This window comes from Pygocentrus nattereri, chromosome 15, assembly GCF_015220715.1.
Source record: "Pygocentrus nattereri isolate fPygNat1 chromosome 15, fPygNat1.pri, whole genome shotgun sequence".
Lineage (NCBI taxonomy): Eukaryota > Metazoa > Chordata > Actinopteri > Characiformes > Serrasalmidae > Pygocentrus > Pygocentrus nattereri.
Genome location: NC_051225.1, coordinates 38,271,669 through 38,343,757, shown reverse-complemented (window position 1 = coordinate 38,343,757; position 72,089 = coordinate 38,271,669). Strand labels below are relative to the sequence as shown.

Genomic DNA, 72,089 nt, shown 5'->3' with positions numbered 1-72,089 from the left:
CAGTGTGATTCTGTGTGCTGCCAGACTGTAAATGGGTTGCAGCTTTAAGAATCTAGTGTAGATGCAGAGAGGAGAACTTTGTTGTGCCGCTCTACTTTTTAATCATTTTCATGCCGTGCATTAAAAACAAAAGCACGCATATGCAATGAGTGATAGTTCAATGCACGAAACTTTGAATAAGCTAAATATAAGGAAGTAAATGCTTCTATTTGCTTATAGTTCTGGGACATTTTAGGTAAACACTATCTGTCTATCACATGTAAGTGAAATGGGTCATTCTTGACATCAAGGCATATGCAAGAGGACATTTGGTCATTAACACAGCAGCTGCGTTTGTACTTGGGAGTGACTTTTTGGCCATTGGCATTTGTTGTTGAAACACATTACTTGTTATCAAGTCAAGTCAAGAGACTTTTATTGTCATTCCAACTATGTGCAAGTACACAGTGGGGTGAAATCACGTCATTCCAAGGAGCAACACGGTGCAACATGAAACAGAATTAGCTGTAAAAAGTGCAACATGCAGATGTAAGTGCAAAAAATGAGACTACAAACAATACGATAAATAAAACAGGCATTAGACACAGTAAACAAACCGGACAGTGCAGCGCGTTCAGTTCAGTCACTGTGAGTTCAAAAACCTGATTGCTTACGGAGCAAAGCTGTTGCAGAGTCTGGCAGTGATGGCACGGATGCTCCGGTACATTCTGCCAGACGGAAACAGGGAGAAAAGTCAGTGTGAGGGATGGACGGGGTCGTCCACAATGCTGGTGGCTTTTCGGATACAGCATGTGGTGTAGATGTCCATGATGGAGGGGAGAGAAAGCCTGATGATCTTCCCAGCTGCCCTCATTGTACGCTGTAGGGTCCTGCGGTCAGAGGCGGTGCAATTCCCAAACCAAGCGATGATGCAGCTGCTCAGGATGCTCTCCACAGTCCCCCTGAAGAATGTAGTAAGGATGGGAGGGGGAGATGAGCCTCCTTCAGTCTCCTCAGGTAGTAGAGGTGCTGCTGGGCTCTCTTGGCTATGGAGTTGGTGTTGAGGGAACAGGTGAGGTTTTCTGTGATGTGGACATCGAGGAACCTGGTGCTCCTGATGATTTCCACAGCAGAGCCAGTGATGTTCAGTGGGGGATGGACACCTTGCACTCTTTTGAAGTCAACACCCATCTCCTTAGTTTTGTCCATATTCAGAGACAGGTTGTTGGTTCTGCACCAGTCTGTTAGCTGCTGGACCTCCTCTCTGTATGCTGACTCGACATTCTTGCTGATCAGACCCACCACAGTCATGTCATCAGCAAACTTGACTTTGCTGTACTTTGCAGTACAGTTGGGAGTCAGTAGAATGAACAGCAGTGGACTAAGCACACAGCCCTGAGTGTGGTGGTTCTGGAGATGGTATTACCTATCCTGACAAACTGAGGTCTCTCAGTCAGGAAATCCAGGACCCAGTTACAGAGGGAGGCGTTCAGGCCCAGCAGGCTCAAGCAGACTGAACTGAACTCTATGAACAGCATTCTGACATAAAATGGTATAGAATTTTATAGAAGGGGAGGGATGATTACTTCATCACCCCAAACAGGATTTAAAAATTTTGCGATGATCTTTGCATTGTAATTGTTTGGGAACCGTCTTACCACTCAAGCTCAATATAGAAGTCCTTTTCCTTCCTTCCACAAGAACAGCGGCTATAATCTTTTATGCTTTGCTCTTTTACACTTTTTTACACTACATGTTTCTTATTTTGTTAGAAGAAGTTATACTGCAGTTTAATCTTCTAGAAACCTAGAATCTGTGACGAGGGCCTTGGGCACAGAGAAGAGGCTCTTAGGCCTGACAAGAGTCAGGGTACAAAAACATTGTTTTTAATGAAGTGATTGGGACGGCAGCCCAAATTCAACAGCTGGGTTCGTGAAAATGACGTAGTCAACATAGAAAAACCTTAAAAGACGTATCACTTTGTGAATGTATTCATTTGTATTACGTTGCCATGCTATTCATCTCGGTCTGTATACCCTGTTAATCAAATTTCTAAATATAGAACTATAAAACTGGGGAAGCCGATCGAACTGAAAGGTGAATGGCAAGTGGGGTTGGGAGAGTTTCAGTACCCACGGACATGGAAAACGTTTGATGAAGCTGATGCTACATTTACAGCAGTTGATAAAAATTTGTGAAAAACAACCCAAATAACACGAACTACCGGATATTATAACATCATACCCATGCTGATCGACTATTAATTTTCATCTAACATCACGTTCTGTACTTCTTGGTTAGGCGCAAGGTTTATATTAAGACGAGGCCTGGTCTAGGGTTAATATTTGGTGGAAAACTAACCATCATTTTAGGTCTAAAACCAGGAGTGAAGCTGAGTCTGCAGTTAAAACGGGCGATCAAGAAGGCTTTCAAAAACAGTACGTGCCACATGTCGCTGACATCTATAGGGGTGTATACACATTTTATATTTACACTGACATCATCGATGACCAAACAGTTGGAGACAGCTTTGTGCTCCTGTTACTATGTGTACATTGCCACTGTTAGACAACAAGCCACACTACGTGTCAACAACTAAGACACACATCACCAACGTTGCAACAGAGGTGAAAACACCAAATCAGGTTTTAAATGGATTCTTTCAACACGCACAACATGTTGAACATAGCTTATTACCAAAATCAAGCAGGCGGCGTCATGCTTGACTATACAGGCAGCCCTGCTATGTATGGGGCTGGATTTGATGGGATTTTTAGAAATGTATTCATGTCTATACCGATGTTCAAGAGGGGGTTTAGTATAGCCAAACCACATCTAAAAACAGCCGCTAAAAACATTGTAAGTGATCTAGTCAGCAATGGTCTGATACAAGCAATGTGAAACAATCAGGTGTGTTGGTGATGGCTCAAAAATCTGTGAAACGACCCCCTGGACCACATGACCATCCTGTAGAAAAACTGTAAACACTATTTTCTGATCACGGCTCTGCTTCACTGCATGTCTGAAGAATGTATTAAATCAGAATTGGACTTATATATACAGATCTGAATAGCACATTCTTGTATCGTCGTCTTAAAATCACGAAACCTGATGGAAACGATATCGATGACGGCGCTGCTATGAGTTTGATAAACTTCCCTGGAGCTACAATATTTTCATAGGTTGACGTGTCCCTAGGCGACAGACTGATATCACAGAGTTCAAGTACCTACCCATACTGCAGTACCATGGAATGTCTAGCCAACTCTGGTCAGGATACCCTGGATACTGTTTTCTCTGTAGGAATCTTTTATCTGGACACTGCAGGGCATATGGATGAAATAAACCCCACTAAGAACAACAGCAGCTTGGCAAAGAGAGCTACATGCTAGTAATGTGGTAGAACTGTTGACCCCGATTCATAGCGACATATTTTTTCAGGAGAAATTGATGCTTAGTGGTGGTGATATAAAAATTCAGATGACACATAATGAGGGTGAATTCTATCTAATGCGGAATGACGCTTTAGCATACGAAGTAAACATCCTCTCACCATCGTTATTTGTCAAAAAAGTCAGTATCACCAGCTGTAAGGCTAGGCCATGCCCAGGCATTACTGTCAACAACCGCTAAATACCCAATTGATAGAGTGTGTCTAAAAGATTTTTCAGTACCCGCCAGAAGACGTGTTTCTAACCGAGAAAAGCTCTTCTTGGGAATGTTTCCAAAGTCTATGATAATAGCGCTGGTTGACAATGATGCACTCACAGGTGCATACAATAAAAATCCTTTTGCATTCAAACATTGACTTGGAGTTTCTAGCAGTACATGTGGATGAACAACAATATCCAGCTAAACTGCATCAACCCGATTTCCAATCTGGTTCAGCAAGAATTAATTTTATCAGTTAGCTCTTGCATCTGGAAGGCATCTGAAAAACCAGGCATTACTTATTGACAGGTCGGAATTCCTGCAGGGGTATACACTGCATGCATTTAATCTTACGCCTGATGAAGAATGCACTCAACATGTGTCTTTGGTAAAATCTGGTAATATAAGACTGGAGGCTCGTTTCAGACAACCCCTTCCATACACCATAAATATGACTGTGTACGCTGTTTTTGACAGTATCAGCGAAGTGTCTAACCGAAGACAAGTTTTAGTGGATTTCTAATGTACACTTTAGACCTGACTGCCGTCATGGACAAAGTGGCTGTTAACACACATTATTTGGTGTGCTAGTATGTGACCAATTACCAACAAATTATTAATCATTATTAATACATATACATCCGATCTTCCCGGAGAACACTGGCTTGCTGTCTACATAAGTGAAGATCGTGCCGGGTGTTTTTTTACAGTTTTAGAAATGGACCAGACTATGACATGATTCGGAAAATTATTAACAACTTTCTTAAAACATCCAGCATAACACAATGGTGCTCAATCAGACAAGTACAAGATAAATAAAATAAAAAATGACAATGTGGTTTCAACTTTTGTGAAAAATTTGTATCCGTGTGTTTGTAAGAGCAGGTTGTTTAAATGTGTGCAGCATGTTCATACAGGACAAGTGTTTAATGTATAATTTGTGTCTCTGTGTAATGTATGGTTGATACATAAAAACAAACCATATATATATATATATATATATATGTATATATATATATATATATATATATATATATATATATATATATATATATATATGTATATATATATATATATATATATATATATATATATATATATATATATATATATATATATATATATATATATATGTGGGACCAGGGAGGTGGACGCATACGCTGAGATAAGCGACTTTTATTAAGGGCAAATCCAGAGTCATGGTCCAGGTTCAAATAGTCAACACGGAGAGAATGAGGGACAGACATGACAAAATGAACACAAAACCTCAAACAAGAACCAAACACCATGAGAAAACAATACAATACAGCCAACACGATCAAACATCCAAACAACACAAAGACCAGCGAATACAAAGGGCAAACATGGGGCTTATAAAACACAGGGATAATGAGGGACAGGTGGAAAACAAGTGGCGACAATCAGGGGCGGAGTCACAAAACAAGGGGCCAGACTAAGAAACCAAAACAATGAATACGTGGACTAGACCAAAACAACACACTTCACATGGTCAGGACTGGAGGGGCCCATCGTGACTATATATGGTATGGTAGAAAGTGATATATTTACAACAGCAAAGGCCTCTAGAAACTCAGCCCACCCCAGAGGTCTACGACCATCACTAACCCTGTGCAGTGCTGTGATACTTTTCACCAAGTCCAGAATATGTGGCCCGGCGATTTGTTGTCCATTTAACACAAATTCTCCTGGTTCATTCAAAGAAGACACGTCTTTTGACTCAGACATTTTATCTGAAACATAGTTTTTACACAGTTTCATACGTACTGTGTAAATACTGTTTCTACCCATTTTTATTGCTAACATCTTTCAAAACATCATCAAAAACGCTCCAGAGTGGTGCAACCGTCTAAGCGTTGGCCCTATCATCAGGAGATCGCAAGCTCACCTGGTGATGCTACAGCCGTCCGTAGCCGGGGGTCCAAGAGAGCACAAGGGGCCTCGATCTCTCTGGGTGGGTAGGATGCACCCCCTACCCCCCATCACTCAACACGATGCTAGACAGCGCAGGCTGACGTAACAGATCTGGAGGTTGGCGCTTTCCTCCTCAGGGATTATTCTAAATTACGTGAACTGGGACATTTGCTTGTGGAGATACATGGCGCCAAAGAAGATGGTTACCTCACTGGCCTGTCATATCTGTCATATCACATGGAATTAGACCGATTGTAGACAATTGGAGATTGTGCCCCCGTGCTCAAGGATCTAGATCTGGATGGAGAAATCACACCTGCACAACGGAGCTTAGGTTTGCTTTGGGATGTTGCAACTGAGACATTCACCTACTTTGTGTCAGCAACCAGCAAGCCATTCACCCACCATGGAGTTCTCTCCACTGTCAACAGTGTTTTCGTTCCCCTGGGTCTGCTAGTACCTGTCATGATCCAGGGAAGAGCCCTTCTCAGGGAACTTACTTCTGAGCTGTCCGATTGGGACTCACCTCTCCCGGAGGACAAATTAAGCAGGTGTGAAGTTTGGAGAGATTCACTCCAAGATCTGAAACATCATCATGTTCCACGTATGTACACAACAATCTCACTCACTCAAGTAGTGTATACGGAATTGTGTGTGTTCCCAGATGCATCAGCTAAGGCCATCGGTGCCGTGGCGTACCTGAAAGTGGCTGAGGAAGATAAATGAACTGAGGTAGGTTTTTTTATGGGCAGAACAAAGCTAGTGTGGGCCTACTATCCCAAGGCTTGAGCTGTGCGCTACTGTCTTGGCAGAAGAATTCATCATCAAACCTAAGGTGCTTTCCATGTGGAACCGTCTTGTCATTCGCACTCAGACATTTCCTTGGACTGGGCCTAAACGCTGGGGATCTAGACGTGATTTCCTCTAGAAATGTATGCATTACTTAGAGGAACATCAACAACTACAAACAATGAAAAAATAAATATAAAACGATGACAAAAACTTACCAAGTTGAGACAATCCCTCAATACTTCTAATAGCAAAGATTGTTCCAAGCTCAAATGCACCTAGACCAAGAAAGTCCTTTAAAGAGTTTTCTATGGAAGCTCATTCCCAAATTTAGGGGCAGTTGTGGGCTGGAGGTTAGAGATCTGGCCCTGTGACCGGAAGGTTGCCGGTTCGATCCCCAGGGCCGACAGTCCATGATTGAGGTGTCCTTGAGCAAGACACCTAACCCCCAACTGCTCCCTGGGCGCCGTGGATAGGGCTGCCCACCGCTCTGGGCAAGTGTGCTCACTGCCCCCTAGTGTGTGTGTGTTCACTAGTGTGTATGTGGTGTTTCACTTCACGGATGGGTTAAATGCAGAGGTGGAATTTCCCTGTTTGTGAGATCAAAAAAGTATCACTTAACCTAACTTAAAAGGTGGGTGGGAGAAACATTGCATACCCTGCAAAAAAAGGAATCTTGGCAAATGAAAGTTTCCTAATTCTTGTCAATATATCTAGTATTTATCATTCTGTGATAATTGTGAGATTGTTATAAGATTATTTAACTCATTTCTAGACAGTTTTACATGTTGAAGTGACTTAGTAAGTCATATTATCTCACTGTATTGACAGATAATGTTGCTTGTTATAAGAAAGATGATTAAAATAAGCCAGATTGTCTGCCAGTATAGTGAGATAATTTGATTTAAATAATGAGCTAACAACAATCTCAAAATGATAAATATCAGAGAAATTGACTAAATCCAAGATTCTTTTTTGCAGTGTGTTTGCCTTTTTTCTCTTTCTCTCTTTCTGGCAGCAGAATGTCAGAATCTTGACTTAGCATCTTGAAATAATATCAAAATTTATTATTTATTTTTAAACGATGACTTTCTTGAAATTTTGACTTACTATCTCAAAATAATGACTTATTTTCTCATTTTTTGAAAATATATTCTCTTGAAAGAAGGGCTCATCTGTATTTTGACACAGTAAAGTCATTTTTCAAGATACTAATTCAGAATTTTGACTTCCAGAAACCCAAAATGAGGAAAAAGTACAGGCCCAGGTATCTCAGTGATTTTAGCTTGTCTGAATCCGTTATGTCTATATATTTTTATGCACTGTGTGCTCCCACAACTGTACAGATAACAGTGGCTATTACCTGCCATAAAGCAAGCTGTAGACATAACCCCAGATTATATCAATCCTCAATGAATTTACATTTGGTAGATATGCTGCCGTGGCCCCATGGAAGAGTTTTTAAAATTATGTATTTATTTATTTTGCATTTTGTTCTTAAGAACGAAGGAAGCATTCAAATTATTTGACAAATCAAGCCATTTTATGTGTCATATTTGGCAGTTGGCCGCTTCCAAGCTAAAGATGATGCTGATAACACACTGTAATCTCTGAAGCAGCTGAGGGGCATTTGACACTTAACGGTACAATTTCTTACGGGAAATAGCATCGGACACAAAGATGGCATGAGATACCTTTGGCTCAGATAAAACGTCAAACTTAAGGCATAACGTAAGGCTCTTAGTGTTGCAGGAGGAACACAGCTTTCGCTTAGTTCCACTTCAACTTTCTCTTTTCTTATGTGGATTATCTCATAATTATAATAACTATAATTATAACTATAATGATTAACTATAATATATAACTATAACTAATATCTCCTGATAAATGAACAGATTGCACCAAATGACCGTTTTTAACTGGAAAGTGAACAGTGGTCTCTGATTTTGCACAGCACTGTATAAAGGTTGAACAAACTATGAGTGCACTATACCCATGGCTTACATCACAACAATAATGAGCTAGCTATAAGGAAATAAAAACACACTCCTTATCAAATAAACATATTTTCTTCCTTTGAACTGTATCGACACTTAACCTTTAGGCACAGTCTCACCTGTAGATAGCATTCTCTGGTGCCTTAGGTGTAACTAATAGGTCTTTTGAAGTGCTTTTGTTATGTGCAGTATTTATATGCACTAAAATGAAGAAAACAAGAATACTGGAGAGTGACATGACTTCCACACGCGGGTGGCTGAACATGTTCATTCCAAACAAGCAGGAGTGCACCTGACTCTACTTGATTAAGCAGTTGGACATTTTTCAAGTGACTGATCATGTGAGCTCTTGGAATTCTCTTCTTGGAATGAAAACCTGCAGCCACACTGGCCCTTTGGAGATAAGATTAGACGCCCTGGTATAAGACGTGCTACATTCAATCAGCTGGAGTTGGTCCCAAAACCAGATTCTGTGACTTCGGACAGTAGTGCAACACTTTTTTGGTGCTATTCAAAGAAACATATGGCTGCTGTCGGAAGAAAACCTCGGATCTCCGTTTTTGTTGTTTTTCAGTTTTTGACATAATATGAAAATGTTGATCTTTACTTTATGTGTAAATTTCATGAAGAGTGGACCAGCTCAAAATGACTTGGAAAGACGCCTGGTTCCATTGACTTACATTGAAAGTAAAGTGTGTTTTTTCCTTCTCCTGTAAAGTTCCCATTTTGGAGATACGAGGTTTTGTTCCGACGACAGCGATACACAACTGGTACGCCGTCATGGATATATTAATATTTTAACAATAGAACACAAAGTGGAGGATATTATTGTGAATAACATCACAGCTGTTGCCAGAACCTTTGAGGAACCCCTATCGTATTCCAGCTGATTGTATGCAGGATGGAGACTCAAGGCGACGTGACACTTGCAACTGATAGACGTCAGTGTGTCGGTGTTAAATATCAGTGACAAAACAAACTTTTCACAGCTCTTTCAGCCTCAGGCCAGATCTGAAATTGTTGGAGGCTGTATGCTTAGTGACCTTCTGGAACACAGCCTGTTTGTCCACGTCAAAAGCTCCGGGTGGCATATTTAGTCACTCGCCCTGTCAACTTTACTGTAGGTGGACTCACGCTTGGATGAAACTATTATTTCGCAGTCGCTGGGTAAACAGATGAAGCTTAATATCCCCTTGGAATAAACTCGATTCAGGATGCAGGCATGGCATCAATGGCCCAGCAGCGTAACATAAATATGTAAAGTGGTGATTGATGTGCTGCACTGACATGTGCCAATAAAGATTAAACTAAAGAGCCGAGGACAGATAGCTTTTGTGTAAAGGTTACTTTCGCAACCCTTTGAATTGTATAAATATGTACACAGGGGTGGGACATAATTTATCTAATGCGTGAATTGTGTTGGTCATTTTTTCTTATGAATTATCTAGATCTCTGAAGACCAGAACATTGCCGTTCGTCAGTGAAGAGTGGTGTGGCTTCCAAAACAAACGATCACATATAGAGCCATGTTTAAAGCTTTAAAGGCTTTGTGTATATCAGTGCTATTTTACCTTGTGTTCTGTTGCTGTTGTTTTGCTTTTCTAATGGCATTTCAGAAACGCCGGCTGCCCTTTACATTGGGAGCGATTCGTTAAGAGCTCTATTGATACTGAAATTTGAATTTAATTGAATTTAAAGAAATGACTGTGAAATTTGCTGACGTCACAGAATTATTAACACTAATATTAACATTAATAACACGTGCTTGGCCAGTGAGCAGGCTAGATTTTTGAACAAGCCTGCTCGTTGTCGTTCACTAACTGAACGACACAGAACTCTGTAGTTCTGAAGTAATTCAGTCGGACAAATGTAGATCAGGCGTCGGTGGTTGGATGGTGTAGTGGTTAACACCTCTGCCTTCTACACTGTAGACTGGGGTTCAATCCCCACCTGGGCAAACACCCTACACTATACCAATAAGAGTCCTTGGGCAAGACTCCCAACACCACCTTCGCCTCCCTGTGTAAAATGATCAAACTGTAAGCCGCTCTGGATAAGAGCGTCAGCCAAATGCCGTAAACGTCTAGTCAAGAAATTCAGAATGTTCACGCTTTGGATAAGAATCACGTTAAAATGTGATGATGCTCACATTTCTTCAGTAACAAATTACTTGTCTAATGAAATTCAGAAAATCTACTGGCTTTGTTTGAATTTATTTGCTCCTATCCCACCTCCCTTGCTCATGCGACAACGCTGAACGTTCCTGAGTGTACCTTCCCCAACAACTTGTCCTTCACAACAGTGATATTGTTTCTATTCAGAGACAAGGCTACTGAACTGTGGCCTCCACAGCACGTTCATCCAAAAAGCTTTCAATTTTGTGTCCTGAACAAGGACTGAATAGGCAGCAACACATCAGCGCAGTCTTCTAAGCATTACTTTGTGTTCATAAATAATCAAAACTTAGATCAATGATCCTAAGAGGGCTCGGTTAGACATGTTGACCAGCTGGGCGCAGACTAACAAATCTACAATGAAGCCACTTGAATTTTTATATAAACATACTCACAGGTTTAGACCAGAAACTCAGCGTCTTTCATGGCTGTCAAACTTGAAATGAACACAGATTCTGTTTTGGGTTAAAGTTAATAGCACAATAGTGATAGTTCATAGTTATGTGTTAACCTTTGCTCTGTTTTTAAGATATGACACAACACTGCCCCCTGTCCAATTTAACATTTCGGTGGCCTTGGTGGCATTGCACAGGTTTGAGTTTTAGTCTATATGTGTGTGTGTATGTGTTACTTGTGTTAAATCATTTAGTTTGCCACTTTAAGAACTGCCCAGGGATAAGGGATGGAAATGACCCTGTAGGGCTAACTGGCTCATTTACAGTATTTTTTCTGCTGATTAATTAGCACTGTCCCTGTTAAATAAACAAATAAATGAAACATCTGATTTCATTTCAAAATACCAGTGGGCTGAAATAATAATAATAATAATAATAATAATAATAATAATAATAATAATAATAATATTATGGTGGGTAGCGCTGTCGCCTCACAGCGAGTCTGTGTGGAGTTTGCATGTTCTCCCCGTGTCTGCGTGGGTTTCCTCCGGGTTCTCCGGTTTCCTCCCACAGTCCAAAGACATGCAGTCAGGCCAATTGGACGTGCTAAATTACCCCTGGGTGTGAGTGACTGACTGTGTCTGTCTGTCTGCCCTGCGATGGACTGGCGACCCGTCCAGGGTGTATCCTGCCTTCCGCCCGAAGACTGCTGGGATAGGCTCCAGCTTCCCCCCGCGACCCTGACGGAGAAGCGGCTTAGAAAATGGATGGATGGATGGATAATAATAATAATAATAATAATAACAACAACATTTATGTAGCATAATGTTTCCTATGACTGTATAAAGATGCACTGGTCCTCCTTTATATCCATAAGAAGTTAGTTCTGTGGGACCCGCTTGGCTTTAGTTTCTCTGCCCTCTCCTCTCCTGGATATTTATTGTGATGTTAAATTAAATATGGTCCTTTAAAATGATGTACATGCATTTGCTGTGCTTCTCAATGAAAAAATCAATAAATAAATGAAGCTGCAGGTCTAGTCAGAGAAGAAAGGCATTTAATACTATACCCATCTTTGTTACCACAGTGCAGCACGGTGTACTGTAAATTTACAGGACTGCTGCCACCATCAGGTGAAAGGAAGAACTGCAGTGTACTGGCCAGCAGGACACTGTTAGGATCTGTCTGTGGGCCACATTTTGCCCTGGGGCTGGACTTTGGACAGTCATATCATAGATGCAGTGTCTGGGATTATTTTGATTATTTTGTGAATTATCGTGTATATTTTTGACTTTTAGTGTGAAACCCTCACAGTTTTGGAAACGTATGGGAAGGAATGAATATGAACGTTTTCTCTGGAAGAGTGAATGTAGAGCTTAAGGACCGTCATTGTACCATTTATATAGTGCTTATACATTAGGTTACATAATGTACATGTACAGTACAGTAAAATCAGCATTGTATTTAGAGCCACTGTCATAAAAGTCATTGTTATATAAACCAACTCACTAGGCATTTATATATACAGTATATATTACAGATTATATTATAATTTTATTGATTTATATATCAGATTTTTACCAGCTGGCTATCCTGTAGCAAGTGTCAGCTGCTTCTATTGTTTGTTTGGAACATTTTTAATGTTTTCTCTTCACTTCATCCTGTATACTAACTTTTTAACTGTTCGCAGATTTAAAACAACGGCAGCTACAAAACTTGCTTTACAGTGTTTGGCCTCATGGTGGAACCTTTATATTGTGACCCAGTAGTATTTATTTGTAAATCTCTGTTCTCCTGGTTCTTAGCATAAGAGTTTATATAGACTTTGAGTTGAAATTTCAGTCTTACAGTTTTGTACTTCTTGTGTTGTGCATCACAGAATGTGTTTTTAAGTTGGACCCACTAAAGAATTTTACATTTTAAGAGGCTTTTAGAGGACTCCTGCAGGATTTACAGTGCTGTCCATAAATTTTGGTACCTTTGGTAAAGATGAGCAAAAAACCTAAAACAGTTTTTTGTTGTCTATCACATTACATTGACATATGGTATCTCACAAAAGTAAGTGCACCCCTCACATTTCTGCTAATATTTTATTCTATCTTTTCATGTGACGACACTGTAGAAATGAAACTTGGATGTAACGTAAAGTGGTCAGTGTGCAGCTTGTACAGCAGTGCAGATTTACTGTCCTCTGAAAAGAACAACACACAGACATTAATGTCTAAACAGCTGGCAGCACAAGTGAGTCCACCTCACAGTGAACACGTCCAAATTGTGCCCAATGTGTCGTTGTTCCTCTCTGGTGTCATGTGACTCGTTAGCGTTAGAAGGTTCAAGGTGTGAATGGGGAGCAGGGCTGTTAAATTTGGTGTTTTGGGTACAATTCGCTCATACTGACCACTGGACATTCAACGTGGCACCTCATGTCAAAGAACTCTCTGAGGATGTGAGAAATAGAATTGTTGCTCTCCACAAAGACGCCTAGGCTATAAGAAGACTACTAACACCCTGAAACTGAGCTGTAGCACGGTGGCCAATGTCATACAGCGGTTTTCCAGGACAGGTTCCAATCCAAACAGGCCTCGCCAGAGTCGACCAAAGAATTGAGTCCATGCGTTCAGCATCATATCCAGAAGTTGACTTCAAAAAATAGACGCATGAGTGCTGCCAGCATTGCTGCAGAGGTTGAAGAAGTGGGAGGTCAGCCTGTCAGTGCTCAGACCATACGCCGCACAGCGCATCAACTCTGTCTGAATGGCCGTCGTCCCAGCAGGAAGCCACTTCTGAAGCTGACGCATAAGAAAGCCCGGAAACAGTTTGCTGAAGACAAGCAGTCCAAGAACATGGATTACTGGAACCACGTCCTGTGGTCTGACGAGACCAAGATAAACTTGTTTGGCTCAGATGGTGTCCAGCATGTGTGGTAAGGAGCACCAACACAACTGCCTCTTGCCTACAATCAAGCATGGTGGTGGTAGCATCATGGTCTGGAGCTGCATGAGTGCTGCCAGCACTGGGAAGCTGCGGTTCATTGAGGAAACATGAATTCCAACATGCACTGTGACCTTCTGAGGCAGAACATGACCCCCTCCCTTCGGAAACTGCGTGGCATGGCTTTTTCCCAACACAGTAATGACCCCAAACACACCTCCAAGATGAAAACTGCCTTACTGAATGTAACGATGATGGACTGGCCAAGTATGTCTCAAGATCTAATCCCAATTGAGCACCTGTGGGGGGCATCCTCAATCAGAAGTAGGAGGAGCTCAAGGTGTCTAACATCCACCAGCTCCGTGATGTCAGTGGAAGAGGATTCAAGTAGCAACCCGTGCAGCTCTGGTGAATCCCATGCCCAAGCTTGTGTTGCCAGCTATTCAGACATTAATGGCTGTGTGTTCTGTTCTTTTCAGAGGACATTAAATCTGCACTTCTATACAAGCTGCACACTGACCACTTCAAGTTATATCCAAGTTTCATTTCTATCGTGTCGTCCCATGAAAAGATAGAATAAAATATTTGCAGAAATTTGAGGGGTGTGAGTGTGAGTTACTGTATAACCTTTCATAGTTAAATTAAGCATCTAAACCAACATCACTGGTACCCCTGACTTTAGAATATGATGATCATGCCTGATACCTTATTCCAGTCATATCTTCTGTCTTTCTATGTAAATGAGAGGCAATGGCGTGTTCACTGCTGACATTTATTGAATTTTAAGCATCAGAAAAGAAATTATGAGAGTACAGATACCATTTTTTTCAGGTTGTAGAGTGATTCAGATAAGCAAACTGAATTGTAAATAAAGTCATAAATAGATTAACGTTGATTTGAGCAGGTTGAGCATGGAGATCACCGTCTTCTGCGGCGCTGCCTGACAGCAGCAGCCTCCCTCGCTGTGCATTCCGTCTCCGTGCAGCCACACTTTTCAATAAAGATGTAAGTGTGTATGACCTTTGATCCGTCTGGACAGATGAGTGTTGCTTCTTTCTGGCTGGTGACCAGTTCCTGGCAACAGGAGCATGAGTGCTGGATTGCTCTGGTTTGCACTGAGTATCTGAGGAGAAGCAGATGGAGAGAGCGTCACTACCACGAAACATTTCTATACACATTTTTCTGCGGAATGACTTTTACTTTACTGCCTCCACACGTTTATTCAGTGCCTGTGTCAAATTATAATTCAACACAGTTGTGCCGTTTTTGCCCCCGGCACGTTTCTAACTCTACTTTGATGGAGATTTTCATCACTTACCCAGACGATGTGCTGCAAGAGCCTTTGCAAGTCGTCATCTCCACAAGGTTTGTAGTTTTGCAGCCATTGCTCTCGAGGTACGTGGAGCTCTTGCTTACACCACAGTGCTCCGTCTTGTTTATGCCTTGAGAGAGATCATGAAATTTACATTAGTGAATTTGAATTTCAGCATAAATTTATAGAAGTGTGTAGTTTCAATAGAATGTCAACCAGGACAGATTTTAATCACTCACAGGTAACACAGCAACCATCGGGACCAACGACTATCGTTCCCTGTGTTAAGAGGAAAAGATTAGGTTGGCGAGTTCCTTATAAAAGCAGCAAAGTGGCATTTTACTTTGATCTGGTTATGTTCTGTGTCCATGTAATTCATAGATGATTAAAAAAATCATGCATTATTGTTTTGTCAGGTTTGGGCCATTTTTATAGCACAGCGCTAACACTCAATATCACTTTAATGCGATTATTATTAACAACTGTTTCAGTTTGTTCATTGTAATCCATTTTCGTGGTCATGATTGTTGCCAACTTACAGGAATACAGTCGTCTTCATTGATCTTTGGACAAACAAGCTTGGCCTCAATTACGATGAACTGTGTTCCAATCTTCACACACTCATACTTCAAACATTTATCACTAGATGGAGTCCAGATTTGACCGGGCTGTGGAGAAACAGAAGAAACCAGTGTTTATCAGCAGCAGTGAAGAAGAATCAGTGAATGTGAAAGAGGTAAGATACTGCATGCGATGCAACATTGATGGACAGCCTTGTTTATTTACCATGGGTAAGTTTAATACCGCATTTATTTTTGTGTTTGTTGCTTTAATATGACATGTTCAGACCTGTAGAGTTATTTTTGGATACATATTGGATGCTTTTTTTTTTATTTCAACCCATTTTTACATCATAACAAGGTGTAAATAGGAGCTTGAAAAGCTTATTTAACAAACATTTAAACATTTTTATTGATTTCCAAGAAAACATTAGACAAAATATGAATAAAAATAAAATAAAATGAAATGCAGGTGAGTGTTAAAAGTGTCATTGCTGTTAAAACAAAACCTTACATCTCAGAAATGGGGACTTTATAGAAGAGTATAAAATGTCATTTTTTGCGAATTTGTCATGAAATGTACCCAGAAGGTAAAAGACAGCTGCCAAATTTAAATGTTGTAAAAAATGAAATTTTAATAGGTACCAATGACTTATAAGATAATCAGCTAGGAATTTAAGCTTTTAAGCATCCAGAAAGTAGCAGCCTGTTTGCAGACGCAGAAAAAACTCACCTCAATGGTTTCGGTGATGTTCCCTAACGTGGCCACGCAGCTGGTCTGCACACAGTTTCCACAGCACTGCCCTAGAACTGGCTGGTACTCATATCCCTGAATGTCAAAGAAGAAATTGAAGAAACTGAATTTCTCAAATCTTTGAGTAGCTGAACACATAAAAAGTAAAAATCACACTTTAGTTGTCTTCCACAGCACTTTTTTGGGTTCATCTTTGTTTCTATATAGATTAACTGACACTGTTTACAGTGTTTACCTTTTAACTAACAGTAATAACAGTAATTTGACAGCATGAATCTCAGAAAGATGGTCTCTAGTCTCACCAGGGGGCAGAATGTGTCACATGGAAGAGGCTGACAGTCAATTTTGTGCCATTGATTTTGTTGATCCATCTCATCACTGCATATGCACTGTTCACAGTTTTGCATAGGCACAGCTGAACCAGGCTGTAATTCAACAAAAGCGTACATGAACTGCTTGCAATAAACCAAACAAGCACCAAAATACTTGAACTCATTTATGACTAAATGGAAAGGGAAAAGCTTAAAAGGAAAAGCTTGATCAGAAGCATACTTCTCGAACTGCATCCTACTGGGGGTCAAGTTCAGAATCGGTCTTACCTTATATTCCGTATTGTTGAACACGCAGACTTTTCCGTTAAGCTCTGTAAAAGAGCACAGCAGTCTTTTTAACATACAGTCTACATCTATGCAGCTTGTCGCGATAGATTACATACGTACGCAAGTATAGACGCATGCTGTTCTCCACTCACCACATGTATACTTCGGACAGCAAGGTCCCATTACAACCTCTTGAATGTATCCAACAGGGCATGTAAGCTTCTCAGAAGGACAAAGATGGCCATTGCACACTGTGGGAAGATATAAAAAAATCAATAAAAACATGTAAATGTAACCGCAGATTGAGAGCATCAAAGCCATTTTTCACTGTAATAGTTATCCAGTTACAGTGTAGTTTAAACCTTTATCTCTGCTCAGAAAAGGTAGCCGTGTATATAAGATAAGTGATACTTTTTTGATCCCACAACTGGGGAAATTCCACCTCCACATTTAACCCATCCGTGAAGTGGAACACCACATACACACTAGTGAACACACACACACTAGGGGGCAGTGAGCACACTTGCCCGGAGCGGTGGGCAGCCCTATGCACGGCGCCCAGGGAGCAGTTGGGGGTTAGGTGTCTTGTTCAAGGACACCTCAGTCATGGACTATGAGCCTTGGGGATCGAACCGGCAACCTTCCGGTCCCAGGGCCAGATCCCTAACCTCAAGCCCACGACTGCCGCCAAAACAGGAGGTACCCTGAATTTTCACTCGTACCTTTTAACCAAATGGTTTTTTTTGGCTTAATCTAAAGCTTAAAAAATGAATTTCATTGCAGCTGATATAAATTTAACCCTTAACATTGTTTAGAAGCAATTGTTGCCTGTGATAAAAGAATTGCTTTAATATGATATGTATTATTTCTGACTCACAGCTCTGCAGAAGGGGAGATATTTATCATGATTTGAATTTAATGAAATTGCTGTTGAAAGAAAAGCTATCCTTTACATTTTTGCCTTTTTTTGTCAGTTTTTGACATTAAAACTAAAGCAGAATTTTCCAAAGTTTCTCCATAATATACTGGTTAACATGTAAGCAAAGTTCATTCAGAGCAGTTTGGTGTGAAACTCTATTCTAGAGAAACTTACAGAGTCAGAACTGCTCACAGTGGTGGTGAATGGAACCAGACGTCCACCTCTAAAATCTCCCCCACAGAAAGTTCCTACATGAAATGGCTATGAATTCACTGCCTGATGTCTGAGACACTGTGTCACAATTGTTTTGGCATAGGCTTTTAGGTTATACTGTATTTCTTTAAAGGAATTCATGGCGGAGGGTTACACGAAAGGCTATTTTCCACTATTTTGCCATCATTAACACATATGCATAACGCATATGAAACCCAGAAGACACGTGTAGGTTCACTGTATTTGTGTTATTTGTGTGGTTCGTCTGTATTTGTGTGGTAGTCATGGTGACCCCTGGTTCCTATCACTACCACTGTAATGAAATCTGAAAATGAGTGGGTTAATTATGCCTTTCTATGGATGCATTAGATGCCAGAATGCCTTATGTAGAATTACTACAGCCACTGAGCTGTAATCTTTGCAAAGGAGCACAATTTTGCTGTTTTTGCAGTATATAAACCAAGCGAGTCACACCACTCACCGCATGTGAGGTTCTGGCAGCAGCCCACCGTCTCTGTGATCTTCACCTGACCTTCCTGATCGCAGGTAACCGGCTGTGGTGCGGGACATGCTGGACCCACACAGTTCAGAGTCAGAGTTTCGGGAACGCATGTGCAGGTCTCACAGCCGTTAGTCCATGTGGTACCAGCCTAAAATGAATCATTTTTTTTTTTAGCAAAAAAACAGTGAAACTACTGGTATAAAAGTTTTGCAACTGATGGTGACCTTACCTGTTTCCACCCTCCATTTGGCAGCAGGCAGATGTCTGATGATGATTAAAAAAAAAAAAAAGTATGTATTGTTAATTTAGTACGCTTGAAAAAACCTAGCACTCACATGGACTGAGGTCTAAAGTAATAAGACAACAGTTCATAAAAAGTTCAAAAATAATAGATATATTAATAAATGAATACTTACTACAAGTGGGAACACAGACATCTGAAAATGGGTTCAGCAATGTAGTGCCATCTGGACAGTAGCAGCCCTCCCAAATGATGTTTCCCAAAGCATTGAATGGACTGGGCTCACTTATAAATTTCATGTTATATCTGTAAGAGCGCACAACATAACATCACTGCGATGCTGTTTTTCTGTTAAACCCCATTTCTTCAGCAAGTAAGTGTATATTTGTATTGGACTGTACAGTACCTCAGATCACAAGTTGACTCAACCTGAGGAGCACAAGCTTTGTATACTCTGGGTGATTTACACTTGAAAGCTGTGAGTGTGAGACAGAAAAGTTTGAGACTTCAGTGAGTAAAATTGACAAATTGACAGTTATATGCAGGCGCCCATCACCTGCTGCCCCTGGCCACATTACACATTGGTTGTACACAGTACTAACTAGGGATTCAGCAGCTGTGCCATTAATGGTAGAGCCACAGTACTTAATGTGAAGACAACAGACATCCTTTTAGATCTCAGTGCTATTTGTTTGTAGCCTGATTGAATAAAACACTGGCTTAAATAATGATAAATGCAAAAGATGCAGCGCATTCTTTGCTGGGTGACGAGGCGAAACTACAGGGTGATTCAAAAAGATTCATCCGATTTCAAAGCACCATATATGTGGTACAGCTGGAGGAGGTTCACAGTGAGCACCTGTAAAATGACATAATAAACTTTATGCTCATTTCAACAATTCACAGTTCACTGCATTGCTCCGTAATGATTACAAGTGAAGCAAATCATTTGAAATCGGATGAATCTTTTTGAATCACCCTGTAGTTCATGACTAATTTATGCAGTGATCTTCAGCGATCCCACTGACAGCCCAGTGCCAACTGATCAAAGCATAATGAAGATCAAGAAGATGGAGATGTGTCATGGGAATCAAATGGTTGTCTGTATTGTAATAAGGAGGATTCTTTCACATCAATCCCTGGTTTGACTGGAATAATGAAAAAAAGAAGTGGACGTCGACTCTTAGCTAAAAGCAACACCTGGCTGGTTGTTGTTACTGAAGTGTTCTTGTTAAATTTAAATACAATGTATATGTTCCTGTAATTCTGGTCACTAATTATTCATTTTGGCAACGAGTCATTATCTTGGTGACCCTAGTGGCCTGTCAGACATGCTCCTGTGTAATATGCTGCAACCTCTGTCCACTTACGACATGTTCCATTCGTGGCTCCTCTCCAGTCGATGCATACTCCTGCCAGAGCACACTCCTCTGCATACGTTTGCAAACTAGCACAGCCAATAGACACGTTGTTAATGTGGCAAACATCAAAGTTGCAGGCCATGACAAAAGGCTCATAAGGGACGAGCTTGTGGCATTTCTCAAAGACCCTGTTGAAAAGATCGAAAGAACACAGAACAGAGTGAATTCCGCAGCAAGTACTCAACACAAGGGTTCAGCAACATTACTCTGGGTTACGAAACATATCACCGGGTAAAATATAGTTATTATATATATGGGTGCCCATTCCTGCCAGGCAGAGGAGCAGAAATTGCCTGTGTTTTTCTCCTTCTTTGTTTCTTGGAACAGTATGTCAAAATATTGACTTAGTGCCTCAAAAAAGACTTATTTTCTCAAACTTTTCACTGCGTTGGGATTGTGGCAATATAGTATCTCAAGTCATTATTTTGATAGTCAACTGTTTAAGACGATAAGCCATTCTTGATATATATATACATATATTCAGGGGTCCCCTCTGTGTGGAATTTGCATGTTCTCCCCATGTCTGCGTGGGCTTCCTCCGGAAGTCAGGCCAATTGGACATGCTACATTGCCCCTTGGTGTGAGTGGGTGTGAGTGACTGTCTGTGTCTGTCTGTCTGCCCTGCGATGGACTGGCGACCTGTCCAGGGTGTATCCTGCCTTCCGCCCGATGACCGCTCCAGGGATGGGCTCCAGTACCCAAACACCCCCCCCCCCCCCACGCCGCGAGCCTGAGGGAGAAGCGGCTTAGAAAATGTGTGTGTGTGTATTCATATTTAATATATTTCATATTTAATATAGTCTATTCAGAGGATTTAAAGTGATTATTTTAAGATACTAAATGACTATTTGGAGAAAATACGTCATTATTTTGAGATTCTGAGCCAAAATGTTTAGAAAAGAATAAAGTGAGATACTTCTTCTTCTTCTTCTTCTTCTTCTTCTTCTTTCGGCTGCTCCATCTCCAACATTCTTTGCCCAATATATCCACTATTCCTCCTCAACACATGTCCAAACCATCTCAACCTGGCCTCTCTAGCTTTATCTCCAAACTGCTCCACCTTCTCTGTCCCTCTGATCTGCTCATTTCTAATCTTGTCCAGCCTGGTCACTCCCAACGAAAATCTCAGCATCTTCATCTCTGCCACCTCCAGCTCAGCCTCCTGTCTTTTAGACAGAGCCACAGTCTCCAAACCAAACATCATAGCAGGACGCACTGCTGTCTTGTAGACCTTCCCTTTCACTCTTGCTGCTATCCTTCTGTCACACATCAGCCCTGACACCCGTCTCCATCCACTCCATCCTGCCTGCACCCTCTTCTTCACCTCTTGATACTATGTCAATGTTTTGTCATTATTTTGAGGTAATAAGTCAGTATTTTGAGAAAATGAGTCATAAATTTAAGTCCGTATTTTGACAATATTTTGATACTGCTGACAACAGAAGAATTTATTCCTTCTCGTGGCAGGAACAGGCTTCCAAGTCAAGAATGCCACAATCTCAAAATACCTCAGGTCTTGTAGGAGTACTTACTTGCTTCTAATAATTTCGCAGATTGAATAATTGGTACAGTGCACTGGTGGTAGTGTAGGTGGAACTGATTCGCAGGAGCCATTGTTGTCATGAACATGCCAATAGGGAGCCATTTTTTCACATGATGATATAACAGTGCCATTTGGCAGGCGGCAGTCATCAGTGCGGGTATTATCACATGTTCCTGAAAAGTTGTTAAAATTAGTTACAATCAAACAAATCAAACCAACAGTAACAGTCAACCACTTGGATCAATGGACAGTTTTAGTCTCACGGTCATCTCTAGATGTATTCTTTGGATAATACATATATTTAGCCCAGTACGTGAGGGCATTACTAATAAGAGTGAATTTTTAAAGCATGTAAAGACAAAAGCATGCATCACAGTACTCTGTTATTTTAAACATATCCCATATCAGAATTTAGATTTTAGTCATTTGCTGCTGTCGGAAGAAAACCTCGTATCTCCAAAATGGAAACTTTACAGGAGAAGGAGAAAACCTACTTTACGTTTAAGGTAAGTCTTTTACTTTTAATGGAACCAGAATTTTTTATAAGTCATTTTGGGCCGTTTCTTTTGATCCATTCATCATTAAATTTGTTTTTAAATTAAAAAGGTCAACAGGCATGTTCAAATTATGATAAAAACTGAAACATGACAAAAATGCAATTCTTCCCACAGCAGCGATATAGTAGTAAGGACAGCATTTCAGTATTCATTTTATATAATTATAATAATATATGTTTTTATAATAATAAAAATGTTATTATTCCATAATATTTTTACAGTAGTAGCCTTTTAAATACTACTTTTTTAATGCATTTTTTTGTTTTTCTCAAATAAATAGTGATGTATTAGAGAAGAGAAAGTCCTTTTAATCTGCAAGGCAAGCTGTCTTTAAGAATGAAGGCTTTAAATGACGCATTTTTATCCAAATCATTACAATCACATATAAATCATTAAAACATTAATTAATCGACTGTAGTTTCAACAAAGGTTGTGGCCTTTTGAAAGCAAGAGATGAAAACATACATTATCTTACAATTACTCTGCATGTCGCAACTACTAATCATTCATTTAGTAAAAAAGAGAATATAAACTTACCGCATTGTCCCTCAGTGTTACCGTGGAAGTTTTTCCATGGGAGGTTGATGAAAAACATCATTCCAGTGAATGTGACCTGTGCTCCAATCGCTGGTATCACCACCAGTGATTCAATGCCGTTGTCTGTTATTCGGATGTCACTGTTCTCAAATGGCAGCACGACTCGCTTATTGTTGACGTAAATCTAAGGGGAAACAAACTTTCTAAGAATCATACAATGACTTCGGCGGCACGGTGGCGTGGTGGGTAGCGCTGTTGCCTCACAGCAAGGAGGGCCTGGGTTCGATTCCCCGGCCGGGCGACCGGGGTCCTCTCTGTGTGGAGTTTGCATGTTCTCCCTGTGTTCCTCCGGGTTCTCTGGTTTCCTCCCACAGTCCAAAGACATGCAGTCAGGCCAACTAGACATGCTAAATTGCCTCTAGGTGTGAGTGACTGTCTGTGTCTGTGTGTCTGCCTGCCTTCCGCCCGAAGACTGCTGGGATAGGCTCAAGCACCCCCCCGCGACCCTGACAGAGAAGCGGCTTAGAAAATGGATGGATGGATACAATGACTTCATCACCCACAGACCAAGCTTTGCCGTCATGTAATTCAACGTGCCTGAAGTTCAGAACCTGTTCGACAGAGGGGCTTTGAAATTTGACAGCGGGCTACCAACAAGTCGGCTGATCTCACTTCAAGCACATACAGAGAGTACCGAATGGTGGCTGAGTTATTAGAGTTGAATGGAATTGACGTGTCAGTTTTCTTCCAGTGCTTTGAGCTGAAAGCGTTGATCTGGACCTATTCCGCTCTGAATTTTATTATTGGTACAATCTATTTAGATTTACAGTCTATAAAAATCATGCTGGAACTGAGAGTCAGCTGGGGACTGCATGTGCAAGAATCAGTGATTTTCTCTCACCTTTCTGCTGTGTTGAAACAACGATCACATAGAATGTCTCTAGTCATAAGTGAGGCATCTAAGTAAATGTCTAAAGCTCGGACACGATCACTAAAGAATGGTGTTTATTGATCATGAAATAATTTGTGATTTCTACGTGAGAAATTGTGTAAAAATGAGCGTCTGGCTGAATGTACCCTAATGACTGGTGGCTACAAATGACAAATGGCATCACTAGAGAAATGACACAATATTTTTCATTAAATTATATAAATAATTCAATTGCTTACCAAGTTTGTGACAATTCCATTAGAAATCTCCTGTGACATGAATATCTTGAAGGCTTTGTAGTACACCGTCAGGGACTTAGGACAGGAGAGGCCATCTGAAGAATCACAGTTGACATTGTCAATGACGACGCTGAAGTTATATTTTGGATGGATCTCTTTGACCAAGACGTAGGAGCAGTTCCCTTGGAATGGGTAGTATGTTCCATCAAATGTGATGTAATGAGGGTCTCCAAAGCCACTGCAGATACCTGAGTAAGACACAACACACTCAGTTTTCTGTGCAGTCAAGATGTTCAGTATACCCTAATGTCCACAGCAATTCTAGCATTCCATTGAAGTGATTTTATCCAGTGTACTCACATTGGCAATCATATTTGGAACAGCATCCGGAATCATCAGTGACGCTTACTGGTGGATAGTTGTTTACACACACTGGCAAAGGTGCAGGCTCACAATGCACATGCTCATGCTTGATTGTTCTGTCGACGCATGTGATATTGGAGCAATTGCCAACTGGTATACTTTCACCATTCTGGAAAAAAGGAATTAAATTAGACTTCGCCATAAATAGAAACTCTCGGTGGATTTCAGGAAATATGGCATGTATCGTAACATCCTATATTCTATTACAGATCACAGTGCAGTGTTCTATGCCACGAGAGAAGAAACACCATTGCGCAAAACATAATTGTACATTCTGGAATCACTTTCGACTAAATACATAAAGTCATCATATATTTTCAGCAAAAAGATGCCCAAGTTAATGCTTTCTTAATGGTCTCAGAATGATTGTGTTCTGATTTTTAAACATTTTTTTTACAAATTAAAAAATATATATTCTGTTATGTAACCCTGTTTCCAAAGAAATTGGTACACTGTGCAAAATGTGAATAAAAACAGAATGCAAAGATGCGCAAGTCATTAAAGCCTATATTTAATTGAAAACTGTACAAAGACACCATATCAAATGTTGAAACTTAGAAGTTTTATTATTTTTGAAAAATGTTGCACCCTTTTTTAAAATTTGATGCCAGCAGCACATTAGAAAATTGGGACAGGAGCCTGTTTACCACTGTGTTTCATCACCTCTTCTTTTAACACTCATAAACCATTTGGTAACTAAAGAGACCAGTTGCTATAGTTTTGAAACTGAAATGTTTCCCCATTCTTCCTTGACATAGGATTTCAGCTGCTTGACAGTTCAGGGTGTCCTTTGTATGTATATTTTTCATTTCAAAATGCGCCAAATGTGTTAAGATCTGCATGTCAACCATGCCATGTGCACTAATTCAGCCCCAGACTATCACAGATGGTGATTAAGCTGTGCCCTAAAAATAAGGCGGATGGCTTTCAGAAGTGTTTCTGAGCCCCTGCAGTGATTTCCATTACAGGATCGTGTCTGTTTTAAAAGCAGTCCCACCTAAAGGCTCAGAGACCACAGCCAGCCAATATTGTTTTTTGGCCTTGCCTTTTGCATACAGAGATTTTTCTGGATTTTCTGGATCTTTTAATGATAGTGTGTACTTTAGATGATAGAATCCCAAAGTTCTTTGCTACCTATTTTGCATTTCAAAAGGTTGTTCTTCCCCCTCCCATCGACCCACCACCGATGGGAGGGGCAGTAGTAGGGGTCCGGAGCTTTGTAGATCGGGCAGTGTCCGAAGGCGTGGGCCTTTGCATTCTGATCCTCGGTTGCTGAAACTGGCTTTTGGAACTTGGAACGTTACCCCACTGGTGGGGAAGGAGCCTGAGTTGGTGCGCGAGGTTGAGAGATACCGGCTAGATATAGTCGGGCTCACCTCAACACACAGCTTAGGCTCTAGGTCCAATCTCCTTGAGAGGGGCTGGACTTTATTCTTTTCTGGGGTTGCCCATGGTGAGAGGTGGTGGGCAGGTATGGGCTTTCTCATAGCCCCTCGACTCGGCGCCTGTATGTTGGGGTTTTCTCCTGTGGACGAGAGGGTAGCTTCCCTACGCCTTCGGGTTGGGGAACAGGTCCTGACTGTTGTCTGTGCTTATGCAACAAACAGCAGTTCAGAATACCCAGCCTTCCTAGAGTCCTTGGGAAGGATGCTTGAATGTGCTCTATTGTCCTACTGGGGTACTTCAACGCTCACGTGGGCAACAACAGTGAGACCTGGAGGGGTGTGATTGGGAGGAATGTACAAGGATGTGCATAATTGCACATGGCACCAGGACACCCTAGGCCACAGTTCAATGATTGACTTTGTAGTCGTGCCATATGTTTTGTACACTCGGGTAAAGAGAGGAGCTGAGCCGTCAACTGATCATCACCTGAGTGAGTTGGATCAGGTGGTGGGGGAAGATGCCGATCAGACCAGGCAAACCCAAACATATAGTGAGGGTTTGCTGGGAACGTCTGGCAAAAGAACCTGTCAGATTGATCTTCAACTCACATCTCCATCAGAACTTTGACCAGATATCGGGGGAGGTGAGGGACATTGACTCAGAATGGGCCATGTTCCACTCCACCATTGTTGAAGCGGCTGACTGTAGCTGTGGCCGTAAGGTAGTTGGTGCCTGTCAGGGCGGTAATCCTCGAACCCGGTGGTGGACACCCAAGGTGAGAGACACTGTCAAGCTGAAAAAGGAGTCCTACCGGGCATGGTTGGCCTGCTGGACACCAGAGACATCCAGACTCTCATTGGAAGCTATAGGAAGCGTTTAGAGGCTGTTATTTCTGCAAAAGGAGGATCTACTAAATATTGAAGTAATTTTTCTGTTGGGGTGCCCAAACTTATGCACCTGCCTAATTTCGTTTAAATAATTATTGCACACTTTCTGTAAATCCTATAAACTTCATTTCAGTTCTCAAATATCACTTTTGTGTTCATCTGATATGTGATATTTTTAACTGAAATTGCTGATCCAAACAATCAATGATTTATAAAGGCAAATCATGAAAATGATCAGGGGTGCCCAAACTTTTGCATACCACTGTATGTGTGTGTGTCCTTGAGTTTGCCCACACAGTCTTTCAAAGAGTGGTGAACCCTTCCTCATCTTTACCTCTGAAAGACCCAGCCTCACTGAGATGCTTTATTTTATACCCAGTCATGTTCCTGACCTGTTGCCAATCAACCTAATCAGTTGTGAGATGTTCCACTAGTTCTTTTTTCCAGTATAAGGAAACTGGAAACTGTTGGCATTGATTTCAAAGTATATTTAAAAAATAAAAAAAAAACTGAATTTCTCATTATCAACATCTGTGCCACATCTCTCCCTGGCTCCGCTGAAACCGCTACTCCTCACTCCGTTGCGGACTCAACTCTCAGAATCCTCTGGGAGGTCACATGTCTCCGGACTCTTTGCAACCCACCTATCCATATTCAGCCTCTCCTGATTATTGATTAGCTATCATGTCTTTCTTTATAGTTAGTACAAAGCCTGAGATTTTAGCCTTATGGACTTTGTCTACAGTGCGTCTTGTCTGCATATACCTGTTAGCCTGGGTACGTCATTATCCTGTTTCTGGGTTCCGTCTCTGGTTTATTCCTTCATTAAATATTTTAACCAACAGCCAAGTCTGAACCATCCAGACCCCTCACAAACCGATATGTTGTCTTTGCACTGGCATCAGTTGAACATAGAGTTTAAACGATTTGCACATTAATGCATTCTGTTTTTGTTTACATGTACAGAAAAAATACAGAAGTAAATCGCTGGAACACCTTTGTTTCTAATTTGTGAGAAGTGTTACCTTTAGAGGTGGGTTGTGATTGTCACAGTTTGGTGACAGAGGTGTGGTTGTAGGTGGTGAAGTTGTGGTCACACCACATGGGGTCAGTTGTGGAATCAAGACACATGCGGCATTGGCATTTTTAACGCATGTCATAATGTAACACCATCCATCGCCATCACTAACATTGTATACTTGGGAACCTGTTTAAAAGGTAGTTTTTGAAAAAAATATTATTTTTTTACCTGGAGGAAATTAAAAATTACATAATAAGTAAAAAAATGGACATAACTCTCCCTCATATGGTCTAAAAACAAACGGATCGGATAACGACTAAACACAACAAGGAGGAAAACATGGTATATATAATCACTAAATATTACGAGTACTGTGAGTAAATTAAAAAACATTGAAATATGAGTAAATGTGAGTTACCTGGTGGATAGATTAATCCATCGAAGATGCAAGTACAATTCTGAGAAATATGGGCAGGAGTTGATGTGGATGCAGTATGTACAACGGGCGTAGATGTTGTAACTGTAGGACTAGTTTCAGGACAGTATCTATCACAACAGGAGACTCTAATCTCATAATCAAAGCATTGCTGCTGGAGACCCTGGTTTTGGTTCAAACAAATCAGTCCATCTTGAGCATTACAAGTCACTACTTGACCCAGTTGTGAAAGTGGAAGTCCTGGGTAGAGTTTTGCTCTGCATTCCACTTTACTTGGCACGGTACAGATGTTAGGATAAGTCTCCCTTATTCTTTTCATTGGTACAATTTCACCACCATTAGCACCTGTTGTTGGAGGGCCAAAGTCCATCCACGCTGACCAGTGGCATGGTTCACATGTTGTCGTGCTTGAACTTGTGGTTGTTGTTATGGGTGTAGGTGATGTGCTTGGGATTGGGGATGTTGATGATGTTGGGGTTATTGTCGTTGTAGGGGATGTTGTTTGAGTTGAAGTCGATGGACAAGGCCCAGGCACAACGTCACAACAAGACACTCTAATCTCATAATCAAAGCACTGTTGCTGGAGACCCTGGTTTTGGTTCAAACAAATCAGTCCATCTTGAGCATTACAAGTCACCACTTGACCCAGTTGTGAAAGTGGAAGTCCTGGGTAGAGTTTTGCTCTGCATTCCACTTTACTTGGCACGCTACAGATGTTAGGATAAGTCTCCCTTATTCTTTTCATTGGTACAAATTCTCCACCATTAGCACCAGTTGTTGGAGGGCCAAAGTCCATCCACGCTGACCACTGGCAATGCTTACAGCTTGTCGTGGTTGAAATTGTGGTTTTTGTTGTAGATTTAGGTGATGTGCTTGTGGTTGTGGATGGTGTTGTGGTTGGGGATGTTGTTGAGGTCGGGGATGTTGTTGTTGGAGTTGTAGTTGTTGTAGGTGTAGTTGTTGTCGTAGGTGTGGTTGTTGTGGTTGGCGTAGTTGTCGTTTCAGTTGAAGTCGATGGACAAGGCCCTGGCACAACATCACAACAGGAGACTCTAATCTCATAATCAAAGCACTGTTGCTGGAGACCCTGGTTTTGGTTCAAACAAATCAGTCCATCTTGAGCATTACAAGTCACCACTTGACCCAGTTGTGAAAGTGGAAGTCCTGGGTAGAGTTTTGCTCTGCATTCCACTTTACTTGGCACACTACAGATGTTAGGATAAGTCTCCCTTATTCTTTTCATTGGTACAATTTCACCACCATTAGCACCTGTTGTTGGAGGGCCAAAGTCCATCCACGCTGACCACTGGCAATGCGTACAGCTTGTCGTGGTTGAAATTGTGGTTTTTGTTGTAGATTTAGGTGATGTGCTTGTGGTCGTGGATGGTGTTGTGGTTGGGGATGTTGTTGAGGTCGGTGATGTTGTTGTTGGAGTTGTAGTTGTTGTAGGTGTAGTTGTTGTTGGAGTTGTTGTAATTGTTGTCGTAGGTGTGGTTGGCGTAGTTGTCGTTTCAGTTGAAGTTGATGGACAAGGCCCTGGCACAACGTCACAACAGGAGACTCTAATCTCATAATCAAAGCACTGTTGCTGGAGACCCTGGTTTTGGTTCAAACAAATCAGTCCATCTTGAGCATTACAAGTCACCACTTGACCCAGTTGTGAAAGTGGAAGTCCTGGGTAGAGTTTTGCTCTGCATTCCACTTTACTTGGCACGCTACAAATGTTAGGATAAGTCTCCCTTATTCTTTTCATTGGTACAATTTCACCACCATTTGCACCGGTTGTTGGAGGGCCAAAGTCCATCCACGCTGACCACTGGCAATGCGTACAGCTTGTCGTGGTTGAAATTGTTGTTTTTGTTGTAGATTTAGGTGATGTGCTTGTGGTTGTGGATGGTGTTGTGGTTGGGGATGTTGTTGAGGTCGGGGATGTTGTTGTTGGAGTTGTAGTTGTTGTAGGTGTAGTTGTTGTTGGAGTTGTTGTAATTGTTGTCGTAGGTGTGGTTGTTGTGGTTGGCGTAGTTGTCGTTTCAGTTGAAGTTGATGGACAAGGCCCTGGCATAACGTCACAACAGGAGACTCTAATCTCATAATCAAAGCACTGTTGCTGGAGACCCTGGTTTTGGTTCAAACAAATCAGTCCATCTTGAGCATTACAAGTCACCACTTGACCCAGTTGTGAAAGTGGAAGTCCTGGGTAGAGTTTTGCTCTGCATTCCACTTTCCTTGGCACGGTACAGATGTTAGGATAAGTCTCCCTTATTCTTTTCATTGGTACAATTTCACCACCATTAGCACCAGTTGTTGGAGGGCCAAAGTCCATCCACGCTGACCACTGGCAATGCGTACAGCTTGTCGTGGTTGAAATTGTTGTTTTTGTTGTAGATTTAGGTGATGTGCTTGTGGTTGTGGATGGTGTTGTGGTTGGGGATGTTGTTGAGGTCGGTGATGTTGTTGTTGGAGTTGTAGTTGTTGGAGACGTAGTTGTTGTTGGAGTTGTTGTAATTGTTGTCGTAGGTGTGGTTGTTGTGGTTGGCGTAGTTGTCGTTTCAGTTGAAGTTGATGGACAAGGCCCTGGCACAACGTCACAACAGGAGACTCTAATCTCATAATCAAAGCACTGTTGCTGGAGACCCTGGTTTTGGTTCAAACAAATCAGTCCATCTTGAGCATTACAATTCACGACTTGACCCAGTTGTGAAAGTGGAAGTCCTGGGTAGAGTTTTGCTCTGCATTCCACTTTACTTGGCACACTACAGATGTTAGGATAAGTCTCCCTTATTCTTTTCATTGGTACAATTTCACCACCATTAGCACCAGTTGTTGGAGGGCCAAAGTCCATCCACGCTGACCACTGGCATTGCGTACAGCTTGTTGTGGTTGAAATTGTTGTTTTTGTTGTAGATTTAGGTGATGTGCTTGTGGTTGTGGATGGTGTTGTGGTTGGGGATGTTGTTGAGGTCGGTGATGTTGTTGTTGGAGTTGTAGTTGTTGTAGGCGTAGTTGTTGTTGGAGTTGTTGTAATTGTTGTCGTAGGTGTGGTTGTTGTGGTTGGCGTAGTTGTCGTTTCAGTTGAAGTTGATGGACAAGGCCCTGGCACAACATCACAACAGGAGACTCTAATCTCATAATCAAAGCACTGTTGCTGGAGACCCTGGTTTTGGTTCAAACAAATCAGTCCATCTTGAGCATTACAAGTCACCACTTGACCCAGTTGTGAAAGTGGAAGTCCTGGGTAGAGTTTTGCTCTGCATTCCACTTTACTTGGCACACTACAGATGTTAGGATAAGTCTCCCTTATTCTTTTCATTGGTACAATTTCACCACCATTAGCACCAGTTGTTGGAGGGCCAAAGTCCATCCACGCTGACCACTGGCATTGCGTACAGCTTGTTGTGGTTGAAATTGTTGTTTTTGTTGTAGATTTAGGTGATGTGCTTGTGGTTGTGGATGGTGTTGTGGTTGGGGATGTTGTTGAGGTCGGTGATGTTGTTGTTGGAGTTGTAGTTGTTGTAGGCGTAGTTGTTGTTGGAGTTGTTGTAATTGTTGTCGTAGGTGTGGTTGTTGTGGTTGGCGTAGTTGTCGTTTCAGTTGAAGTTGATGGACAAGGCCCTGGCACAACGTCACAACAGGAGACTCTAATCTCATAATCAAAGCACTGTTGCTGGAGACCCTGGTTTTGGTTCAAACAAATCAGTCCATCTTGAGCATTACAAGTCACCACTTGACCCAGTTGTGAAAGTGGAAGTCCTGGTAGAGTTTTGCTCTGCATTCCACTTTACTTGGCACGCTACAGATGTTAGGATAAGTCTCCCTTATTCTTTTCATTGGTACAATTTCACCACCATTAGCACCTGTTGTTGGAGGGCCAAAGTCCATCCATGCTGACCACTGGCAATGCTTACAGCTTGTCGTGGTTGAAATTGTGGTTTTTGTTGTAGATTTAGGTGATGTGCTTGTGGTTGTTGACGGTGTTGTGGTTGGAGATGTTGTTGAGGTCGGGGATGTTGTTGTTGGAGTTGTAGTTGTTGTAGGTGTCGTTGTTGTTGGAGTTGTTGTAATTGTTGTCGTAGGTGTGGTTGTTGTGGTTGGCGTAGTTGTCGTTTCAGTTGAAGTTGATGGACAAGGCCCTGGCACAACGTGACAACAGGAGACTCTAATCTCATAATCAAAGCACTGTTGCTGGAGACCCTGGTTTTGGTTCAAACAAATCAGTCCATCTTGAGCATTACAAGTCACCACTTGACCCAGTTGTGAAAGTGGAAGTCCTGGGTAGAGTTTTGCTCTGCATTCCACTTTACTTGGCACGCTACAGATGTTAGGATAAGTCTCCCTTATTCTTTTCATTGGTACAATTTCACCACCATTAGCACCTGTTGTTGGAGGGCCAAAGTCCATCCATGCTGACCACTGGCAATGCTTACAGCTTGTCGTGGTTGAAATTGTGGTTTTTGTTGTAGATTTAGGTGATGTGCTTGTGGTTGTGGATGGTGTTGTGGTTGGGGATGTTGTTGAGGTCGGTGATGTTGTTGTTGGAGTTGTAGTTGTTGTAGGCGTAGTTGTTGTTGGAGTTGTTGTAATTGTTGTCGTAGGTGTGGTTGGCGTAGTTGTCGTTTCAGTTGAAGTTGATGGACAAGGCCCTGGCACAACGTCACAACAGGAGACTCTAATCTCATAATCAAAGCACTGTTTCTGGAGACCCTGGTTTTGGTTCAAACAAATCAGTCCATCTTGAGCATTACAAGTCACCACTTGACCCAGTTGTGAAAGTGGAAGTCCTGGGTAGAGTTTTGCTCTGCATTCCACTTTACTTGGCACGCTACAGATGTTAGGATAAGTCTCCCTTATTCTTTTCATTGGTACAAATTCTCCACCATTAGCACCTGTTGTTGGAGGGCCAAAGTCCATCCACGCTGACCACTGGCAATGCTTACAGCTTGTCGTGGTTGAAATTGTGGTTTTTGTTGTAGATTTAGGTGATGTGCTTGTGGTCGTGGATGGTGTTGTGGTTGGGGATGTTGTTGAGGTCGGTGATGTTGTTGTTGGAGTTGGAGTTGTTGTAGGCGTAGTTGTTGTTGGAGTTGTTGTAATTGTTGTCGTAGGTGTGGTTGGCGTAGTTGTCGTTTCAGTTGAAGTTGATGGACAAGGCCCTGGCACAACGTCACAACAGGAGACTCTAATCTCATAATCAAAGCACTGTTGCTGGAGACCCTGGTTTTGGTTCAAACAAATCAGTCCATCTTGAGCATTACAAGTCACCACTTGACCCAGTTGTGAAAGTGGAAGTCCTGGGTAGAGTTTTGCTCTGCATTCCACTTTACTTGGCACGCTACAGATGTTAGGATAAGTCTCCCTTATTCTTTTCATTGGTACAATTTCACCACCATTAGCACCTGTTGTTGGAGGGCCAAAGTCCATCCATGCTGACCACTGGCAATGCTTACAGCTTGTCGTGGTTGAAATTGTGTTTTTTGTTGTAGATTTAGGTGATGTGCTTGTGGTTGTTGACGGTGTTGTGGTTGGGGATGTTGTTGAGGTCGGTGATGTTGTTGTTGGAGTTGTGGTTGTTGTAGGCGTAGTTGTTGTTGGAGTTGTTGTAATTGTTGTTGTAGGTGTGGTTGTTGTGGTTGGCGTAGTTGTCGTTTCAGTTGAAGTTGATGGACAAGGCCCTGGCACAACGTCACAACAGGAGACTCTAATCTCATAATCAAAGCACTGTTTCTGGAGACCCTGGTTTTGGTTCAAACAAATCAGTCCATCTTGAGCATTACAAGTCACCACTTGACCCAGTTGTGAAAGTGGAAGTCCTGGGTAGAGTTTTGCTCTGCATTCCACTTTACTTGGCACACTACAGATGTTAGGATAAGTCTCCCTTATTCTTTTAATTGGTACAAATTCTCCACCATTAGCACCTGTTGTTGGAGGGCCAAAGTCCATCCACGCTGACCACTGGCAAAGCTTACAGCTTGTTGTGGTTGAAATTGTGGTTTTTGTTGTAGATTTAGGTGATGTGCTTGTGGTTGTGGATGGTGTTGTGGTTGGGGATGTTGTTGAGGTCGGGGATGTTGTTGTTGGAGTTGTAGTTGTTGTAGGTGTAGTTGTTGTCGTAGGTGTGGTTGTTGTGGTTGGCGTAGTTGTCGTTTCAGTTGAAGTCGATGGACAAGGCCCTGGCACAACATCACAACAGGAGACTCTAATCTCATAATCAAAGCACTGTTGCTGGAGACCCTGGTTTTGGTTCAAACAAATCAGTCCATCTTGAGCATTACAAGTCACCACTTGACCCAGTTGTGAAAGTGGAAGTCCTGGGTAGAGTTTTGCTCTGCATTCCACTTTACTTGGCACGGTACAGATGTTAGGATAAGTCTCCCTTATTCTTTTCATTGGTACAATTTCACCACCATTAGCACCAGTTGTTGGAGGGCCAAAGTCCATCCACGCTGACCACTGGCAATGCGTACAGCTTGTCGTGGTTGAAATTGTTGTTTTTGTTGTAGATTTAGGTGATGTGCTTGTGGTTGTGGATGGTGTTGTGGTTGGGGATGTTGTTGAGGTCGGTGATGTTGTTGTTGGAGTTGTAGTTGTTGTAGGTGTAGTTGTTGTCGTAGGTGTGGTTGTTGTGGTTGGCGTAGTTGTCGTTTCAGTTGAAGTCGATGGACAAGGCCCTGGCACAACATCACAACAGGAGACTCTAATCTCATAATCAAAGCACTGTTGCTGGAGACCCTGGTTTTGGTTCAAACAAATCAGTCCATCTTGAGCATTACAAGTCACCACTTGACCCAGTTGTGAAAGTGGAAGTCCTGGGTAGAGTTTTGCTCTGCATTCCACTTTACTTGGCACGGTACAGATGTTAGGATAAGTCTCCCTTATTCTTTTCATTGGTACAATTTCACCACCATTAGCACCAGTTGTTGGAGGGCCAAAGTCCATCCACGCTGACCACTGGCAATGCGTACAGCTTATCGTGGTTGAAATTGTGGTTTTTGTTGTAGATTTAGGTGATGTGCTTGTGGTTGTGGATGGTGTTGTGGTTGGGGATGTTGTTGAGGTCGGTGATGTTGTTGTTGGAGTTGTAGTTGTTGTAGGTGTAGTTGTTGTTGGAGTTGTTGTAATTGTTGTCGTAGGTGTGGTTGTTGTGGTTGGCGTAGTTGTCGTTTCAGTTGAAGTTGATGGACAAGGCCCTGGCACAACGTCACAACAGGAGACTCTAATCTCATAATCAAAGCACTGTTGCTGGAGACCCTGGTTTTGGTTCAAACAAATCAGTCCATCTTGAGCATTACAAGTCACCACTTGACCCAGTTGTGAAAGTGGAAGTCCTGGGTAGAGTTTTGCTCTGCATTCCACTTTACTTGGCACGCTACAGATGTTAGGATAAGTCTCCCTTATTCTTTTCATTGGTACAATTTCACCACCATTAGCACCTGTTGTTGGAGGGCCAAAGTCCATCCATGCTGACCACTGGCAATGCTTACAGCTTGTCGTGGTTGAAATTGTGGTTTTTGTTGTAGATTTAGGTGATGTGCTTGTGGTTGTTGACGGTGTTGTGGTTGGGGATGTTGTTGAGGTCGGTGATGTTGTTGTTGGAGTTGTGGTTGTTGTAGGCGTAGTTGTTGTTGGAGTTGTTGTAATTGTTGTTGTAGGTGTGGTTGTTGTGGTTGGCGTAGTTGTCGTTTCAGTTGAAGTTGATGGACAAGGCCCTGGCACAATGTCACAACAGGAGACTCTAATCTCATAATCAAAGCACTGTTTCTGGAGACCCTGGTTTTGGTTCAAACAAATCAGTCCATCTTGAGCATTACAAGTCACCACTTGACCCAGTTGTGAAAGTGGAAGTCCTGGGTAGAGTTTTGCTCTGCATTCCACTTTACTTGGCACGCTACAGATGTTAGGATAAGTCTCCCTTATTCTTTTCATTGGTACAAATTCTCCACCATTAGCACCTGTTGTTGGAGGGCCAAAGTCCATCCACGCTGACCACTGGCAAAGCTTACAGCTTGTTGTGGTTGAAATTGTGGTTTTTGTTGTAGATTTAGGTGATGTGCTTGTGGTCGTGGATGGTGTTGTGGTGGGGGATGTTGTTGAGGTCGGTGATGTTGTTGTTGGAGTTGTAGTTGTTGTAGGCGTAGTTGTTGTTGGAGTTGTTGTAATTGTTGTCGTAGGTGTGGTTGTTGTGGTTGGCGTAGTTGTCGTTTCAGTTGAAGTTGATGGACAAGGCCCTGGCACAACGTCACAACAGGAGACTCTAATCTCATAATCAAAGCACTGTTTCTGGAGACCCTGGTTTTGGTTCAAACAAATCAGTCCATCTTGAGCATTACAAGTCACCACTTGACCCAGTTGTGAAAGTGGAAGTCCTGGGTAGAGTTTTGCTCTGCATTCCACTTTACTTGGCACGGTACAGATGTTAGGATAAGTCTCCCTTATTCTTTTCATTGGTACAATTTCACCACCATTAGCACCAGTTGTTGGAGGGCCAAAGTCCATCCACGCTGACCACTGGCAATGCGTACAGCTTGTCGTGGTTGAAATTGTTGTTTTTCTTGTAGATTTAGGTGATGTGCTTGTGGTTGTGGATGGTGTTGTGGTTGGGGATGTTGTTGAGGTCGGTGATGTTGTTGTTGCAGTTGTAGTTGTTGTAGGTGTAGTTGTTGTTGGAGTTGTTGACGGTGTTGTGGTTGGGGATGTTGTTGAGGTCGGTGATGTTGTTGTTGGAGTTGTAGTTGTTGTAGGCGTAGTTGTTGTTGGAGTTGTTGTAATTGTTGTCGTAGGTGTGGTTGTTGTGGTTGGCGTAGTTGTCGTTTCAGTTGAAGTTGATGGACAAGGCCCTGGCACAACGTCACAACAGGAGACTCTAATCTCATAATCAAAGCACTGTTTCTGGAGACCCTGGTTTTGGTTCAAACAAATCAGTCCATCTTGAGCATTACAAGTCACCACTTGACCCAGTTGTGAAAGTGGAAGTCCTGGGTAGAGTTTTGCTCTGCATTCCACTTTACTTGGCACGGTACAGATGTTAGGATAAGTCTCCCTTATTCTTTTCATTGGTACAAATTCTCCACCATTAGCACCTGTTGTTGGAGGGCCAAAGTCCATCCATGCTGACCACTGGCAATGCTTACAGCTTGTCGTGGTTGAAATTGTGGTTTTTGTTGTAGATTTAGGTGATGTGCTTGTGGTTGTTGACGGTGTTGTGGTTGGGGATGTTGTTGAGGTCGGTGATGTTGTTGTTGGAGTTGTGGTTGTTGTAGGCGTAGTTGTTGTTGGAGTTGTTGTACTTGTTGTCGTAGGTGTGGTTGTTGTGGTTGGCGTAGTTGTCGTTTCAGTTGAAGTTGATGGACAAGGCCCTGGCACAATATCACAACAGGAGACTCTAATCTCATAATCAAAGCACTGTTTCTGGAGACCCTGGTTTTGGTTCAAACAAATCAGTCCATCTTGAGCATTACAAGTCACCACTTGACCCAGTTGTGAAAGTGGAAGTCCTGGGTAGAGTTTTGCTCTGCATTCCACTTTACTTGGCACGCTACAGATGTTAGGATAAGTCTCCCTTATTCTTTTCATTGGTACAAATTCTCCACCATTAGCACCTGTTGTTGGAGGGCCAAAGTCCATCCACGCTGACCACTGGCAAAGCTTACAGCTTGTTGTGGTTGAAATTGTGGTTTTTGTTGTAGATTTAGGTGATGTGCTTGTGGTCGTGGATGGTGTTGTGGTGGGGGATGTTGTTGAGGTCGGTGATGTTGTTGTTGGAGTTGTAGTTGTTGTAGGCGTAGTTGTTGTTGGAGTTGTTGTAATTGTTGTCGTAGGTGTGGTTGTTGTGGTTGGCGTAGTTGTCGTTTCAGTTGAAGTTGATGGACAAGGCCCTGGCACAACGTCACAACAGGAGACTCTAATCTCATAATCAAAGCACTGTTGCTGGAGACCCTGGTTTTGGTTCAAACAAATCAGTCCATCTTGAGCATTACAAGTCACCACTTGACCCAGTTGTGAAAGTGGAAGTCCTGGGTAGAGTTTTGCTCTGCATTCCACTTTCCTTGGCACGGTACAGATGTTAGGATAAGTCTCCCTTATTCTTTTCATTGGTACAATTTCACCACCATTAGCACCAGTTGTTGGAGGGCCAAAGTCCATCCACGCTGACCACTGGCAATGCGTACAGCTTGTCGTGGTTGAAATTGTTGTTTTTGTTGTAGATTTAGGTGATGTGCTTGTGGTTGTGGATGGTGTTGTGGTTGGGGATGTTGTTGAGGTCGGTGATGTTGTTGTTGGAGTTGTAGTTGTTGGAGACGTAGTTGTTGTTGGAGTTGTTGTAATTGTTGTCGTAGGTGTGGTTGTTGTGGTTGGCGTAGTTGTCGTTTCAGTTGAAGTTGATGGACAAGGCCCTGGCACAATATCACAACAGGAGACTCTAATCTCATAATCAAAGCACTGTTTCTGGAGACCCTGGTTTTGGTTCAAACAAATCAGTCCATCTTGAGCATTACAAGTCACCACTTGACCCAGTTGTGAAAGTGGAAGTCCTGGGTAGAGTTTTGCTCTGCATTCCACTTTACTTGGCACGCTACAGATGTTAGGATAAGTCTCCCTTATTCTTTTCATTGGTACAAATTCTCCACCATTAGCACCTGTTGTTGGAGGGCCAAAGTCCATCCATGCTGACCACTGGCAATGCTTACAGCTTGTCGTGGTTGAAATTGTGGTTTTTGTTGTAGATTTAGGTGATGTGCTTGTGGTTGTTGACGGTGTTGTGGTTGGGGATGTTGTTGAGGTCGGTGATGTTGTTGTTGGAGTTGTGGTTGTTGTAGGCGTAGTTGTTGTTGGAGTTGTTGTACTTGTTGTCGTAGGTGTGGTTGTTGTGGTTGGCGTAGTTGTCGTTTCAGTTGAAGTTGATGGACAAGGCCCTGGCACAATATCACAACAGGAGACTCTAATCTCATAATCAAAGCACTGTTTCTGGAGACCCTGGTTTTGGTTCAAACAAATCAGTCCATCTTGAGCATTACAAGTCACCACTTGACCCAGTTGTGAAAGTGGAAGTCCTGGGTAGAGTTTTGCTCTGCATTCCACTTTACTTGGCACGCTACAGATGTTAGGATAAGTCTCCCTTATTCTTTTCATTGGTACAAATTCTCCACCATTAGCACCTGTTGTTGGAGGGCCAAAGTCCATCCACGCTGACCACTGGCAAAGCTTACAGCTTGTTGTGGTTGAAATTGTGGTTTTTGTTGTAGATTTAGGTGATGTGCTTGTGGTCGTGGATGGTGTTGTGGTGGGGGATGTTGTTGAGGTCGGTGATGTTGTTGTTGGAGTTGTAGTTGTTGTAGGCGTAGTTGTTGTTGGAGTTGTTGTAATTGTTGTCGTAGGTGTGGTTGTTGTGGTTGGCGTAGTTGTCGTTTCAGTTGAAGTTGATGGACAAGGCCCTGGCACAACGTCACAACAGGAGACTCTAATCTCATAATCAAAGCACTGTTGCTGGAGACCCTGGTTTTGGTTCAAACAAATCAGTCCATCTTGAGCATTACAAGTCACCACTTGACCCAGTTGTGAAAGTGGAAGTCCTGGGTAGAGTTTTGCTCTGCATTCCACTTTACTTGGCACGCTACAGATGTTAGGATAAGTCTCCCTTATTCTTTTCATTGGTACAATTTCACCACCATTAGCACCTGTTGTTGGAGGGCCAAAGTCCATCCACGCTGACCACTGGCAATGCGTACAGCTTGTCGTGGTTGAAATTGTTGTTTTTGTTGTAGATTTAGGTGATGTGCTTGTGGTTGTGGATGGTGTTGTGGTTGGGGATGTTGTTGAGGTCGGTGATGTTGTTGTTGGAGTTGTAGTTGTTGTAGGTGTAGTTGTTGTTGGAGTTGTTGACGGTGTTGTGGTTGGGGATGTTGTTGAGGTCGGTGATGTTGTTGTTGGAGTTGTAGTTGTTGTAGGCGTAGTTGTTGTTGGAGTTGTTGTAATTGTTGTCGTAGGTGTGGTTGTTGTGGTTGGCGTAGTTGTCGTTTCAGTTGAAGTTGATGGACAAGGCCCTGGCACAACGTCACAACAGGAGACTCTAATCTCATAATCAAAGCACTGTTTCTGGAGACCCTGGTTTTGGTTCAAACAAATCAGTCCATCTTGAGCATTACAAGTCACCACTTGACCCAGTTGTGAAAGTGGAAGTCCTGGGTAGAGTTTTGCTCTGCATTCCACTTTACTTGGAACGCTACAGATGTTAGGATAAGTCTCCCTTATTCTTTTCATTGGTACAAATTCTCCACCATTAGCACCTGTTGTTGGAGGGCCAAAGTCCATCCACGCTGACCACTGGCAAAGCTTACAGCTTGTTGTGGTTGAAATTGTGGTTTTTGTTGTAGATTTAGGTGATGTGCTTGTGGTCGTGGATGGTGTTGTGGTGGGGGATGTTGTTGAGGTCGGTGATGTTGTTGTTGGAGTTGTAGTTGTTGTAGGCGTAGTTGTTGTTGGAGTTGTTGTAATTGTTGTCGTAGGTGTGGTTGTTGTGGTTGGCGTAGTTGTCGTTTCAGTTGAAGTTGATGGACAAGGCCCTGGCACAACGTCACAACAGGAGACTCTAATCTCATAATCAAAGCACTGTTTCTGGAGACCCTGGTTTTGGTTCAAACAAATCAGTCCATCTTGAGCATTACAAGTCACCACTTGACCCAGTTGTGAAAGTGGAAGTCCTGGGTAGAGTTTTGCTCTGCATTCCACTTTACTTGGCACGCTACAGATGTTAGGATAAGTCTCCCTTATTCTTTTCATTGGTACAAATTCTCCACCATTAGCACCTGTTGTTGGAGGGCCAAAGTCCATCCACGCTGACCACTGGCAAAGCTTACAGCTTGTTGTGGTTGAAATTGTGGTTTTTGTTGTAGATTTAGGTGATGTGCTTGTGGTCGTGGATGGTGTTGTGGTTGGGGATGTTGTTGAGGTCGGTGATGTTGTTGTTGGAGTTGTAGTTGTTGTAGGCGTAGTTGTTGTTGGAGTTGTTGTAATTGTTGTCGTAGGTGTGGTTGTTGTGGTTGGCGTAGTTGGTGTTTCAGTTGAAGTTGATGGACAAGGCCCTGGCATAATGTTACAACAGGAGACTCTAATCTCATAATCAAAGCACTGTTGCTGGAGACCCTGGTTTTGGTTCAAACAAATCAGTCCATCTTGAGCATTACAAGTCACCACTTGACCCACTTGTGAAAGTGGAAGTCCTGGGTAGAGTTTTGCTCTGCATTCCACTTTACTTGGCACGCTACAGATGTTAGGATAAGTCTCCCTTATTCTTTTCATTGGTACAATTTCACCACCATTAGGACCTGTTGTTGGAGGGCCAAAGTCCATCCAGGCTGACCAGCTGCACTGAGCACAAGTAATAGGTGGCATATTTGTTATCGTTGTGGATGGTCTTGTTGTTGTAGTCGTCTTTGGGCTGGTTGTTTTAGGTATAGTGGTAGTAGTTTGTGTTGTAGTTGAACATTCTACGCTCTTGCAACATTTTGCTTTTATCTCATAGTCAAGACAAATGAGAGTTTGATATTTGTTCTCACAAAGTAAACCTTGTTCATTGCATGTAACATTCTGGTGTAACTCTGATAATGGAACTCCAGGGTAGCGCACTGCTTGACACTTGACTTCAACTGGTTTTTCACATATTTTATAGCGTCCAGATTTTATAATATTTTTAATAGTGTCATTGTCACCTCCATTTGGTCCATATTCAGGATAATCTGCATTAATCCATTCAGTCCAGGAACAGACCTCACAGTAATGTGGAGTTGTCTTTATTGTGGTAGTTAACGTTGGTGAAGTCGTTGCTGACTTTGTTGTACAGTTCTTGTTGTCACAGCAATAAACTCGTATTTGGTAGTTCAAGCACAGTGGAAATGGACCTGACTGATCCTTGTTCTTGCATATTAAACCTTCTTTGACATTACATTCCACAACCTGCCCTACTTCGCTTATGCTTTTGTTCGGATACTTTTCAGCTCGGCACTCAATTTTGCTTGGTTCATTGCAGATGTCATAACCAGCTGCTCTTATATTACTGTAAGTTTCAGAGTCACCTCCATCGGGACCAGGGGTGGGGAATGTTGTATCAAACCATGGAGTCCATGCACATGATTGCTGACATGACCCAGAAGTAGTTGTTGGCTGTGGTGATGTTGGAGTACTAGAGTGCGTAGTTGACACTGTAATAAAAAAACATTCTCATAGTATTCGAACTGTACATAATTTGTGTATCATTAGACACATTCATATAATCCACATTATTTATCACTTAGTCTGACTCAAGGCTCCAACGTGTTGTTTTGTCAAAAGTGTTTATGTTGTATTACTCAAAAAATCTCGCTTTGGAAGTTGTCTGAAATCTTGGTCTCCCAATATTTTTGATGGTGAGTCCACCATCCCCAAGCCAGCAATTGTTATATTCAATTTTTTTTATCAAACTAAACATTTGATATTATTACATGTTTTAATGATTACATGTAAAATCTTGAATCTCTTCACAGAATAGTAAAAAGGCACTGTATCAACTTTGCATCAAACCTTTGTGTTGCACGGTTCCTTTAAATTATATTTTTTCTCAAGAAGTCACACACATTTTAGTATGAGAGAACACAATCAGATGCAAAATGCTTTTAAACAAGCAAGCTATTCTTTTGCCAATATTAAAGAAGACAACGATTGAAACGTGAAATGTAATTTCAAATGTTCATCTCAAAGTTTAGATTTAATTTTAGAAAGACTGTGAAAACTGGTCCCCAAAAAGGTAAACATACAGAGGTTGAAGGATATTCCACTGTAAGTTTGAATCAGTATCCACCTCAGAAGCCATCATCAGCAAACACACAGAGCCTTTTGCTTCACATTAGCTTCCCATGACACTCAAGCAGAAATATGCATATTGCAGCAAGCAGGGAAAATTGGAATTGTGCAGCCCTGGTGACCGAACAGGAGGTTTCTGTGTTTTTGGTAGTGCTAAGCCAATAGTGGGTTCCCACACTTTTGACCACTAGGTTGCTCAGTTTTAAAGAGAGCAAGGTAGCTTAAATGGGAACACATAATTTTGATATGTGGGTGGGACAAGTGACATTACCTTGGTGAATGCTGAGGGTAAAGCTTAAAACAACAAATTCTGACAAAGTACACATGGACCATAACCAATTACTCATAGGGCCTACTTTATACTTGCATGTTGTGCACTAACAAGACCAATCTTTACTTAATCTAAAGAAATCACCCATTAAGGTTTGCTGGGGCTTTAAGGTTAGGAAGATGAAGAAAAGAATTGGTAGCATGGAAGTGGCAAGGTTCTTGTTTAAATCTTGCACTGTCCCTTCTTCGCAACAGGCCGGTATCAATCAAATCACCGATGGGTCAAAGCCTGAGAACTCACTTGAATTTTCTGTTCCCAAATGACAGAGTCCACTGTAAGCAAGACAACCATAAATAATGGCTTGGAAGATGTTTTGATATAGATGACCTTTTCTCCACATGCACATCTGGTACAGCAGTGGACAGAAAAGGCTCATCCATTCTGATGGCTTCAGGCTCTGAAATGGGGCGAGCCGAACAAAGACACAAATACAGCAATGGAGAGATGGGGATGGCTGCTTTGGGCTGTCCCAAATCCTGGAAGTGAGGATGTGGAAGTGGATGACCAAGATGACAAAGAAAGAGAAACAAGAGGCCAACAGACTTATGTTGTGGATACTGCTGACCACAAAAGGAGTAAGCATGACAGGCCCAGGGGGTGCCAATTCAGAGTGGTCAGGAAAACATCTAACCATTTGAAGGGAAAGAAAAAGGACTTTAAGACTGCTTTTAATGTGTAGCAATTAATGAGCTGCAAGACATTGCAAACCAAGAAGTGTGTGTAGTGTATGTATGCACTCGAATTGTGGGACATAGGTGTTTTGGAGGCAGCAGGTAGTTAATAAGAGCATGAATGTGAATTAAAACAAAAGTAACTCATAACGTTTAAGCTCACTGAAAAAAAAATGCGAAGAACAGCTGTTGTCAATCAAAAAACAACTCAGAAATCCAGCTCTTTTGGTGTGGACTCCAATTTGGCTCCAAGCAAGAACAAGGTTCCCAAACTTGCTCCCACTTGCTATCCACTGCCCTATATGATAACCATGATGTCTTTCAGGATTAACTTGTCTCCACATTCCTTGATAGCTGCTTTTTTGCAACATCTAACTAGATGGAACAAGTAATTAACCTGCAATTTACTGTCCATTTAAAGTTGCCTCCATCTGCTAAAGACTATTTTAACTAGGTTAGCATAGTGGCTCACAAATAGATTTGCTTAATTTTAGTTCAGAATAAGTAAAGATTCTCAACACTGGAGACATATTAATGTAAAAACATTCAGGAATGTATTCGAAGGTGGGATTTACATAGTTATGTGTTATAGCTATGTTGCTCTGTGCTAGGTAGTCTACCTAACAACTAGTCTGGTAGGTAGTTTGAACAGAGGAGGATGGGTCCCCCCTGGTGTGCCTGGTTCCTCCCAAGGTTTCTTCCTCAGTTCTGAGGGAGTTTTTCCTTGCCACTGTTGCCCCTGGCTTGCTCACCGGGGGGGTTTTTGTACATTCTTACAGTCCTGTTAAAACTTTCGTTTCCGAAATTCTGTAAAGCTGCTTTGTGACAACATCCGTCGTAAAAAGCGCTACAAATAAATTTGATTTGATTTGATGTAGTCACACTACTTCAAATTACACTACACATGGTCATTACATGTGAGCATTAAATTTGGGATACACTAACATTAAAAACAGTAATACAACAGTAAAAATGGTGGAGTTTACTGTGTTCTGAATGTTCAGACAATATCCTTCGTTTGGCATCTCACCCTGTCAGTTATCTGCATGTTACCCTCTATAAATGTAAGGTGAGCATCAGAAAACATACGATAAGTCTGCTTTGGTCTGTACTGGTGAAAAGAAATTCTGACTTTGAGAGATTGGCAAGTTGCACCGGCAAGAACCTTTACACATCGGGAAGACTGGGAAGGGTTGTAACATATGGGGGTAGCTGTAGCACCACCGGTTTCACCCATCAGAAAAGGACTGCAGGGGTGATATAACCACTGTGCACACCCACCCCCCTCTTGAGCTGACAGGGGAAGCGAAGTTTAGACTTTGTGTGAAACAGTGACATGTTTATGTTACAAAAAAAAACCCTCCTTTCTCTCCCTTACAAGAACTTGTTGTAGGTATAGTTGGCAGCACTGACCTGGTTGTGTTGTGGAGAAGTTAAAGGTAGTTGTTGGAATGGTTGTTGTTGGTGGTGGAGTTGTAGTGCAAGGATACATTTTCCTCTCAATCTTTCCATCCTCTCCACAGACAGCCGTCATGCAGTGGCCATACCCATCGGTGGTGTTGTAGATAATGCTTCCATATCGATATGTTTTTCCATCGTATGTGCAGGTACATGCTACAAAGAGATGAAAAAGATGAGTCTTCTACTTAACAACTGGTATTAAAGTGTAAGAGATATTCGTGATGCACATAAGACATGAACAGTCTCTTCTTACCGTTGACATCTCTTGTGCAGTTGATTGTCACCGAATGGCAAGAACTGCAAAAAGAACAAACGTAAGAAAATCACTTTGTTTTAAATACATCAAATTAATAAATAATGGCTTGAAGATATCAAGTGCGAGCATACCATGTCTGGCAGTTTTCTGTGCTGGGAACGTTCTCTCCATTGCTGTAATGCTTCCCTTGTTTATCGTAGCAGCCGCAGCTCTCACTCTTCACACATTTCATTGTCTGCTCATCAAGGTATGGCTGATCAAGAGGACAGTTTGGAGAACAGCCTAAAGAGGCAAATATCAAATAAGGCTGTAGCCTGTTAAATGTCCCTGATATTTTCAGTTTACCACTCAGACAGCATTGCAGCAAATACTCCATATATCATGCACTTTGTCTCACATGATAGGAAATTGCATTAATAATTGTTTATGTAATTTCATTTGACTGTTATGTTCAATATTATATATGCAGCAAAAAGTGGACACTGGTATTCGTCTTGCCAGAGAATATTCCAATTAATTGCCCAGCTCGTTTTAAAATGATCTGTGTACCTTCCAGTGGTGGTATCTGACTGGAACACTTCCCAGAGGGGTTCCTGCAGGTCTTCACACAGGGGGCGCCACAGGGTTTATAGTGCCACTCACACTCACCAGTAGGGTTGTAGTAATCGCAGAATATTGCTGCAAGAAGAACAGGAGTTTAATCTCAAGTGTTTAACATCACCCATTGTACTGTCCATGTTCCAGAAGCATCATGCCCATTGAAGCTGTGACTTTTCTTGTTGTAAAGTCTGTTGGGTTTAGAGACTAATGAATCCTTATTTAGATTCCTGTGCTAATTTGCAGAAAAGCCAGCCACCTATTCTGAGCAGATACCATATTTAAGATTAAGTGACCCTTATTAGTCCCACAACGGGGAAATTTCACCCCCACGTTTAACCCATCCGTGAAGTGAAACACCACATACACTCTAGTGAGCACACACACACTAGGGGGCAGTGAGCACACTTGCCCAGAGCGGTGGCCAGCCCAATCCGCAGCGCCCGGGGAGCAGTTGGGGGTTAGGTGTCTTGCTCAAGGATACCTCAGTCATGTACTGTCGGCTCTGGGGATCGAACCAGTGACGAGACTGGTTCCCTAACCTCCAGCCCATGACTGCCCCCTAGAGAGGGTCCACCCGGGATTCGGACCGGGGACCTTGGTGCTGTCAGGCAACAATGCACCGTGTGCCACCGTGCCACCCTAGTATTTGTTTTCTCCCCATAAGTTTCTCCCTGAGTATGAAAGCCCTCAGAATCCTCTGGTCCCTTCTTGGCTTCGTCTATCTAGGACTATAGGCTCCCACTTGCTATCCATTTTGCGACTGCATTGTAAAGTAGTAGTCAGCAGCTAGAGCTTCTTATGTGGATTCTGAGGTATTTAACAGATAAGAGTTGGATTGCCAATACTCTATGGGATAGAACCGGTCAAGTGACCTTTCCATGCTTCACCCATAGATACAACTGACAAAATCCTTATGCATTCCTGGCTGAATCATCTCCTAACTTTGAGACTTTGTGTGGCTTTTCCACTGGGTTCTGAAGATTTCCACAGATCACTTTTTAATTCTTTCTAATGGCAGGTGTGATGGCGAAAATGTGGGTAAGTCTCTAAAATTTAACTTCCACCATTATACAGACGCTAGCAGTGTAGGCTACAACACTACCTCGGCTAACTAGCAAAGCTAAAACCTCCTGTTTAGTGTATACATTTGCAGGTTTGTCCCTAAAATGCTTGAAAACATAACTCTTGAAATGAATTACGTAGACATTTTGACAGTTTGGCAGTTTGACAGTGCACTACAGCTTCTCATTAGGTTCACTGGTGACAGTGACAGATTTTCAACGATCTGTTTCTCGTTATTTTCCCGGGTTTCTCGATGCTACTCTGATAGGCCTCTAACAGAAGGCACTGGATTTCTTTAGTTAATCTAAACACTTCTGTCCGGTGAACAGCTATTTTCTTCCTCTATATTCAATATAGTGTTTTAATTGTAAAATCTCATCCTCTCTTCATTTTGCTATGCACTCTCGACCAAAGGAGGGTGGGTTCCTTTTTGAGTCTTGGTCTCTCTTAAAGTTCCTTCCTCTTGCTCTGATTTTTGTCACGGCTGTCTTTGGCCTGCTCACTGAGGCTTAGAGCCAGATTTTCTGTAAGCTGTTAGAACGAGGCCTCTTCTAAAAAGAGCTGAATAAGTAAACTTGACTTGAATACTGTTGTGTGTTGTCCATCTTAGCAGCAGTTTCCATAAAACCCAAAATTCCATGTTATTTTGAACTTATTGAATCTTGAATATTGAATTGAGAATGTTTAAAGACAGTAACTGTACATGGTACAGATATAAAAACTATACCTCTTGAAAAAAACTGGGCGCATGACGCTCCCCTGTATTTAAGAACACTTGAGAAACTCACGGCAGATGCTAGGTGTTCTCCATGCAATGCAGGTTCCAACCGCATTACAGACTTCTGCGTAGGTTGCGACCGCAGTGCACAAACACTCGCAGTCTCCACCAGTATCACAGGCACACGCGTCCCACACACAAGCCTCATAATAGGGAGTGGGATCCACCTTGACAAGAAGAAAAAGTCCAGTTAAGCCTGGAGTGTGTTATCTTAAAAAGAAAGGCAAAGTGAATTAATCGAAGCAAACCGACTGAGCTAACTTCATAAGGTTAAAACAACGTACCTGTGAATGACAGTCTTGGAAGACCTCACTGTTGATGATGCTGCACTGTTTCTGAGCCCAGGACTGCCTGTAGGGGTTAAAGGAACAGGGATTCAGGAGAGTGGCGGCATTGGGGCAGGTGGAGGAATCCTTCCAGCTGTTTCCAAACTCCAAGGCACTGGTCACCACTCCTTGGTTTCTTAAGGTGAAGTCATTCTTTGCATTGCCGTCATAATTTCCGCAGAGGCCGCAGACAGCACCCTGAGAGAGATCAAATAAGGTTCAGAAAATGTCCACTCATGGTATCTGGACGCAGCAGAAAAGTCAGACTTTAGTATGTGGAGATATGCTCACCTTGTATTCTGGACTCAGCTTGATGGATATGCTTGTCTTTCGATCCCACATAAGAATTATGCCATTATCGGCCTCAATCACCAAGTAGATTCCAATGAGCTGGATCTGGTAGGGAATCTCCTCTCCTTGATCCCTTTGCACAACTTGGTAGCTTCCATCCGTTAGTATGAGCTCATTTTTCTGAAAGAAGGAAAGGAAAGAAGTTCTTCTGTTAAGTACTGGTGTGCTAAACAATGATTTTACAACTTTGTATGTACAATTAATGTAAGCCGAGGCCTCACCCCAAGGAAGAGCTTAATAGCCTTGGAGCAGGTTGTGCCGGTGGTTCCACAGGGAACGTTTTCAGTGATGACTCTGAAGGTGGCGCTGGCATTGCTGAGGCCACAGTGATCCTAAAACGGAAAAATGTTTTATTTTACTTCATGAACAGTTAACAGGCATAAACGAATGAATGATTCTGTTATACTCTGCACTTTACACAAACATTCTGCTTAATCTCTTTTTATTTATGAACGTGTTTCTATGTGAATGTATTAGGCAGAAAATGAGATGTTCAATAAAGCTTTTGGATATCTGGATAACATGAGAAGCGATGAATTGTTATTAAAATAGTGTGCCTTGACTGTATGTGCTGTAGGTGCAGATTAGATAGCGATTTACGTCAGAACAGCTTAGATGAGAACTGATTAATAATTCATAGGAAAAAAACACTTGCTCCTATGAAGCATCAAAAACGATTTGGCTGCAAATGGCGCCCCCTTGTGAAGAATTCGTGTCCTGCGAGACGTGAGTGAGCGTCTAAAAACAGACAGATCTCCCTGAACAGCTTTTTGTGTTTGCAGTCAGACCATTCGTTTATGATTAATATACGCCTACAAAAACTAATGAATATGTATTTAGTTCCTTAAAAGCAACATCATTCCACACATTCTGTTCTCGCAGCCCTCAACCATGTGTTCATCATGATAGCGATAAAATATGATGCACCGTGCCGCCTAAATGTGCATGCATGGTGGAATTATGTGACAGTCAGCCAGTGCTACTTAAAATAAATAAAACAAAGTATATAACCACTCAAAGCACTGGAGATTTTTCTCTTCACTTACTCTGACAAGGGTATATTCACAGTCTCCATCAAAGGTGTATCTTTTCCCATCAAATGTGATGTAATGTCCATCGCCGTAAGCTGTGCAGGTTCCATAGCACGGATTTGTGGTGCACTGCCATTTCTTGTCCTTACATGTGCTGCATTCAAACGAAACAAGAGATATGATAGTCAGCAACTAGTTACAGATCGTAAATATGCTTCAATCATTGTGCCTATGATAACCATTGAGCTCCTTAAGGGGGCGTTCAGATGACCCCTTTGTGAACATGGGGCTCGCTTTCAATTAATAAGTGGGTAAGCACAAACAGGAAATGTAGAGGCGATTGATAAACAGACAAATATCTGTCCGCTGCTTCTCCATGTCGAGAGGAGCCAGTTGAGGTGGTTCGGGCATCTTGTTAGGATGCCTCCTGGACGCCTCCCTCGGGAGGTGTCATAGGCAAGTCCACCCGGGAGGAGACCCCGGGGAAGACCCAAGACACGCTGGCGTGACTATATCGCCCAGCTGGCCTGGGAGCACCTCGGAATCCCCCCCAGGGAGCTAGTGGAAGTGGCTGGGGAAAGGGAGGTCTGGGCCTCATTGCTTAGGATGCTGCCCCCGCGACCCGAACCCCGGAGAAGCGGGAGATGATGGATGGATGGATGGATGGATATATATATATATATATATATATAATAAATAGAAAATGTGGACAATATTTCTATAACAGATAACACAAATAACTATGTCCAAAAAGGGCCAAAACTAGATTTTCTCCCATGTTGTTTGAGCAAATGGAAATCCTGAATGTTGGCTGGTGAGCTGTGAATGACATGTGGCACTTTTCAGCACAAAAGCGTTCAACTTAAATGTGTGGTTTCAAAACATGAAGCATGTTGTGCAGGCTGCAGCATTGCCTTTCAGTGTTGGTCCATAGACAGCAATGAAAAAAACTGAGAAACGGTTTGAAAAGGCATCATCTGAGCGTTAATGCAGGGTCAGGTAGGCATCGCCTGTTTCCCTTCAGAAAATGCAGTTTAAAAAATTCCAGTTTAAATTAGTACAGCGTTTGGACGTATAGCAAGCTAAATGAAAAAGAGGTGCAGGTCATCGTGACTAACTTGATATAATTCCTTTTTTGTATTTTTACTATATCATCGTTGGGAGTGACAAGGCTGAACAAGATTAGAAATGAGCAGATCAGAGGGACGGTGAAGGTGGAGCACTTTGGAGATAAAGCCAGAGAGGCCAGGTTGAGATGGTTTGGACATGTGTTGAGGAGGAATAGTGGATATATTGGGCAAAGAATGTTGGAGATGGAGCTGCCGGGTAGAAGGAGAAGAGGTAGACTTCAGAGAAGGTTTATGGATGTAGTGAAGGTGGACATGGAGATGGTTGGTGTGAAAGTAGAGGAGGCAGTGGATGGAGGCAGATGATCTGCTGTGGCGACCCCTAAAGGGAGCAGCCGAAAGAAGAAGAAGAAGAAGAAGAAGACTATATCTTCGCTGTGTTTTTGGCACAGTTTGGAAAAACGAACCGGCATTCTGACCAAAAACTGGCATTTAAAATGTAATTTGTCGTGTTTTGTAACATTCTGTAGTGCAGCAGTGCGTCTGTCAGCTCTAATCTCAGTTTGCCACAATTCACAGTTTGGTATCTTGCGTTTTTGTCTATCAGTGTTCTCTACCTACAGTTCCCACCATGCATTACGTGAATATGTCATAAAAGCTAATAAATACAGATGTGATATTTGGACAGTAACGTTAACTATCTGGCTGCCTTCTCATTAGAAAGCCTCCCTTTTAAGAGACCACTGCAGGAGTCGAATAGGCATGTTTACAGATGAATTAATGGCAGTGTTTTTCATTCTGGTCCGACTTTGAGAACATGTTTGTTTCTTTTTGAAAAAAGTAGATTTTTTTTTATTAGGATCTAATGTTCATGCCCCAGGCATGGTGGTGGTAATATGAGGGGAGACTAACTAAAGAAAAATGGAGAACTTTGAGAACTTGGGCTGGACAGCTTCTCACTGTAGCTAGAAGGCCAAACCCCTCATAGCTGTAGTAAGACTGATGTAGCACTGAGGTGTAGAGATGGGGGGGCGGTAGGCATTGCGAAGCCTTCATCACAGGAACAGAAGGTGATGATGGGTCTTTATAGGGTGTGACATTGGAGGAAGGAGGGGTTTCAGACATGTTCCTCCCCCAAACGTCAGTTATAACATAACTACATTTAATAACCAAGATTTTTAATTTGCTTTTATGTTTTGACTGGGGGCAGTGATGTCCCTCTAGTGCATAAATTAGACAACAACTGTATAGGTAAGTGACACTTTTATAATCCCGCAAATGGGGAAATTTCACCTCCGCATTAAACCCATCCGTGAAGTGAAACACCACATACACACTAGTGAGCACACACACTAGGGGGCAGTGAGCACACTTACCCGGAGCGGTGGGCAGCCCTATCCACGGCACCCGGGGAGCAGTTGGGGGTTAGGTGTCTTGCTCAAGGACACCTCAGTCATGAACTGTTGGTACTGGGGATCAACCTTCCGGTCACAGGGCCAGTTCCCTAACCTCCAGCCCACGACTGCCCCAAATATAGAACAAATTTCAACTGAGATTGAGGTTTACCAGGTATTGCAGTCAACTTTGATGGATTCTCCAGGTTGGTGAAAGACACCATTGTGGACGCAAGGACACAGTTCCTCTTTAATGCAGCCTCCTTGCCCATCGGACACCAGTCCCGAGGGACACACACAGCCCGAGATACACTCTGTACTGATCTGTTGGGAGACAGTTTGTTTTCAGCATACATTCATAGTAAAGTTCAATATATGAAAAGCCAGGAGGTCATATTTCTTGGGTAAAGCCAGAGCAGAAGCATCTTAATTTATCAAACGTTTACACAGGGAATAACTCACACAGGTGAGGTCCAGATTGTTGCAGCTCTTCTGGCACTCAGAGCCTGTAGATCCTGGGGCAGAGTTGGTGCAGTTGAAGAACACCATTGGTGAGGAGCAAGCTGAGGGCAAAAGGTGACACTCAGTAATGCTGACATCCAAAACAATCAGGGCATGTTCTCAGTCAAGAGTCTCACAATTGCTCTGCTGTCTAATGAATGAAGCCCTTTATTGTCACTAGTCACAAGTACCAGTGAAATTAGCCATCAACCCGTCCGTACACATACAATATGAAAAAGGGGGGGGGGGGCAGGACAGGAAGACAGGGATGAGGAAAAGTACACAATACAGAATACATGGGGAAAGGGTAGGAGATAAAAAGCACCCCCCAGACTCTGTTCCTATAGTGCGCGATTTAACATGTAGAAGTAAATTAGATTTTTTTTTTTTCTTTTAGAAAAGAGACAATTTGGCAAAAAATCTAACTGGCACAGTTTCCCCCCTCAAACCAAATGTAGTCAAACAGCCAAGTCATGTTTAATGTTTGAAGTTTGCTTCTTTACTGGCACTATGAGGCTAACGTAGCTAATAAGCAATGATAGCTTGCCTCAACAGTTAGTATGATGCCAACTCGATCATTTATGTGCGGAGTTCAGTGTCTGCAGTCGACTTGATTATTTTCATGGCATTTGGCAGGCGCTCCTGTCCAGAGCGACTTACAATTTGATCAGGAAGGCCAAGGTGGTGTTAGGAGTCTTGCCCAAGGACTCTTATTGATATAGTATAGGGTGTTCACCCAGGCAGGGATTGAACCCCAGTGTACAAGGCAGAGGTGTTACCCACTACACTAACCAACCACAGATTATGTGGTTTATATATATATATATATATGGTTTCTGACACTGTGTGACACTGTTATTAAGTGATACTTTTTTGATCCCACAACCGGGGAAATTCCACCTCCGCATTTAACCCATCCGTGAAGTGAAACACCACATACACACTAGTGAATACACACACACTAGGGGGCAGTGAGCACACTTGCCCAGAGCAGTGGGCAGCCCTATCCACAGCACCCAGGGAGCAGTTGGGGGTTAGGTGTCTTGCTCAAGGACACCTCAGTTATGGACTGTCGGCACTGGGGATCGAACCGGCAACCTTCCGGTCACAGGGCCAGATCCCTAACCTCCAGCCCACGACTGCCCCCAAATGTATTAACATGTATATAAACATTAACAAAATTCAGCCTTTAAGGCGCTGCTGATATTTTTTAGCTATGTGCCATACTTTTGTCAATGTTTATAGTTTGTATAGTGCCAGAAACAACATAAGCAAGTCTATATATTTGTAAGTCTAGTTCTAAAATTAAAGAAGCGAACTTCAGACACCAAACGCGTCTTGGCTGATGAACTACATTTGGGGTGGTCTGCTCCCTGTGTACGTTCAATTTTCCCATTTCTCTAGACTGCGTATTACTCCCTCATAGGACTGAAACTTCTGTGCCAACTATATTTACTCGTAAGTCCCTTCCTTTCCTAGACACATATGACGTATATCCACTAAACTGCCTTACTAGCAGCGTCGTGTGTCATACACTGTTTGCACTATCCCACACTTGGACTTGACCACACGCTAGTCTGTTTGTCTAGTCTGATCCTGTCTATTGTTTGTGCAGGTATTGTACCAACCCGTGTGTTTGTACATGTTATTTGTCTTTCTACATGGGTCTAAAATTATACTTGTAGCAGCGTCACGACAGACTGAAAGTTTGCTCCCCATCCCACTTTTTTTCATCAAAGGCTAAAATTGTTCTGTTGTGCTTTACACTCACGTCATTTTGCACGCTTGAATTTAATTGAATTTAATTACAAATTTGATCAGGCCATTTTAGTAGAACATAAGGGGGCACTCCAAGTAAGAAAATGCCTGATTAATCAATTAAAAGCAGGAAAGACACACTGACTCATATTTTTATGAACACTAGAGGGCAGGGCTGTTCTGTGTGCAGTATCTATCCCACTACAATATGGAAAAGGAGCATTTTTTTCACTAGTGTGGCAATATCACATTATAAGCTAAACTGTGCATGTTCAATATTAAACAGTGGGAGCACTCACTTGGCTCGTCAGTGGAATGTCCGATGCAGCTGATTTGGCCGTCTTTACAGGTGCTGAAATACAAGTTGGTGAAATCTTTAGGAAGAGCGCCAGTAACGGGCTTTCTACTGTCATAATGAGAAAACCAAATGATATCTTTTTGTAAAGACTCTAAATAAGGCCCACCACATGGCACCATCCCTGGTGATGACTTCTCCAGGAGGAATCACTGATCCTTTGAAGTAGCAGGAACATTTAGCTGGCGGGACACATTTCCCGCTTTCATCAAGATACGTTCCAGCTGCGCAGACACATCCGTCCACGGGCTCAAAGGTAACAGCACATGTAAAGTCTGGGTCACTGTGGCAGCGGCATGACTGGTTGCTGGTCTGAACGTCGTAGGAGTAGACCATGGTGCTGGGGCAGGTGGTATAATTCTCTGTGAACAAAAATTACCCAGTTTAGATAAAAACGCATTTAATGTGTAACATATCAGTGAAATGAGCAATACAATATTCAAGATTGTGTGTGTTATTGTGGATAACATGTCTCATCGGTACAGTAGTGCTATTAATTGTATTGCTTTTATACAACAAGTAAAGAATGGTTGGGATAGCGTAGTGGTTAACACCTCTGCCCTGTAGACTGGGGTTCAGTCCCCACCTGGGCAAACACCCTACACTATACCAATAAGAGTCCTTGGGCAAGACTCCTAACACCACCTTGGCCTACCTATGTAAAAATGATCAAATTGTAAGTCGCTCTGGATAAGAGCGTCAGCCAAATGCCAGAAAAGTAAAGTTCAGAGAACAGTTATGAGGCATCAGAGACAGATAAATGAAAAATGTACATGTATGCTTATATTATATTGTTTCTTGCATTACAATATTATTTAATTAATATTAGAACTATGTGACCTTGCTAAACCTCAGGCACTGTTTGAATATTAATTACTTTAACCTGGTAACATTATTATAGGGTCTCTATTGCATGCCTACAAGCAGCCATGAGTAATATTATTTGCTCATAGTCTATGATACCCATACCATTTAAAAGTTAAAGTACTAGAAATGAATCACTTACTGCAGGCTTCATTTCTCCAGCCGTTGAGAAGGATCCCTTTGGCAGCACAGGCGTGCACATACGAAGAAAGTGCTGCGCACATGCAGCTCTCACTCTTCTCACAATTGCAGGAGTCATACATGCAGTTCTGTTGAATGAAAACCAAAAAAAATGGTTATAAAATGATGGTAAAAATATGTCAGTTCTTTTTATCGGGCAATATTTCATGACAATCCTTGACAGGTTATTTCATCATCGATGATTTATTCCCTCTCATTAAGTCAAAACTTGAAAATTGTGTGTAATTGTATATGAATTTAAAGTAAATATAGAAATATTGTCCATTATTATTAGATATCCTCTTAAAATCTGTATCAGCCACAGCATTTTCATAGGCGGTGGAGGGCCTAGTTAAATGCTTGTAAAACCAAAGCTAATGGTAAAAGTGAATACACAAGGTTAAAAGAAGAAATTGCTTGAAAATGGTAAATAAAAACTGAAGTATGTCTAAAAATGGTTATAAACAAAGCACAGATAGGATCATCCACTGTAAGATACCTTTTGATAGAGATCTGGGCTGATCTCACTGTGGCATGGAGCAAACGCTCCATTGGGGTCTGACAGCAGAGAGCACCACTTCTGAGCATATTTCTCTGTAAAAATGTATAACAGTGTTTATTACGGCGCTTCTTAGAATCACACTCTGTAATACGTTTATGAAAGCGAAGAAAAACTTCGAGGCATACCATTTTCCAAGCTAAGACTGCATGGGTTCTCGAAGCTGTTCTTCATTTCAGGGCAGTTAGCTCTGGTCCTCCAGCTGTTGGCGAAGCCTGCACCGGTACCCTCGCAGGACCCAGTCGTAGTGGTGAAATCATCACTTTGCATGTCATTGAAGTTTCCACACAGGCCTGAACACGGAGAATATAAGAGTTGGCTCTGTTGTCCAATCAACATGAGAACTATACATACATAAAAACGAACATATGTGTGAACATTTAACGCACCAAGTAACTTCTGCTTGTGAGTTCCATCCACTGTTATGTAGACCTGCATAATTGGCACGAGCTGAACCTCCATCTGAAGTCCAAAAGAGGTCTGCACGATGACGTAAAACGTGGTCGGTCTGAAAATGTTCACACCCGCTACAAAAAGAAGATAGATGTATGATAAATACTGTTGTTTATTAAGCACGTAGTAGACTGAACATGACTACAAGCTTTCAAAAATTATTTCCAGCAGGCCAGCGCATTTCTACGTTCTAGGTAGGGATCTTACTGAACCTTCGTAGTCACTCACCTGTTGAGAGAGGAAGCTGAGAAAAGATTCTGTTGACAAAGACTTTTCCGTCCGGCTGGATGCTGAACACCTAGAAGGCAGTGGACACATTTAGCATGCAGAAGTGTTTCTGAATTTACAGCCGTTTGTCACTGTGTGTGTTTGCACACTGTGAAATTAGACCTCTGCATTTAACTCATCCATGCAGTGAAACACCCACATACACACTAGTGAACGCACACACTAGGGGGCAGTGAGCACACTTGCCCAGAGTGGTGGGCAGCCCTATCCACGGTGCCAGGGGAGCAGTTGGGGGTTAGGTGTCTTGCTCAAGGGCACCTCAGTCATGGACTGTTGGTGCTGGGGATTGAACCAGCAACCTTCTGGTCACAGGGCCAGATCCCTAACCTCCAGCCCACGACTGCCCCCCAGTTTATCACGGCACTATGAAAGTATTTGTTTCAGTATCTGAAACAAAAGTCCTGTACTAACATACTAACCAGAAGTGAACATGTAAATCACGATATAATAAAATGGTATGACTTTATTGTTACATCGATATTAGCATGATTTCAACAGTGGAGTAGTGTATGTTCGAATTTGCATATATACATGCATGAAATTTGGTGAATCTGCTTATCCATTTATCTTCAAAAGCCTCGGTTCAGGGCGTTATTGATTTACTACAAACTGGATGGGGTATTCTCTCTTAAACTAACTCGTCTGATTCAGCTCAAAAACGAATTCCTGATGTGTTATATTAGATGTCATATCTAGCAGTATATTACACTGTGGACTAAAGCCATAAGTCTTAAGATCTGGGAAAGTGAACATCATTTTGGAATCAAATACTAAATGATGTGACTGATTTAGGAAAGTTTCAAACATTCATGCTGTCACTCTATGGTTAATGTTACAAAACGCCCTGTGTTGAAATGTCTCTGATATACTGGGCAGGTTTATTTGATATGACAATTCCTTACGGTGTTCCCTCCGGAGAGGGCCAGGGTGACCGCCTTCAGACACGTCTCTGTATCGGTCAGACCACATTTTACCAAGTCTCCTACCACCGTGAAGTCTGTGCCATTGGTTTCCTGGAAAAAGAAGAATAAAATTAACAGTAGTGGTATAACAGAGGTGACAAATCAAACGGAGATTTTACGACCCAGTAACCTCTTAAGCTTTGTATATCCATATCTTGAAGGAACTACGTATGAAGCATTTCGAAGGTCCATAAGCATCGTGGCCAAAACAGTTTTAATAGAAATGAAATCATTGTTCTGGATGGATGGATGGATGGATGGATGGATGGATGAAATCATTGTTCTAGTTTCCATTTTTATAATGGCATAGTGGAAGGGCATATGAACACAAACTATAGAACTCCAGTGTTGCAAGCCTCAAATTATATGCGGCAAAATGGGTTTTAAAACTCTGGTAAATGAAACATTCCACACAAGTATCTGTATTCTGTTCTTCAAAGGCAATTTAGACAGATAAAGCTTTTATGTGGCTTCTTCAGAAACTTCAAATTGAATTTTAAAGAAAGACAGTGAGTGTGAGTACAGCGCACAGAAGGCGCTCACAGAAAGAGAGACTGCTGGCAGTTTCAGAAGGTTTCATAAAGCCATTATAAAAGGCACATAGCTAAATAACTAATTGTAATAAAAGTTGAAATCAAGCAAAGAAACTGAGCCTCACTGAGCTCACACAGACATTTTCATGAACAAGGAAAATGCATAACGAAGAGAAAAAATTAATTTCAAGACCATAAGCAAACAATGGTGTTGAACTGAACAGTTGTTCTGGTATGGAACTCATAAGAACTGAAAACAAGGATAAAGAAAGCGCTGAAAAATGAGCGTAAATACTTATGAAGAACTTGAACTGACACAAACTGACCAATCTGCTGCAAGAGAATGTTTCTGATTGTTGCAACCAGAAAATGTCTATGGGTAACCACAAGTATGAATGCAAGAAAAAGTATTTTGCATCAAGAATGTTTTCTTAAGACCCAACAGTCTGTGCTTGGCAGAACAATGAGCTTTTACTAACTCCAAAGCAGTCAAAAAAGGCCCTATAGCCCAAAACAGAGAGCGAATAAGAACATTCACATAGCAATTTCGAAAATATGAGTTCGTAAATAAAAGACATGTTTGGATTAAGACTTTAAGGGCACGTCCAATGACTGTCAACAGGCCCTGAAATGGTTTCCTATTGTAAAGAAATTGGGAACAATGGCCGGGCCTAGAAAGCAGGACCAGTAAGACAAGTAAAATGGAAGAAATTTGAAGGAAACATCTGTATGGTATAGACTTAATGGCTGTAATAGGGAAGAAGAACAGTTGCCAGTAAGAGAGTAAAGTGTGCAGTCACCACCTTATATGAGCAAATAATGCGTCTGTGTGCCTGCATAAGGGGTGACATCAAAGCTGTACAAAGTACAAGTAAATATATAGTCGAAACCAGAATCTTTATTCGCCAAGTACCAGATGGACAGGGTATTTCTCTGGGAATATATGATTCCTTATAGTCTCTGAAGGTATAAGATCTGGAAAGAAGTCTGGAAGTCTAGCAACTCATTTTGGAGTCAAACAAAGTGTAATGTGTTTGATTATGGATTTCCAGAAAATGCTAGCGTGTCAGCACTAAGTTGATGTACAAGTTATAAGATCTGGAAAGAAGTCTGGAAGTCTAGCAACTCATTTTGAAGTCAAACAACGTGTAATGTGTTTGATTGTGGATTTCCAGAAAATGCTAGCGTGTCAGCACTAAGTTGATGTACAAGTTATAAGATCTGGAAAGAAGTCTGGAAGTCTAGCAACTCATTTTGGAGTCAAACAAAGTGTAATGTGTTTGATTGTGGATTTCCAGAAAATGCTAGCGTGTCAGCACTAAGTTGGTGTACAAGTTATAAGATCTGGAAAGAAGTCTGGAAGTCTAGCAACTCATTTTGGAGTCAAACAAAGTGTAATGTGTTTGATTATGGATTTCCAGAAAATGCTAGAGTGTCAGCACTAAGTTGATGTACAAGTTATAAGATCTGGAAAGAAGTGTGGAAGTCTAGAAACTCATTTTGGAGTCAAACAAAGTGTAATGTGTTTGATTGTGGATTTCCAGAAAATGCTAGCGTGTCAGCACTAAGTTGATGTACAAGTTATAAGATCTGGAAAGAAGTCTGGAAGTCTAGAAACTCATTTTGGAGTCAAACAAAGTGTAATGTGTTTGATTGTGGATTTCCAGAAAATGCTAGCGTGTCAGCACTAAGTTGGTGTACAAGTTATAAGATCTGGAAAGAAGTCTGGAAGTCTAGCAACTCATTTTGGAGTCAAACAAAGTGCAATGTGTTTGATTGTGGATTTCCAGAAAATGCTAGCGTGTCAGCACTAAGTTGATGTACAAGTTATAAGATCTGGAAAGAAGTCTGGAAGTCTAGAAACTCATTTTGGAGTCAAACAAAGTGTAATGTGTTTGATTATGGATTTCCAGAAAATGCTAGACTGTCAGCACTAAGTTGGTGTACAAGTTATAAGATCTGGAAAGAAGTCTGGAAGTCTAGCAACTCATTTTGGAGTCAAACAAAGTGTAATGTGTTTGATTATGGATTTCCAGAAAATGCTAGAGTGTCAGCACTAAGTTGATGTACAAGTTATAAGATCTGGAAAGAAGTGTGGAAGTCTAGAAACTCATTTTGGAGTCAAACAAAGTGTAATGTGTTTGATTGTGGATTTCCAGAAAATGCTAGCGTGTCAGCACTAAGTTGGTGTACAAGTTATAAGATCTGGAAAGAAGTCTGGAAGTCTAGCAACTCATTTTGGAGTCAAACAAAGTGTAATGTGTTTGATTGTGGATTTCCAGAAAATGCTAGCGTGTCAGCACTAAGTTGGTGTACAAGTTATAAGATCTGGAAAGAAGTCTGGAAGTCTAGCAACTCATTTTGGAGTCAAACAAAGTGTAATGTGTTTGATTGTGGATTTCCAGAAAATGCTAGCGTGTCAGCACTAAGTTGGTGTACAAGTTATAAGATCTGGAAAGAAGTCTGGAAGTCTAGCAACTCATTTTGGAGTCAAACAAAGTGTAATGTGTTTGATTATGGATTTCCAGAAAATGCTAGAGTGTCAGCACTAAGTTGATGTACAAGTTATAAGATCTGGAAAGAAGTGTGGAAGTCTAGAAACTCATTTTGGAGTCAAACAAAGTGTAATGTGTTTGATTGTGGATTTCCAGAAAATGCTAGCGTGTCAGCACTAAGTTGATGTACAAGTTATAAGATCTGGAAAGAAGTCTGGAAGTCTAGAAACTCATTTTGGAGTCAAACAAAGTGTAATGTGTTTGATTGTGGATTTCCAGAAAATGCTAGCGTGTCAGCACTAAGTTGGTGTACAAGTTATAAGATCTAGAAAGAAGTCTGGAAGTCTAGCAACTCATTTTGGAGTCAAACAAAGTGTAATGTGTTTGATTGTGGATTTCCAGAAAATGCTAGCGTGTCAGCACTAAGTTGATGTACAAGTTATAAGATCTGGAAAGAAGTGTGGAAGTCTAGAAACTCATTTTGGAGTCAAACAAAGTGTAATGTGTTTGATTATGGATTTCCAGAAAATGCTAGACTGTCAGCACTAAGTTGGTGTACAAGTTATAAGATCTGGAAAGAAGTCTGGAAGTCTAGCAACTCATTTTGGAGTCAAACAAAGTGTAATGGGTTTGATTATGGATTTCCAGAAAATGCTAGAGTGTCAGCACTAAGTTGATGTACAAGTTATAAGATCTGGAAAGAAGTGTGGAAGTCTAGAAACTCATTTTGGAGTCAAACAAAGTGTAATGTGTTTGATTATGGATTTCCAGAAAATGCTAGACTGTCAGCACTAAGTTGATGTACAAGTTATAAGATCTGGAAAGAAGTGTGGAAGTCTAGAAACTCATTTTGGAGTCAAACAAAGTGTAATGTGTTTGATTATGGATTTCCAGAAAATGCTAGAGTGTCAGCACTAAGTTGATGTACAAGTTATAAGATCTGGAAAGAAGTGTGGAAGTCTAGAAACTCATTTTGGAGTCAAACAAAGTGTAATGTGTTTGATTATGGATTTCCAGAAAATGCTAGAGTGTCAGCACTAAGTTGATGTACAAGTTATAAGATCTGGAAAGAAGTGTGGAAGTCTAGAAACTCATTTTGGAGTCAAACAAAGTGTAATGTGTTTGATTATGGATTTCCAGAAAATGCTAGAGTGTCAGCACTAAGTTGGTGTACAAGTTATAAGATCTGGAAAGAAGTGTGGAAGTCTAGAAACTCATTTTGGAGTCAAACAAAGTGTAATGTGTTTGATTATGGATTTCCAGAAAATGCTAGACTGTCAGCACTAAGTTGATGTACAAGTTATAAGATCTGGAAAGAAGTGTGGAAGTCTAGCAACTCATTTTGGAGTCAAACAAAGTGTAATGTGTTTGATTGTGGATTTCCAGAAAATGCTAGAGTGTCAGCACTAAGTTGATGTACAAGTTATAAGATCTGGAAAGAAGTCTGGAAGTCTAGAAACTCATTTTGGAGTCAAACAAAGTGTAATGTGTTTGATTATGGATTTCCAGAAAATGCTAGACTGTCAGCACTACGTTGATGTACAAGTTATAAGATCTAGAAAGAAGTCTGGAAGTCTAGCAACTCATTTTGGAGTCAAACAAAGTGTAATGTGTTTGATTGTGGATTTCCAGAAAATGCTAGCGTGTCAGCACTAAGTTGATGTACAAGTTATAAGATCTGGAAAGAAGTCTGGAAGTCTAGCAACTCATTTTGGAGTCAAACAAAGTGTAATGTGTTTGATTGTGGATTTCCAGAAAATGCTAGAGTGTCAGCACTAAGTTGATGTACAAGTTATAAGATCTGGAAAGAAGTCTGGAAGTCTAGCAACTCATTTTGGAGTCAAACAAAGTGTAATGTGTTTGATTGTGGATTTCCAGAAAATGCTAGAGTGTCAGCACTAAGTTGATGTACAAGTTATAAGATCTGGAAAGAAGTCTGGAAGTCTAGCAACTCATTTTGGCATCAAACAAAGTGTAATGTGTTTTATTGTGGATTTCCAGAAAATGCTAGACTGTCAGCACTAAGTTGATGTACAAGTTATAAGATCTGGAAAGAAGTCTGGATGTCTAGAAACTCATTTTGGAGTCAAACAAAGTGTAATGTGTTTGATTATGGATTTCCAGAAAATGCTAGAGTGTCAGCACTAAGTTGATGTACAAGTTATAAGATCTGGAAAGAAGTGTGGAAGTCTAGAAACTCATTTTGGAGTCAAACAAAGTGTAATGTGTTTGATTATGGATTTCCAGAAAATGCTAGAGTGTCAGCACTAAGTTGATGTACAAGTTATAAGATCTGGAAAGAAGTCTGGAAGTCTAGAAACTCATTTTGGAGTCAAACAAAGTGTAATGTGTTTGATTATGGATTTCCAGAAAATGCTAGACTGTCAGCACTACGTTGGTTTAGAATCACTCCAGAAATAAGTAACCAAGTGACAAATTGTTCCAAAAAACGGAAAGAGCGTATGTAAGGTTTGTAGATGCGATGTCTGTAATCAAAGACAAAGTTTCATCTGCACTTCCCAAAATCCAGGAAAACTATGTAGCAGTCACACTGACCTTAACGAGGACGTATGTACAGTCACCATGGAAAGTGTATGCCTTTCCATCGAATGTGGCGATATGAGAGCCTCCCTCCACAGAGCAGGTCGCAGGACAGTCTTTCTCTTTACAGCTCCACTGGTTGGAGGTGCATGTGCTACACAGGGGAGAACATGTAAGATGAATCAGAAACTGTGTGAATGTCAGTCTAGCAGTGTTAGAAGAAGAAGAGAGGTCACAGATAAAGCTTCTCACCATTCTTTGCAGTTGCTGGTGAAGGACTGACCAGGCTGATAGGTTTTTCCATTGTGGGTGCAGGAGCACTGTTCCTGTGTTACACATCCTTTCCCAGTGAGGTCATCAAGCACATAACCTGCGACACAACACATCCGGTCATTTATCTCTACAGACGTCTAGACATTAATGAATTATGATGAAATTCTGGACATTATTGCAACTCGATTCTTTGTGTTTTCTGTCATCTAAGATTTGTCTACAGCTCATTGTTAGTCAGAATAAATGCCTGTTTTAGGAGTCTGCGGTACCTGCTGGGCAGAAGCATCCATCAACGCAGTGTTCTTCACAGACGTGGCTTCTGTCAGGGTTGGAGCAGGTGTTGATGCAGGGGTTCCCACACTCCTGGTGCACCATGTTTGTGTAAGGGCATGTTTTTGCTGTAAAACAGGGCATGCAGATGTATAACAGTGAAGCTTAGCTTTACTCAAAGCTCTGAACTACAGATACCGATACAGCTAAAAGCAACAGCAGTGGACCACATCAGTTTTCACAATATCAGACCTCACTTCCATTCAATTACAGTAATTAGGAAATATTTCAATTAAATGCTTCATGGCATTTCACCACAATTTGATCTGTTTTGATTACATACAGAGTTACTTTTAAATACGTAAACGTGTCTGAAGGGACCGTTAACACAGTAGCAGAAGATATACAATGAAAACAATGCACCAATCTTCTGTCGTTTACATTTAAGTACTCTAAGAAGTTTATTTTGGCCAAAGAAAATGAGCGCATGCACTAGCAATTCATAACTGAGAAGTATATTATTAGAAGTATTTATAGCACACACAATTGTGTGTGCAATAACTCAGAGAGACACTAACTTCATTTAAATAATTTAAATAATTGTAACGGCTTTATACCCGATGTTTCATATTACTATCACAATCACCGCCACCTTACTATATTCTTAAGTACTTAAATCTGGTGTACATACTGTAAATTCTCTATATTGTCTTAAATTATTAGTAAAGTGTTTATTTTTACATAAATGGCTGCAACTGTAACAACTGCAATTTCCCCCTGGATCAATAAAGGAATCTGAATCTGAATCTGATTATATAAACTTCTACAATATGGATCTAAATATTGAAAGAAAAAAAGTATTAAGAGACGTTTTAATCACTATTTTAGGAATTCTGTAAAAAAAAAAGAAGTAAATAAAACTATAAACAATATGCCGTAATATCAGAATCATTTGGATGCAATTTTATATTATTAAAAACGTAGATTCCAAACATTTGGACAGTGATTGCAAACTGTATTGTCTTTAACACATTATAATATTACAGACATAATGCCGTTGAATCGGCATCTTCAGATAGATTTGCACTTCTAATATCTATATAAAGTTTGCTATATAGCTGTGTACATTAAGGCTCTGGATTCAACTTACAGCAGAACTGGTCTGTCCTCCACTGGCCAGGTTTTCCGCCGGCGTGCACACACTGGCGGGAGAACTCTGAGATGGTGCTGCACAGGCAGAAAGAGCTGGAGTTTTTGCTGCACTGGCACATGTCCACCTCACAGGCTTTGATGAAGAAGTCAAGGGCCACGAGGTCCTTACAGCTGCTGAAGGATGGTCCTGAGAACAACTGCTCACACACTGATGTCTACAGAGAGAAGACAAGAGTTTACGCTCACAAAGAGTCAAGAAGAACTTTTTTGTCAACCATCCTATTATTCACTTACCGGCCACTTTATTAGAAACCCCTCTCTGGTAACTTCACTCATCTGTTGATGCAGTTTATTTTAGCCATTCTTCAGCCCAGAGGTCTTTAGACCTTGAGTTCAGTTTCTGGTCTTAGAGTTTGTGATGCTAGGTGGCCAATCAGATACAGTAACACTTCAGCTAACTATCAGTAATTACAAAATTCAGGACCAGAACCTGGATGCAAGGTCTGGATTTGAGGACCTCTGGGCTGGAGGATGGCTAACCCAAACTGTGCATCAGCAGAGGGGTTGAGCTACAAATTATAGAATATCTAGTCAGTGGTGGTCCTGTTATGACCTCTTTCCATTGATGAATGGCCAGTGATTGTAGCTACAAGGCAGGCATTTCTTATAAAATGGCCAGTGAGTGTGGCTACAAGGTAGGTGTTTCTGATAAAATGGCCAGTGAATGTAGCGACAAGATAGATGTTTCTGATAAAATGGCCAATGAGTATAGCTACACAGTAGGTGTTTCTGATAAAATGGCCAGTAAGTGTGGCTACAAGGTAAGTGTTTCTTATAAAATGGCCAGTGAGTGTGGCTACATAGCAGGTGTTTCTAATAAACATCATGTACACATTTAAATTCAGTATTTTGTCTTTAAATTCAATTTTTTTCTGTGACAGGCAGCTCATTATAAACATAACAGTAATAAAAATGCTATATATTTAAATCTTCTTCCAGTTCCAGCATGAAGTAACTTTGATCAATCATTTTGTAAATCAGCCACATGGCTGTAAAGGGTTCAGCCCCTTTATACCAGATTAAACTGCAGTGAAGTCTCTGTCTCTGTCAGACGTGAATATTAATACATTATATCATATTACTCCAGATCTTACCAGCTTGCTGCATGTGCTGTCTGATGAAGTGGATGATGCAGAGCAGCTCTCTGTTGGAGCATCCATCTTGGCAAAGTTTCCATAGTCAGACGCAGATATCTCAACACCTTTATTACACCAAAGAAAAAAGCACAATACTTCTACTCACAATCGGCTATTTGCATGAAGTGGGGAAGGCAAATCTCGTAATGTAAATCATGAATAGCCATGAATGCTTCAATACCCTGTAGCACCACTGCATGGTTTAGTAATATCTGCATATTGTAGGACTGCAATGTTCATAAACAGTAAGAGCGTAAACTTACAACTACAAAATTCACCCAGAAAATCTTCTTAAAGCATAATTCATTGTGTGTGAGTCACTACATCTCAGTAATTAAAACCATGCAGGACAGGGCTTTAAAAAAGTTCTGGATCATAGAACATACCGTTTTTGAAGAACTCATTGTAGAGCTGGACCCCATTAAAGTCGCCACACAGTCCACACGTCTGATTTTTGTACTTGCTGTCCAGTTCAATCTGGAGAAATGAGAGAACGCAATACAGACTGAAGTGGCGTTTCCTGAATTAATGCAGTGTCATGACTTCAAAATACAGTAAGCAAACACACACACACACACACACACACACGCTTTCTAAGCCGCTTCTCCCTCAGGGTCGTGGGGGGGTCGGGAGCCTATCCCAGCGGTCATCGGGCACCCTGGACAGGTCGCCAGTCCATCGCAGGGCAGACAGACAGACAGACAGACAGATACACACACACTCACACCCAGGGGTAATTTAGCACATTTGGCCTGACTGCATGTCTTTGGACTGTGGGAGGAAACCGGAGAACCCGGAGGAAACCCACGCAGACACGGGGAGAACATGCAGACTCCACACAGAGAGGACCCCGGTCACCCAGCTGGGGAATCAAACCCAGGCCCTCCTTGCTGTGAAGTGACAGCGCTACCCACTGCGCCACCGTGCCGCCCCCAGAATACAGTAAGCTACAGCTAAAAATGTATTCAGTATATCCAACATTTATGCTGTTCAAACTATATGTAATAATCAGAACTTGTGCAATATGGTTCACTGTAATGTAAGAGAGCTTTGATTTCTGGGGATTTTTGTTTCCCAGTTTGCTGCTTTGTAAATTAAGTTTGATGACAATTCACTGTAAAGACACAGCGTTAAATCACCACTAGGGGGTTTGCTAGTAGTGATGCACCAAACTGACATACTGTATCAGCCTCAGTACCGACACTGACCGTAAACTGGTGAGGTGTCAGTCAGATATGACAGGTGATGTTGTTTTGTGCTCATGGTTGTTATAAAATTACAGTAGCAGTTTTTCGGCCTCCTAAATCATTGCAGCTTCATTACAACTCCAATTTGTGCAATTTTGAAAAGACTGTTGTTGTACATTCATATTCGTTGTGCGACATTAGCATCCACTGTATATTTATCCTTATTACCTTGTACCTTAAAGGAGCACTAGTATCAGGTTGGTGCTCAGTATAGGCCGACTCTTCGGATATCAGAATCAGGATCAAGTGAGAAAAAAGTTTGCTCAATTTATGTGTGAAGCAACATGTCAGTTTTGAAGTTTTCACTCACCATGAGAGCGTCATCATGATTCCACATGGCTGTGAGCCCCAACTTGGCCGTAACTTTAATGTAGGAGGGGTTTTTCTCAATGAGGACTCCAGAATGGCTGTACGGCAGCGTCACCCTGCGGAAAAAAAGAAACAGTTCAGAAAACTTTCACCAGCATTCAATTCAGTTCCGTTCGCTTCTGTTCAACTCAATTCAGTTATTTTGGTGATTCAGAATTATTTTATATATAATCAGCTGAATGCACGAATGTGGCTGGAGAAATTATTGACACAGAAGTAGAATACAGACAATAAAGACTATCCACAAAGGTTTTATTATTTGTCTATTTCAGGCGACTGTAGAAGACCATAAAAGCGCTGAGTGCACTCACTCCTGGTCATCCACGCTGATGGAGCCATTGGTCAGCTCCACAGCCATGCCCTCCAGCTTCATGGTGATCTTGCTGATGGTGGGATGGCCGTCCACCACCTGCCGTCGCATCTGGATATTGAACTCCTCGTAGCTGCCCCTGCACTGTGAGGTCAAGATGTAGTTGCAGGTGGAGGGCAGTTGGAAGATGTCACCATCAAAAGTCTTGAAGTGGTAGTTCCCCCATGTGCTGCAGACTCGTTCGTTATGAGCGGGGCTGACGCCTGTCGATCAATAATACCAGAGGTATTCAATAAACAATATAACTATTCTGAAACTATAACGAAAGCTTCACTCAACTGCTTTATATATGAATTATTCAATATCTACAAGGTATTATTCAGTAACTACTATGAACTATTCAGTATCTACAATGAATTATTCAGTAACTACTATGAATTATTCAGTATCTACAATGAATTATTCAGTAACTACTATATGTTATTCAGCATCCACTATACATTATTCTGTATCTACTATGGATTATTCAGAATCTACAATACTATTAGTTATTCAGTAACTACTGTACATTATTTAGTATCTACAATGAATTATTCAGTAACTACTACAAGGTATTCAGCATCCACTATAAATTATTCAGTATTGACTATGAATTGTTCAGCAGCTACTATAAATTATTCAGTGATCTTTAATCAAGGTGTTTTAAATTTGCTCATCTTTAATTAATGCAACTGTATGTACTTAAGTCCATTTGCCACACTGTTATAGTACAGCACACTGTGTTAGAGAAATCTGTAAAAAAGTACAGTGTACGTCTACAAGTGGGCTATTTGTTATATTAATTTGCTGTACATCTCTTTAAATACACTGTAACTGACAATAGTAGATTCTACTACATAGTTTTTAATCATCTTTATCTTTGAACAAACTGATATTTTCCAAAAATGAAAATTTTCAGAAATGTAATCAAATTATACTTTAGCAAATAATACTATGAAATATGAACCTTTAGTCCCAAACTTTAGAATTAAGGGTTTAACTTGGAATTAAAGCGAGGCAATTAGTTTTCCAACTGTTTTAAAATGAGCTTTGTTAAAGATCCACTGCATACTTCATATTATATCCTTAAATCAGGGCATAAACCTTGACATAAGAGTTTATAAAGACATTGTAATGTGAGAACTTTGCTGTGATTGTGCTGTGATTATCTGCCTGAGGATACTGATTCTCACCTGAGGTCATGATTATCTTGGTCATTGGAGGGATGATGTTGACAGGTCCATTTGCTGTTGGAGCAAAGGGAAGGTCAGCATGATGTTAGAAACTTGAGTTACACAATTTATAAGCTAACAAAAACACCAGTGCGTTCCATCAGCACTTATTGTTATTATTAATCATCTGTTCAGCTTGAGATTTTCACAATAGAAGGAGCAGAACTGGAAGAACAGGACGTAAGTCTTTCTAAAGGCCCCACATTGGTCAAACAACTCAGCCTTACCGACTAGGAGAAGCAGATTCAGAAAAAGTAATGCTGAATTCTTACGGTTGTTAACAAGAGCAGCTGATCTGGAGTTTCTAATTAAAGAGAAGGTCGTTATCCGTACCTGTCTGTGTGGTGCTTATTCCAAGGGCTAGTACCATCCATCGCAGCGCCCATATCGGAATCATTCTATAATTCCCCATGGTGGCCCTGTGGGTCGACTGATGGCCCACAGGAGTTGAAGTGTGGCTCTTAGCTGAGCTTTAGCCTTTATAAGACCTTCTATTGTGTGAAGGCCAAGGAGGGGCTGAACTTGGCTCCTTACCAACAAGTCAATGGTTTGCTGATTTCAATCTAATTGGCTACTTATGGATTCATGATTTTCGGTGTCATATTAGTGTATGAATTCAAATCTGAGGACTGATTAAGCTATTATTTTTAGTACTATATAGACCTTTAAGAATTCATAGACCTTCTGAAAGGCCTTAACAAATCATCGTTACACAAAATTGACCCTTCATTTATTAACCCTTATTATCCTCAGCTTTATTATCCATTGACTACATAGAAAACAGTGCAAACTGAGTCGATTTCAGCAGTGAGGAATGAAAGCTTGAGCCCTTGTTGGGGTCCTGACCATTTTAAGGGTTACAATCACATTTTAACTGGATTTCATGTTCATGATAAATAGTAATGCATTTAACATTCCTTAGCATGTAACATTTAGCTGAGCACATACCATTACAAGTTGTGTTCCCATGGCATTTTCGCTGTTTACTCGATTGTTTTATCTTATTTTGACTCATACCGCACACGCACATGCTTCTGCAGGCGTGTACTTATTAGAAGATTAATTGTCAATTATGTCTCTTGACCTTATGCTCCTCCTGCCTTTCCCTTTTGTGTCCCTTATCTGGCTGACAGCAAATTTACACAAAGCCATTAAAAGCTTGTGAGTCAAAATGAATAAAAACCCCACGTGTATTTTTTTTGCTCTATCCCACACAAAGTATGTTTCATATCAGTGAGTGCTCAGTATACACCCATTCAGTCGGAGGCTCCACCAACAAGCCTTTCTGCCCGGTAAAAAATGGAAGTCAACTTAAAATCGAAATGAAATGAAAGTCAAGTTAGAAGCTCACTTACAGAACTTTTAGTTTTGCAGCATGTATGTGGAACTGCATATGCAGCACTTTGGAAAGATTTTACATACATAAGAAATATTTGAGCTGTTTATCAAAAGCTAATATAACAAACACATACAATATTATTACAGTAAATAGCAATTTTATGTGCTAATGCTTATGTTTAATCATTGCCTGTCGTCTCCTTGAGGAAGGTCAGTATTGTAGTCATCATCCACTACCCACCTTATCTATTTTATACTTCATTATGTTCCATTTAATTGATCCTTATTAGTCCCACAACGGGGGAGTTTCACCTCCGCATTTAACTCATCCATGCAGTGAACCACCACATACACACTAGTGAGCACACACACTAGAGGGCAGTGAGCGCACTTGCCCGGAGCGGTGGGCAGCCCTATCCGCAGCACCCGGGGAGCAGTTGGGGGTTAGGTGTCTTGCTCAAGGACACCTCAGTCATGTCCCATTGGTGCTGGGGATCGAACCGGCAACCTTCCGGTCACAGGGCCAGTTCTCTAACCTCCACAACTCCCATTAGTGCTGCTGATGAAATTTAACAAATCCCTGTGGCTGGAGGCGCCCAGGAGGAAGTTTTTTGTAAACAGGAAATTCTGGTTAATTTTTACTGCATTCGGGAGCGTAGCCAAGGAGCTCTCATAAAGCACGGCCACCCTT

General features: G+C 41.5%; 1 protein-coding gene across 1 annotated transcript; it reads right to left on the bottom strand.

Annotated features, from left to right (window-relative positions):
- Positions 1 to 14,606: 14,606 nt before the first annotated feature.
- Positions 14,607 to 70,494, bottom strand: muc5f (mucin 5f). Its single transcript, XM_037545360.1, is given in 49 exon segments — positions 14,607 to 14,971; positions 15,167 to 15,290; positions 15,400 to 15,439; positions 15,700 to 15,828; positions 16,454 to 16,549; positions 16,777 to 16,899; positions 17,074 to 17,117; positions 17,226 to 17,324; positions 18,687 to 18,855; positions 18,937 to 18,971; positions 19,124 to 19,254; positions 19,355 to 19,424; positions 20,319 to 20,497; positions 21,902 to 22,085; positions 23,007 to 23,190; positions 24,177 to 24,424; positions 24,537 to 24,708; positions 27,898 to 28,079; positions 28,312 to 32,083; positions 32,086 to 42,518; positions 45,571 to 45,771; positions 45,872 to 45,915; positions 46,006 to 46,156; positions 46,424 to 46,552; positions 48,325 to 48,481; positions 48,599 to 48,838; positions 48,932 to 49,111; positions 49,213 to 49,323; positions 50,038 to 50,176; positions 52,656 to 52,807; positions 52,946 to 53,046; positions 55,042 to 55,094; positions 55,207 to 55,459; positions 56,104 to 56,230; positions 56,641 to 56,735; positions 56,829 to 56,993; positions 57,090 to 57,227; positions 57,382 to 57,451; positions 58,344 to 58,454; positions 63,988 to 64,126; positions 64,225 to 64,342; positions 64,515 to 64,643; positions 65,666 to 65,882; positions 66,822 to 66,928; positions 67,250 to 67,340; positions 68,421 to 68,535; positions 68,791 to 69,052; positions 70,022 to 70,075; positions 70,394 to 70,494. Coding segments are annotated over 49 exon segments (20,547 nt in total). The 5' UTR covers positions 70,473 to 70,494; the 3' UTR covers positions 14,607 to 14,766.
- Positions 70,495 to 72,089: the final 1,595 nt, after the last annotated feature.